At 45.5% G+C, this 72089-nt stretch overlaps 1 protein-coding gene across 1 annotated transcript; it reads left to right on the top strand.

The window, feature by feature from the left end:
- The first annotated feature begins 28980 nt into the window (after positions 1–28980).
- LOC123045454 (long-chain-alcohol oxidase FAO2) lies at positions 28981–34010 on the top strand. Its single transcript, XM_044468510.1, has 3 exons — positions 28981–29491; positions 29904–30176; positions 32089–34010. Exons 1-3 carry the CDS (start codon positions 29231–29233, stop codon positions 33823–33825), a joined length of 2271 nt encoding a protein of 756 aa, XP_044324445.1. The 5' UTR covers positions 28981–29230; the 3' UTR covers positions 33826–34010.
- The last annotated feature ends 38079 nt before the right edge of the window (positions 34011–72089 follow it).

The raw sequence follows: 72089 nt of genomic DNA, 5'->3' as shown, positions 1-72089 counted from the left end.
CTAGGGCCTTTGCGAAGCCTGTGGAATGCGGGCGACGCCTGTGGTGATGGAGTGGTCTGCACCATGTAGTCGTCGTCAAGCACCGGAGTGGTGACTTGAGGGGTTGAAGTTCTGGGAGTTTCATCTTGAATGGGGGTGTCTTGTTGGGGGCGATCAGCCCACGAATCATCCTGAGTAATTGGCGTTAGAGGACGACCAATGCTGATGAGTTCGATGTTCGTAAGAACAGGCCATGATACCGGTTGGTGCTCGAGTTGAGGAAGGACTTCATCATCTTCTACATTGTCTTCACGACCAATGTCTTCAGCTATGGTGGGGTCAAAAGCTGGTACTACTTCATTTTCAGGAGCCTCTGTGGTAGCAGGATCGTGAATCACTAGACGGCGCTCTTGGCTCGTGGAGGTAGGACAGGCAACAAAAATTGGCTCAACCACAAGGGGCTCAGAGGCAGCAGCAGTACGCTCTTTCTTTGAAGACTTAGTCTTCAGCTTCTTCTTCGATGGAGCATCATCAGAAGCATCCTTGTGCTTTCGCTTCCTAGCATCAGCTTCAGCTGCCCTGGTTTTCTTCAGTTTTGAAGCTGCTGAGGGCACCTTAGGCTTCGAGCCTGTCATGCTGGCAGGGAAGACAATGCGAGGTTCTTCCTGCCTTGGTGTTTCAGTTCGGGCCACAGCAGAATTCTTCTTCTGTTTGGCAGCCATTCTGGGGTCGATACCAGGGCGCCCCAGTGCCTTGCGCTTCTCTACCTCATTGTGTGCTTGAACACATTTCTCCGCGAAGTATTTCATCCGCTCTCTTGAACCTTTTGCTTCTTCAGGTTTCTTGTGAAACTGTTCTTTAAGCTCATGCAACATTTTCTTGAAGCTTTAAACATCTGCCATGCTAAGCTTTGCCATATTCTTCTTGAACTGCGCCTTCTCAAAATCAATTTTTTCTTTAGCTCGACAATCTTCTGAGCCAAAGCCAACTCATTAGCAATGGCTCCGTGGAAGGTGACGCTGATGTCAACTAGCAGCTAAAGATCATCAATGTTGAGGCTTGGGTCATCAAACCATTCGTCGATGAAGTGGTTCAGAATATCCGCATCAAAGAGGGGCAGATCGTTGAAGATCTCCACCTCTTGCTTGCTCTTGATCAGCAGCTCAAGGGCATCATCACCAAGATCTTCGTCGCTTGATAGATCAATGGTTTTGTCTTCATTCCACAGAATGGCAGCTGGAGTAAGTTCATGCCCAGAAATCTTCTTGGGCTTCTCCATCTTCTTGGAGACACGAGAGAGATCTTCTAATTACACACTGGGTTCAGGAGGTGCAGTTGCCAATGGCTTCGCATGCAAAACTTTCGGTGCGGCAGAGGGCTTTGAAGCCTTTGATTTCTTCTACTTCTGCGACTTAGGTGGAGTTGGCGCTTCATCAGAATCTGCATCGTCAACTGAGTGATCCACCGTAGCCCCCTGCACAGCTATGTGAGTGATGAGGCCTTCGAGATTGTAGAAGGGGCCGATTTCATTGGGATTGGCATCGCGGGTGCCATCAGCCCTTGGAGCAGACGGACCAGGGTTCAAATTGAGTCCAAGGTCCTTCTTGTTATTCTTAGCTGACTCTTTTGCAAACTGATAGTTGCGCTTGAAGAGATTGTCGTCACGACACCATAACAAAGATGATGGGCCGGCATTTTCGGGTTGTGGCCCTCGGACCATGCACGGATAGAAACCTTGAGCAATGGCTTCGGGCTTGGACTTGGGCTGCAGCTTTCAGTACAAAATATCTCCCCATGGTCGCTTGATACCGTTCTTTTCAGCATATTCAGCAGTCACAAATCTGTACTTGAACCATTCTTTGGCCCAATATCTTCGAATCCATTGGATTCCGGTCTTGCGCTCGCCATAGGTTTCTTTAGGATCTGACTTGTACATTTCAAAGAGATCCAGAGGTAGACCCTTAGTTGTATCCCCATGGTGTTGCCTGCCGCCATTCCTTACAGACTTGAGAGTGGCCATTGGATTCAGACTGAATGACTTCAGGACTGTGAATGGCTTCCTCTTGCTGGTTAGACAGGAACTGGCTTCAGGAGAGTGGATGTGACACTGCAAGAACTCTGAAAATGGATGTAGACTATGAGAAACAAGGGATTCTCCCACGGACATGTACCTGTGACAGCATTAAGGTGCGAGGGAAGGGGAAGAGGTCATATGCATTCTTAGAAGATTTTGAAGATAAATCGATTTGAAGACATTGATCTCATAGTGCAAAGACATTCACTTATTTGAAGAGAGTTGCTTCCAGATTTGTACGAATCCAAGAATAAGTACAAGTGAGGAATCTAACTAGTAGTGAAGCATAAGTGAATATACTTGGCATGATATGAGATCAGACATGGACAGATCCAGATATGAAAGTTTAGAAACCACTTTTGGTTGATGTGGTTGGACCTGATAGATCAAAAAGGCAGTGAAAAGTAAGTTTTAATTACTGCTTTGACGAACTGCTAGACGAGATGGAGAGAGAGGCCGAGCAGTTCAATCTCTCGTGCCCTAAGTTTGCGATGGAAGACACCTACGACGGTGATGGAGAGGACGAAGTCCATGGCCGGTGTGAGGACTGCGTCGAAGATGTCGTAGCAGCTAAGCACTTCGTCTCCGGCGTCGATGTGAGCTAGCGGAGGCGCTAGGGTTTTGGTGCGAGGAGATGAGGTGGAAGAAGAGATAATGACCGCGGTGAGGTGTGTATTTATAAGGACAGGGACGGCACGGTGTTATTGCACAGGTGCCCCTGGCGGTTCACATCTGAAGGACACATGGCATGCATGCAACTCATTGGAAGTTGTTCCATGTTCCCACGCACGCCTCGATTGTCGGGTGGTCGTTCCGGCTTATCCGGTATTCAAGCAAAAAGGATATGACATTAAAAACAGATTTAAATGTTTGCCTCTTTGTCTTCAGCTGACAAGGACTTAGAGAAGACAAATGACAGGTTTCAATAAAATTTATATGATTTGAATAGATAGAGTTTGAGGTAGAAGCATAGAAGAGGTTAGGGTCTGATCACATTCACTTAGTTCAGGAAAAGATTCAATCATGAAGACATAGCTATAAGTGAATGTTGTAGAGGACAGAACACGTATATATGTATACATATCAGACCAACTCAACCTTGTGAAGATAAACATGAAACCAAATCAGTGTTGAAGACAAACCAAGTGTGAATACTATGCAAAATCATGAAGACATAGCTATAAGTGAATGTTGTAGAGGACAGAACACGTATATATGTATACATATCAGACCAACTCAACCTTGTGAAGATAAACATGAAACCAAATCAGTGTTGAAGACAAACCAAGTGTGAATACTATGCAATCAGGATGCCATTAAAACACACCAAACAAGAATTTGGTGGTGGTGTTACCCACCATATAGGAAGTATTAGACCTAGACACGATGCGCAATTATCATGGTGCTCTGAAGTCAAATTCCGCATTAATATATTCACACATAGAGTGTATGTCTTCATTGGTTGAAGATATACGTTACTTCGTGTGTTGCACATCTAAGTCATCAACATGCATAAGCATTAGGATGTGTGTGTCCAATCACAGGACATTTGAGGATTCTAAGATATTTAGCTCACACCGCGACTTGCAAAACCTTTTCTCATCCAGAGGCTTTGTGAAGATATCTGCCAATTGCTCTTCAGTGTTGACGTGTATGATATCAATATCTTCCTTCATGACATGATCTCTGAGAAAGTGATGACGGATCTGAATGTGCTTTGTCTTTGAGTGCTGGACTGGGTTGTTGGCAATCTTGATGGCGCTTTCATTGTCGCAGTAAAGTGGCACTTGCTTTAGGTGGATGCCATAGTCCTTGAGAGTTTGCTTCATCTAGAGAAGCTGAGCGTAGCAAGATCCAGCAGCAATGTATTTAGATTCAACAGTGGAGAGAGACACACAGTTCTGCTTCTTTGAAGACCAACAGACAAGAGATCATCCAAGAAAGTGACATGTGCCTGATGTGGACTTTTGATCAACCTTGTCACCAGCATAATCAGCATCTGAGAATCCAACTAGATCAAACTCTGAGCCCTTTGGATACCATAATCCTAATGTTGGGGTGTAAGCCAAATATCGAAGAATTCGCTTCACAGCTAAGTGATGCGACTCCTTTGGTGGCGCTTGAAATCGGGCACACATGCAAACACTAAGCATTATATCTGGCCTAGATGCACATAAATCGAGTAAAGAACCAATCATGGAGCGGTATACCTTTTGATCGAACTCTTTACCATTGTCGTCGGGGCCCAGATGACTTTTGGTTGGTATTGGCGTCGTGTATCCCTTGTAGTCTTGCATTCCAAACTTTTTCAGGTAATCTTTGAGGTATTTCTCTTGAGATATGAAGATGTCGTTGCTTTGCTGACGGATTTGAAGACCAAGGAAGAATTTCAGCTCACCCATCATGGACATCTGATATTGCTCTTGCATCATGTGTCCATACTCATCACTATATCTCTTGTCAGTGTAGCCGAAGATAATGTCATCCACATAGATCTGGCATACAAACAGTTCACCATCGTATGTCTTCGTGAAGAGAGTGGGATCCAGAACCAGGTTTGAAGCCTTTGCTCTTCAGGAAGTCTTTGAGTGTGTCATACCAAGCGCAAGGGGCTTGTTTGAGGCTATACAGTGCCTTATTGAGCTTGTATACCATGTCAGGATGTTTTGGGTGAACTGGACAAAGATTTTTCCCTTGATGATCATTGTCTTCGTCTTTAGCATTGGCTTCAGGTTGAGCAGTGTCTTCAGGTTGACTTGGTGTAGAAATGATAAGTTCTTCTTCAGCCTGTGCCTCTGAAGGTATGATTTCTCCAGTACCCATAAGCTTGATGGATTCACTTGGTGAGACTTCATCTAGCACATTTTGCAGGTGCTCTCTTTGCGAGCCATTAGTTTCATCGAACTGCACATCCACAGTTTCAACCACTTTATAGTGAAAGAGGTTGAAGACTTTGTAGGAGTGCTAATCCTTTCCGTAACCAAGCATAAAACCTTCATGTGCTTTCGGTGCAAATTTCTAAGTGTGATGCAGATCCTTGATCTAGCACCTAGCACCAAATACTCTGAAGTAACTGACGTTTGGCTTCTTACCAGTCAGTAGCTCATATGATGTCTTCTTTAGAAGCTTGTGAAGATAAACACGGTTGATGACGTGGCATGCAGTATCAATGGCTTCAGGACGGAACTTCCTTGGAGTCTTGTATTCATCAAGCATCGTCTGAGCCATCTTAATGAGTGTTCTGTTCTTGCGCTCCACGATGCCATTCTGCTGAGGTGTGTATGGAGCTGAGAAGTGAGAACTCATGAGTGATGCCCAATGTATCAAGATAAGTGTCGAGGCCTGTGTTTTTGAACTATGTGCCATTTGTCACTTTTGATGTGTTTGATCTTGATACCATAGTTCGTCATGGCACGATTGGCGAATCGTCTGAAGACATCCTACACTTCATTCTTGTAAAGGATTATATGCACCCAGGTATATCTTGAGTAATCATCAGCAATGACGAAACCATAGAGGCAAGCAGTGGTAGTGAGAGTAGAGTAGTGAGTAGGGCCAAATAAGTCCATGTGAAGCAGCTCGAAGGGTTGAGATGTCGTCATGATTGTCTTCGAGGGATGCTTGGCCATTGTAATCTTTCCAACTTCGCAAGCCCACACAGATGACCCTTCTTGAACTTGACGCCCTCGATGCCTATGCCATGTTTCTTCTTCAGAGTGTGTACAAGTTCCTCATGCCAGCATTCCATAGCCTCCGATGCCACAGCCAGCATTCTAACGCCTTTGCTAGAAGACATACGGACAACTATGGTCCTACTGAGAAATCTACCATGTACAAATCGTCCTTTCGATATCCTTCAAAGACTAGAGATTTGTCAGATTCCATAAGCACAAGAAAAATGATATTTGCCAAATATCACTACCATATTCAAGTCACAAAGCATTGAGACAGACATTAAGTTGAAACCAAGGGATTCAACAAGCATCACTTTATCCATGTGATAATCCTTTGAGATTGCAACTCTACCTAGACCCAGTACCTTGCTTTTACCAGTGTCAGCAAATGTGATGTGACTCTTGTCAGATGGACGTAAGGTTGAGTCCATGAGAAGACTTCGATCACCAATCATGTGGTTAGTGCATCCACTATCCATAATCCATTCAGAAGCCTTTGGTATCGTACCCTACAGTGCAGTTAGGGGGATAGGCTTCACCAAGGGAAATGTGAAGCATAAGCATTTGACGAACAAGCATATTATCAAAGTTCAGATCCTAGTTAGGGCAGATCGGATGACTGTCAAGAAAACCAGGAACAAAGTACATAGTAAGACCATTTGGGCATTTTATCTTGCGCCCTTCAAGATGTTTTAGGTCCCCAGCATAAGCATCAGACGCCCTTGATTTCCGGCTGGAGACCCTTCCCTGCAAAGAGAGTCCTAATTATTTAGCTCTGGTATTGAGAAAGAAACCATTCATACGGCCAGGTCACAGGAATGCTTCTTCGGCCGAAACCTAAATGTAAAGTCAGCAACACTTCTAAATGCCACTTCTTCCCGCCGCATCCGTCTTCAGGACGATATAGTCACAGGTTTTCACTTTTCAGTGAGTGAAAGATTTGTATCCGGGTCTACGTTCATTAAGTTTTCTTAACCACCCATATTTTCAGGGATGGCTCCGAAGCAATGAGTCTAAGTGCAGCATCTGAGAACTTTGGCTTTGGAGCCCTAGCAAATAGTCTTGCAGGAGGTGAATAATACTCATAAGAATAAGCAGAGTAGTTCTTGGTCTGAGTATGGTTTCCCTGCAAAACATTGGTGTTAGGGTGACTCTGGTGAGTCCTCTGCCTGTATGAAGCCTTTGGACCATATGAAGCCTTTGGTCTGGGGTTTGTCTTCTTCCCAGGTGGTGTCATGATGACACTCACCTGAAGATTTTCAAGAAAACTCTTGGGCACCCAGATCTTCTTCAAAGGGGGTCCATTCCTGCAGTTAGTACCAATATACTTGGCAAACACTTCACCATTCTAATTCCTAAACAGTTTATAGTTTGCATCAAAGGATTCATCAATGATAATCGGGTTAGCACAAGTGAAGCCAGATAAGGTAGATGGATCCACTGAAGGTCCCTTTGCAGCAACCCATGTGGTTTTGGGGTACTGCTCAGGCTTCCAGTAAGAACCATTAATGTTCATTTTCCTCTCGAACCCTACACCCTCTTTCCTAGGGTTTCGGTTCAGAATCTGCTTCTTGAGGACATCACATAGTTTCTGATGCCCTTTGAGACCTTTGTACATTCATGTCTCAAGCAATGTCTTCAACCTGGCATTCTCATCAGCAATAGTAGTGGTATCCTCAAAAGAGGGGTTAGTTACCACATCAGCAATTGAAGATATTGCAACAGTAGTAGCAGTAGAACATCCAGCAACAGAAGCAGCATTATCATGCTCAAGACATTTTAGACATGGTGGTTCAAATCCATCCTGAGCGTAACTGATCTGTTGAGCGCGGAGTGACTCGTTCTCCTTTTGAAGATCTTCATGAGCAGATCTCAAGTTCTCAAGCTCTTTCTTCCTTTGGAGATAATCATAGGAGAGATTTTCATGAGTAGTTGAGAGCGTTTCATGATGAATTTCAAGTTCTTCGTACTTAACATGAAGATTTTTTATGTCTTCAATTAAGGACTAAGATCGGGTCATTTTCGCGTCCAACAGGTCATCGCTTTTCTCTAACAGTTTTTGAATTTGTTCCATGGCATTCTGTTGTTCAGTTGCAATTTTAGCAAGTGTTTTGTAGCTAGGTTTAGAATCACATTCAGAGTCATCTTCACTTGATGTTTGATAGTAAGCATCGCGTGAGTTTACCTTGGCACCACGTGCCATGAAGCAGTAGGTAGGAGAAGATGGCTCAGGTTCGGGAGTCATCGTTTTGAGAGACTCCTTGAATTCGAGGAACCATGGGTCCTGACATGTTTGATGGACTTCATAGACATCAGAGATCCGGTCCCATATAAGCTTTGCATTGCATAGATGCATGACGTGCCTGAACTCGTCTCTTGACAGACAGGAGCATATAACATCCTCGCCTTTGTATCCAGAAGGGTGTACTTCTGAATGTCTTCAGCACGCGCCATCTTGCATAAATCGGTGAGACCGATCTCCGTAACAGTCCAAAGCTCATTGTCCATAGCTAGAATGCCAGGACCCCGATTCCAAGTCACATCGGTCTAGCCGGTAACACCTCATATCACTTTGCGGCCTCACGCACGGTATCCCACGGGTGTCGCCTTACCATGGCCCGGGACCTTTTGCGCCTTTTGGCTCACGTATATGATAGTGTTGCTAGCATCCATATGACAGAGAACCCGGGCCGACATGGCTAGTCGTGAACCCAAAGCGGCACAGACCTATGGAGACAGGCATACATGAATCACATCGAGCATGTCGGTCATCAGCGAGTGATTCCAGGCTGTAATACTGGGCTAACAGGACTCCGGGGAAACCCGGGCTGTAGCAGGCTAGGCAGGACTCCGGATGTCACCACGTGACATTTCCCCGAAGGGACAGACATAGGAACGACGTGAAACACATGCCGGTCAGTCAAGTGTCCTGAGCAGTAGTGCTGGGCTAGCAGGACTCCGATGAACCGGGCTGTAGCGGACTACTATGGCTCGAGGAACACTAGACTACATTTCCCCATAAGAAAGGCTGCCAAGGATAAACAACTAGATTGTCGGATCCCACTCATACCAAGCATTTCAATCATACACACAATATGCCCGATATGAGTACATACAACATGGCATCACAACAAAACTCTACAACTCAAGTACTTTATTTAAAGGCTCCAGAGAGCCATACATAACATGTTCACACAGATAGGGGTCACATGACCCGACACTCAAGTCATACAATCATACAAGCACAAGCGGAAGCAGCTAGTCTGAGTACAGACACTAGAAAGAAAGAAGGCTTCTCGAAGCCTGATTATCTACATAGGGCCCTCCATGGCCAGGATCACCACCTGGGTGGCTAGTCACTCGTCGACATCAAGGTCTACATAAAACCCATCGGAGGGGGCGGTGTTGTCCTCTAAAAACAATAAATAAGCAAACATGAGTACAAGGTACTCAGCAAGTCTTACATCAGAACCTACTATACATGCTCATTCTCAAGAAGGTGGTGGGGTTATTGCAGCAAGCCAGCTTTAACTCTTGGCTAAGCTATCCTACGGAACTCCACTAGTAGAATAGTTTTCGCACACGAGTCCACTACTCACCAACACAATACTCCACCGGGGATCCTCTCTCGTCATCCTATGAGAGGTCCATCCTCGGTACTCACACTTATCTTGAGTCTTTTATTAGTACACATTAACTTGTCTATGAACTGTATAGGCAACCAAGTAGTCCTTTACCGCGGACGCGGCTATTCGAATAGTTTTATACCCTGCAGGGGTGTACTTCGTCACACATGTTTCCACCACTTAGCGTCTGCACACGACATGTGCTCGGCAGACTTCAAGCGAAAACCAACGTGGGTGTACACCACGACCTGACTAACCGCGCAAGTCTCTAGTCCAGGTTTATCGCCTATTCAGGTTCCATCTGCAAGGAAATTCGGCCGGGGTGTCCTCAACGGCCCCAAACAATGTGTACAGGGTCCCAAGACGCCAAACGGGCGCCCGGCATACCCGGCCACAGTGTATCTACCGCATCATAGCCCACCCCTAGGGTCAGCGCTATGCACGGCCGCCAACACATAACCTACAAACACCAGAAACTAGTTGCAACTCCTGGACAGAGGGCGAGAGGGGTCAGTAAGTCGAGCGGGGTCATATTTCAGGGCCCAATGTGTGGTAGTAGCTGAGTCTTAAATCACGCATACAGATCTCAGTTCTTATGGACGGTCTCAATGAAACAACCCACCATGTACTCCTACATGGCCTCTCATCGATACCTTTACCAAAACATATTCAACACATCCCACACATTACCGACATAAACATTTCACTCTAGCCCATCACCCAGATGAACCAGACCAGACGCAACTCTAAGCATAGCAGGCATAGCAAGGTAGGAATCACAAACATGGCTCAATCAACTCCTACACATGCTAGTGGGCTTCATCTAGTTACTATGGCAATGACAGGTCATGCAGAGGATAAGGGCTCAACTACCGTAACACACAGCAGTTTGAATCGCGTTGTCTTAATGCAGTAAACGAGAGCAGAAGCGAGAACATGGGTTTGTATCGGAATGATCAATGGTTGCTTGCCTGTTGTAGAGGTAGTAGGGTACTGCCCTTCAGACGGATACTTGGGGTTATCCTCGGAGGCAGAACCTACCACGAAAGACACACCGAACATAATCAATACATGGCAATATGCAACAATATGATGCATGCTATGACATGGCAAGATGAAAGTTTCTTGGCCTAATGCAAGCTAAAACAGAAGGGGATGAGCTCATTTGAATCAAAGATTCAAATATCAGCTCATTAAACATGGCCTTATTAGTGCATTACCTTATTCTGCTTAAGTAACAAGGTTAACTTGTTTTTTCATGCATGAAACCATTACAGATGGATAGATTGAATTTTTCTGATCATTTTTCATATATAAATCTTTGCATTTGGAGCTATGGCTGATTTTCTATGATTTTTAGAAGTTTTGGATATTTTTTGGAATTCTCTATATAAAAATAAATCCAGAAATTAGTTATTGCGTTAGCAGTGCGTCAGGGTGACGTCAGTGGTCAACGGGGACATCCAGGTCAACCTGACCAGTGGGTCCCGCGTGTCAGCAGTTATTTAAACTAACTAAATTTAGTTAAAATTAATCTGGGTTAATTAGCAGAGGGGGGCCCACTTGTCATAGATGCAGGGAAGTCAACCTGGGCCCACCCAGGGGTCAAACAAAGTCAAACTCGCCGGCGTTTAGCCGCCGGCGAGGCCAGATGTGGCGGAGGGCTGCGGGTTTCGTGCTCCGGCAACCAAAACGACGGCAGAGAGCATCTACGCATAGCTGGGAGCAAGCCGCATCGAGTGGTGGCAATGGATGGAGCTAGGGTGGCCGGAAATGTCACCGGCGACGGCCTTGGCGGCCCCCGAAGTTCGGGCGAGGCCGAAACCGAGGCTGCGGGGCATGGCGAGGCGCGTGGAATGGTGCTACGGGCTCCTGCGGGTGCGATGAGTGCATTGGTCGCAATGGTGTGGCCGGTGGGTGGCCGGAGACACGTCGGCGACGAGCTCGGCGGCGGTGGGTGCTCAGGTGAGCGTGGTACGGTGCACATGGTGCAGGAGGGGGTTAATGGAGAGGGGAGGACGGATCTGGGCTCACGGAGGTCACGTAGAAATGGACGGCGCCGTCGGGGATGAGCTGATGCGGTGGCGACGATGAAGAGGATCTCCGGCGATGGCGGAGTCGGGCGAGGTTGTTGCAGAGGCTGTGTGGCAAGCGAGCGCTCGGGGCTCGGCTTGCTCGACGGAGTGGAGGGCGGCGGAGCTTCTGGACGCGGTGGCTCGGCGCGAGGACGACGGAGGGCGCGACTACGGCGGTGAGACGGCGGCAGGTGCGTCGGCCATGGTGCGGGAGAGCGAGGGAGAGAGGCAGGGGGCGAGTGAGGTGTCTGCGGGGTCGGGGCGGCGACGTGGAGCCTATCCAGCGTCCAGGCGCGTGACGCGGCAAGCTGCTGGCACCGTGGCGAGCTCGCGCCCGCCAGCATCAGCTCTCTGCCTGCCTGGCGGGGACAAAGCAGCTGGCTGGCATGGGCCAGCACAGCGCTGGGCCGCCAGGTGGGCCGGCTGATGGGCTGCGGCTAGGTAAGTTCTCTCCCTCTCTTTAAATTTCTGTTTTTCTATTTTTATTTATTCTGTAACTTTAGGGCTATATTAGAAATACTAAAACGTTTCCAAAAATCCTGAAAATAATTGTGGGCTCTATTTAGAATATTTCCAACAGCCCACACTTATTTCCAGAATTATTTGAGCATTTAAATTATTTTATAGCATTTAAATGTCCAAATTCAAATACTTATGATTTAATTTAATGACCTTGTGTTGACCTAGAAAATTGTGCACCAATTTTGCCAGAGGTTCTAACCCAAGACAAAGAGAGTGAACTTTTTAGAAGGGCATTTCAGGTTCATTGAAAATAATTTTAGTAAACCCTAGTTGTTTCCAGGGGTGCTGGGGGTTCTGTCTTCCCCATTTCAAATTTAAGAGGAATTTAAACATGATGCACACTCTAATGCTTGAACTAGCTAGGGTGTGACATAGAAGGCGCTTCCTCATCATAGCCTTCCATCACGGATAATCATGACCATCGAAAATGGGGCACGCAACGGAGACCTTGATTGTCCCTACAGTCGACATAGCTAAAACTCCAGGTGGTTAAACCGAATCATACAGAACAAGGGATCACCTTGCTCTGATACCAATTGAAAGTGCTAGTTATCTACTAGAGGGGGGTGAATAGGCAATTTTTATGGAAGTCTTCAAAACACGGAGGCTTTGAAGACAGACAATAGAAATGAACCTATTGATATGCAGCGGAAGGTAGACTACACTAGACAAGCCATAGTCAAGTAAGCAATGAAGTGAAAGCACGAAGACTATCAGCAGCTAGGTAGTATGGATCAGGATGGAAGATAGTATGAAGCCAAACAACAACAGTCTTCACACAATAAAGTCAATCAAATCATGCAAGCAGGCAATGACTTCATGAAGACAAACTATAAGTAAAGAGAGGTAAAGGATAGAACCCGTTGCTTGGTGAGGACAAGGATTTGTTGGACCACTTCCAGTTGTTGTGACAATTGTACGTCTGGTTAGGGAGGCTGAGATTCAACACAGAAGACCGTGTCTTCACCTTATTGCCCTTGAGCTAAGGACACATAGTCCTCGTCCAATCACTATGGTAAGTCTTCAAGGGAGACTTCCAAACCTTCACGGACTTCGTTCACCGGCAATCCACAATGACTCTTGGATGCTCAGAACGCGATGCCTAACCGGCTGGAGGATTCACAATCCTCAAGTGTAACAAGTCTTCAGATCACACAGACAGAAATACTTCAGTGATACTCTTTGGCTCTGGGTGTTTAGGGCTTTGTCCTCGCAAGGATTTCTCTCTCAAATGCTTCGGAGGTGGGTTGCTCTCAAACGACAAAAGTCGTGCACCAACTCTGAGTATCCACGAATTTATGGTGTAGGCGGTGGGCTATTTATAGCCAGGAGGCAACCCGACCTGATTTATCCAAAATGACCCTGGGTCACTAAGGAACTGACATGTGTCCAACGGTCAAATTTCAAACACACGCAGCAGCTTGACTTGGGCTACAAGTAAAGCTGACTCATCCATCTCTGGATAAGATTTGCTCTCATTGTCTTCACTCGAAGACATAGGATTTGGTTGAGCATCACTTTAGTCACTCTGACTTTGTTCACTTGGACCCCACTTAACAGTGCGGTTGTTCCTATGACTCAACAAAGAAAAAAAGGAAACTACGAAACAGCTATGTCTTCATACTCCATAGTCCTCATACGATGTCTTCTCAGGTCATAGTCTTCAATGTGAAACTCTTCATAGACCACCATTGTCTTCAATGTCTTCACACATTTTTAGGGGTCATCTCTGGTAGGTAAACTGAATCCATGAGGGACTACTACATGTGTTATCCTGCAATTCTCACAAACACATTAGTCCCTCAACCAAGTTTGTCATCAATACTCCAAAACTAACTAGGGGTGGCACTAGATGCACTTACAACCGCAATCTGAATCGCTGCGTGTACGACTCCACCAACCGCGTTCTTGTAATGCTTCCGATTAGCGATCTTAAAGGGTATGAAGATGCACTCCCTCTCTCTCGTTGCTAGCATCTCCTAAATTGATCTTGGTGACATGTAGGAAAATTTTGAAGAATTGCTACATTCCCCAACAATGGTATCATGAGCTAGGTCTATGCGTAGATTCTATGCACGAGTAGAACACAAAGTAGTTGTGGGCGATGATTTGTTCAATTTGCTTACCGTTTAGTCTTGTCTTGATTCAGCGGCATTGTGGGATGAAGCGGCCCGGACCGACCTTACACGTACGCTTACGTGAAACTGGTTCCACCGACTGACATGCACTTGATGCATAAGGTGGCTAGCGGGTGTCTGTCTCTCCCACTTTAGTCGGATCAGATTCGATGAAAAGGGTCCTTATGAAGGGTAAATAGCAATTGGCATATCACCGTTGTGGTTTTGTGTAGGTAAGAAATGTTCTTGCTAGAAACCCATAGCAGCCACGTAAAACATGCAACAAAAATTAGAGGTCGTCTAACTTGTTTTTGCAGGGTATGCTATGTGATGTGATATGGCCAAAAGGATGTGATGAATGATATATCTGATGTATGAGATTGACCATGTTATTGTAATAGGAATCACGACTTGCATGTCGATGAGTATGACAACCGGCAGGAGCCATAGGAGTTGTCTTAATTTATTGTATGACCTGCATGTCAATGAAAACGCCATGTAATTACTTTACTTTATTGCTAACCGTTAGCCATAGTAGTAGAAGTAATAGTTGGCGAGACAACTTCATGGAGACACGATGATGGAGATCATGGTGTCATGCCGGTGACGATGGTGTTCATGTTGTGCCTCGAAGATGGAGATCAAAGGCGCAAGATGATACTGGCCAACCGGGGCTCCAAAAGTGTTTTGAGCAGCACAGAGCATATGAGATGTTCCAAGAGCTGAAAATGGTTTTCCAAGATCATGCCTGGGTCGAGAGATATGAAGTCTATGACAAGTTCTACAATTTTAAGATGGAGGAAAACAGTTCTGTCCGCGAGCATATACTCAAAATGTCTGGGTTGCACATCCACTTGTCTCAGCTGGGAGTTAATCTTCCAGCTGACTCGGTCATTGACAGGCTCCTCCAGTTGCTTCCACCTAGCTATAAGAGCTTTGTGATGAACTACAATATGCAAGGGATGGAGAAGTCTATTCCTGAGTTATATTCAATGCTGAAATCAGTGGAGGTGGAAATCAAAAAGGAACATCAAGTGTTGACGGTGAATAAAACCACTAGTTTCAAGAAAGGCAAGGGTAAGAAGAACTTCAAGAAGGACGACAAGGGAGTTGCCGCGCTCGGTAAATCAGTTGCCGGGAAGAAGCCAAAGAATGGACCCAAGCCCGAGACTCGGTGCTTTTATTGAAGGGAAATGGTCACTGGAAGTGGAACTGCGCCAAGTACTTAGCGGATAAGAGAAGGCCGACAACCCCAAAGGTATATGTGATATACATGTTATTGATGTGTACCTTACTAGTGCTCGTAGTAGCTCCTGGCTATTTGATAGCGGTGCAGTTGCTCATATTTGTAACTCAAAACAGGAGCTGTAGAATAAGCGGAGACTGGCGAAGGACGAGGTGACGATGCGCATCTGGAATGGTTCCAAGGTCGATGTGATCGCCGTCGGCACGCTCCCTCTACATCTACCTACGGGATTAGTTTTAAACTAGCTTTGAGCATGAACATTGTATCTGGATCTCGTTTAATGCAAGATGGCTACTCATTTAAATCCGAGAATAATGGTTTTTCCATTTATATGAGAGATATGTTTTATGGTCATGCCCCGCTGGTCAATGGTTTATTTTTGTTTAATCTCGAACGTGATGTTACACATATTCATAGTGTGAGTGCCAAAAGATGTAAGGTTGATAATGATAGTCCCACATACTTGTGGCACTGCCGCCTTGGTCACATTGGTGTCAAACGCATGAAGAAACTCCATGCAGATGGACTTTTGGAGTCTCTTGATTATGAATCATTTGACATGTGCGAACCATGCCTCATGGGCAAAATGACCAAGACTTCATTCTCCGGAACAATGGAGTGAGCAACCAACTTATTGGAAATCATACATACTGATGTGTGTGTTTCAATGAGCGTTGAGGCTCGCGGTGGCTATCGTTATGTTCTCACCCTCACTGATGACTTAAGTAGATATGTGTATGTCTAATTAATGAAACACAAGTCTGAGACCTTTGAAAAGTTCAAGGAATTTTAGAGTGAGGTAGAGAATCAACATGACAGGCAAATAAAGTTCTTATGATCAGATCATGGAGGAGAATACTTGAGTCACGAGTTTGGCACGCACTTAAGGAAATGTAGAATTGTTTCACAACTCACGCCGCCTGGAACACCTCAGTGAAATGGTGTGTCCGAACATCGTAATCGCACTATATTGGATATGGTGTGATCTATGATGTCTCCTACGGATCTACCACTATCATTTTGGGGTTATGCTTTAGAGACTGCCGCATTCACTTTAAATAAGGGTCTGTCGAAATCGGTTGAGATGACATCATATGAATTATGGTTTGGGAAGAAACCTAAGCTGTCATTTCTGAAAGTTTGGGGATGCGATGCTTATGTCAAGAAACTTCAACCTGAAAAGCTCGAACCCAAGTCGGAAAAATGCATCTTCATAGGATACCCTCAGGAAACTATCGGGTGTACCTTCTACCTCAGATCCGAAGGCAAGATTTTTGTTGCCAAGAATGGATCCTTTCTAGAGAAAGAGATTCTCTCGAAAGAAGTAAGTGGGAGGAAAGTAGAACTTGATGAGGTACTGCCTCTTGAACCGGAGAGTAGCGCAGCTTAGGAAGATGTTTCTATGGTGCCTACACCGACTAGAGAGGAAGATAATGATGCTGATCATGAGTCTTCGGATCAAGCTACTGAACTTCGTAGGTCCACGAGGACACGTTCCGCACCAGAGTTGTCGTGGGTTTGTCACGACAGATGTCCTTAGTGTCAGGACTTAGTCGCGAGGCCAACGCATCTATGTGGTAGCTTGAGAGGGGTTGAGTGGGACGAGAGACGCAGGGCGGATCAACACGCAAGACAAGGATTTAGACAGCTTCGGGCCCCGGGAAACATCATCCGGTAACAACCCTACATGGTGTTTGAGGCTAGGTCTCATTATCATCACGAGGGAGTCGCCGTAAACCGGCTCTCCTCTTTGTGTCTAGCCCTAAGATTGTTTCTTCTTGCTTGTAGCTTCCCCCTCTTTGGGGAGCCCTGCCCCTCCTTATATATGTTGAAAGGGGGGTTTACATGTGGAGTCCTATTAGGATTAGGACTAATCTATCTCTAATACAAACCGGATACATGCCCTGGCCTTAACTCCTTGTAAGGTAAATATTCCTCATGCCTTTCCTCTTAAACCGGCCCACCATTAAACATGAACCAGCCTTCTGGGTCTTGGGCCTTGTCATCCGTCTGTCCCGCACGCCGGATCACCAGTGAGTCATAATGACCAGGTGGGTTTCTTGTAAACCGCCAGGTCAGGGCGGGTCGCCAGTAACTCGCCAAGTGTCAGCGGGGTCTTCAGATAAACTGCCAAGTCCGACCGGGTTAACTTCCGGCCGGTTTACACCGCGGGGTATATCCCCGACATTAGCCCCCAGTTTAATTTGGATTTATCCATGTTAAACTGATCCTGTAAAACAAATACAAGAACAAATTTGATAGATTATGCTTCGGGTTAAGAATTCTTGTAAACCGACATCTGATCATCCTTAATTCCTTGCCATTTCCTTCTTCTAGAAAATCCAGGTCAATAAGCCAGCTTCATACTCAATTTGTTGACATTGGTTTCTCACAGAGAAATATTATGAAGAATAATCCAATTGAGTCGGCTTCCAAAGCGCCGGATTAAGAAATATGGGTCCTGAAATACTCATCTGATATTCAACTGGTTTGAAGATGCCGAACTTGCCGGTTTATCATTGCCAAAAATTGCCAGGTTATATGACTGATAATTCCGGGTCATGATTGTTGCTAACTCTGGTTCCTGATTGTTGCCAACGCCGGTTTATGATTATTGCCGGGTTGCAAACACAGGGTCATAATAATTGGTGACGCCGGGTCAATCTGGCTTGCTCAAAATAGAGATTTTGAAAATATTTCTCTGATAATAATATAATACTTGTAGCCCCCAAGTATTGAGCAGAACAAAGTGATGGCTTAAGACTTGCTTAAATATTGCCACTTTCGAAGAAATCCATGTTGTTCATCCCAGTCACTAGTAAAAACTGAATACTCCATATTATGCAGCCCCCAAGTGTCGGGTTGCCATGCTTGCAGCAACCTGGGACTTGTAATTGACTGATGCCCATAAAACTTGAATTGTTGACAGGAGCAATTGGTAGCCCCCAAGGGCCGGCTCATTATGATATGATGAGTCGGGTCTTCAATAAGGCCAAAAAATGACTTTGCATTAGCCCCCAAGTGTCATGGTGCATGCTTGCCGCGACATGAGACTTGCATATTTGATATAATCTCAACTTGAATAGTGTAGCCCCCAAGTGCCGGGTCGTAAGCCTGCAGCGACTCGGGACTATTCCTTCCATTGCAAAATAAATCATATTCATCGACAAAATAATATCCATTGCGCTAAAGCGACTTTGAAAACCTCAATCATAATATTAATAACCATAATAAAAATCCAGCCATGTTGGCTATTCAAGATAATATAACCCGGTATGAAAATCTTATTCATCCAATATCATAATGAAATTTAGCCAAGTTTGGCTATTTGGATAATATAACCCAACCATTTATAAGCGCATGATTCCAATGGCGCAATCCAAATATATATACTGGCGACTTATAGTCCGAAGCCAGGCCGGTTTAATAAACATCGGATAATTTCTCATCATATACTGGCGACTTATCGTCTTAAAGCCAGGCCAGGTTAGTAAACGCCGGTGATTTATAATCATGCTTTATTCAACTTGTTTCTGCATACAACAAGTTTAAAGTGTCCAGGCAGTTTACCGTCGGACGGGTCATAATGCCCAACATATAACCCAGGTTTATAACCAAGGCTGCACTTAAAAATAATCAAATATGAAATATATCATACCTGTGACATTGAATCACATCGTTGGTTTACCAACTTTTTGTAATAGGGGTAATAACCCAGATTTTGAGTACTGAGAACTCCTTCCATATTGTGTCGGTTTATGATAAAACCGTACCAGGTTGCAATAAACGCCGGTTTAACCACATATAATACTGGCGATTCGTAGTCAAACCAGACCGGGCTGATAATCTCCGGATTATAACTTGATCGTGTACTGACAACTTGTAGTTGAAAGCCAAGCCGGGTTGATAAACACCGGTTTACTCCATAATAGGATGGTAACAGAAAATCAAATCGGGCAGATAGCCTCTGTATTAAGATTTGACCGTGTTCCGTCAATTTGTAATTTGACAGTCGAACCGGTTTAAGAATTGTCAGTTTAAAAATGCAACAAAAATAAAAGAAACAGTTATCAAGGAAAATATTGAAGCAAAGGCAATGATAAAACCATTTGCAAAAAGAGGCTTATTGAGCCGATCAGATGGTGTTACCATGGTCGTACACGACCAAGCTCCCCAATGGTGTAGCTATGGTTCAAGTCAGCCAGGTCCCCAAATGAAACCGTGGCATTATGCCGATCAAGAGGCGTGGCAATGGTTCGGGTTCGACCAAGCCCCCAAGTGATTCTATGGCCTTAGGCCGATCAAGAGGCGTGACTGGTTCAGACTTGACCATGTCCCCAAGTGATCTGGTGGCTTTCGCCTATCAAAAGGTGTTGCATCGGTTCGGACACGACCAAGCCCCCAAGTGATGTTTATAAAATTTTCAAGGGGTAAACCGGAGGCCGCTTTAAGACAGAACAACTCCGTGTAACCACGCATGATGTAAAAGAACAGAGACCCCGCTTTATTAAGCAGACGCCCCCATGTGATCAATAATATGTCAGGCCAATAAGGCGGGATACCCATGTTTGAACCGCGCATCGTGGCAGCAGGTCCTCTTCGGCAATTTTTAACTTTTTGCAAGAGATAAATTCTTCTTGAACCGGGATCTTGAACCGGATATTGAGAGCTTCAAAGCTTTGTGGGAGACATCTTTCCCTTGAACCGGATTTTAAACTGGAATCTTCATTTTTAGCCGGAAATTTTCTGACGGCCTTTAAACTCGAACTTGTGAGAAGTTAATTCGTTTTTGAACCGGACATTTTTAAACCGGATTTGAGAGTTTCAGAGCTTTGTCGGAGAACAAATTTCCCTTGTACCGGATTGTAAACCGGAATCCTTTTCTGATGACCCGAAACTTCTTCATTGAGCCGGGATTTTGTAACTGTCATATACTTTCTAATCCGGAAATCTTCTGACAGCACGATGTGAATCCGGGACCGGGTTATCTTTCCCTCCAACGTATTAGGGTTCTTGACTTCACTGAAAACCGGCAACGTTTGCTAAGTCATATCATTGTAGCCCCCAAGTCTCAAGGTGACTCGAGGAGTTGGCTTGAGATTCTCCATATTTGACCGTGATATAAACCGGCATAACTTGTATATCATTGGTGTTGATAGCACGATGTGAATCCACAGAAGGTTGAGGTAACTGCGGTGGGTTGTAAATGATCCCGTATGAGCCGTGTCAGCAACTCGGCCAATGGTTCCTTCCAACTAGTGATTTGAAGTTAAGCAAACTGTAGTGGCGGTGATTTGTGCACCTGCCCATTGAACCCCCCAGTGCAGACGGCGGTTAATAGTATATGATGATTTGCCCCCATTTTGTTGAAAGAAAAACCGGGCTACCCAAGCTGTGACTTGCTCATACTCAATAAATAGCTCATGCAGACAGGTGCGGCCTGGTATGTTGATGTAGACCAGGCCGCGAGAGACGGACGATAAGGATGACTGCAACATCAGAGGCAGCTCGGACAGATGAGTCGGCCACGTCATTGTAAGCTGGTGCGGACGGGGAAGATCGGCACCGGTGTCGTAAACCGGCTCGGACGGGCGAGTTAATCGCAGGCGCGGTCCCGGCAAGCTGATGTAAACCGGGCCACAGGGACGGCGACCTTCTCACGTTCATTCACCGGGTGGTAGGACACGGACGAAACGCCAGTGCAGAACGTTGCTAGCGCGTGCTCCGTGCCCGTAACATAGCGCCTCATTTGTAATGAACAATTGTCCTGCATAAACAGTATTGCAGACCAAGGCAAAGATAAACTGCTCTTTGGTAAAAAATAATATGTGCTAATAAAATATATTTCATATGGGTATCACCTGATGTGCTTAGGCCGGAAATAACCCGCCGTGAAGTTGATGATAATTGTATGAAGCTGAAATTAATCACGGGTGAACCGGCCGCAGTGTGGTAAACCGGTGCGGACGGGTGAGTCGGTCGTGATGTTTGTAAACCGGCGCGGACAATGAGTCGGCCGCATGCGTGGACGCATGAACCGGTGGCCATGGCGGACGGGCAAGTCGTCCGTGGTGTTGTAAGGTGGTCCTCCTTGTTGTAAGCCGATGCGGACATGAGAGACGGCCACAGGGTTGTAAGCCGGCGCAGTCGCGAGAGACGGCCATGGCGTGGTAATCCGGTGCAGGAATCCATTGAGTAAGGACAACCACCTGTGCCAAATAATGTTTGGCGTGTCTTCATCTCCGCGGTGGAATACCACTTTGTGATGGATAATTTTCCTGCATATAAAATACAACAAGGCAAAGGAACTTTGCTTGGATGAATTAATATGTGCTTAAAAATAAGGTAAATAGCACCTGGTTTTTGTCGGAGGTCGATCCAGTTGTAATAATAAGGCGACCATAAAAATCAGCCGGTAGGTACAGTCAGCCGCGGCATTGCAAATGGTGCAGACAGAAAAATCAATCATAAGTGCAGTAAGCCGTGCGGACGGCGAGTCAATCACGGGCACGGTCCCGGCTAATTGATGTAAACTGGACTGCGGGGCATGCTTATTGGGTCATTCACGCGGTCCTGACGAGTTGACGCGGTCTGGATCACGGGAACGGCAGCTTGCACGCATGCCTCTCGAGTAGCGTGACATGAACGAATGCTAGTGCATGTACTCCGTATCCATGATATAATGGCATAAAAAGTTTATCCTGTGTAAAAATATTACAGGGCAAAATAATTGTTCTTTGACAAAAAACAATAAATGTTAATAAGATAAATTTAGCTGGATATCATCTGATGTTTTGTGAACGACAGATGATCTGTACGTGGACACTGATTAGCCTCTATCTGATTCGACGTGGCTTTTGCCTCACGTAGCCTTCTCTTAATTAATTTTTTTAACACTAATTGCCTCGGGACTTGATTTTACTTTCACCTCGGGACTTGGAACCTTCTGAGTTGACATGGAGCTGCTGCACTAACTTTGTTTGATACTAAATGATACCCTGCCACTCGGAAGTGGCAGCAGTAGCCATAAAGCTTAAATCGCCTCGGCTCCGGTGTGTAAACCGATTCAGCCTTGAACTATTTCTCAAAGGATAGGTCACGCGGTGGCAGCCCGGCGGATGCATCTTGGCGGTTTGCTTGTGTACAAAAAGCTATAGGTCAGCGGCGCCCCGGGCACGGGTGGTGGAAGTGACTTGGACAGGCCCTCGTGGCTGATTTGACTTATCCATGTTCGGGTCGCAGTTGGTTTCGATGAGAGGTAGCAGCTGCAGCCCGATCCTGATGTAGTTTGTCCTTAGCTCGATTGGAAACATGAAAAAGTGTGACGCCCGACTGAACGCTTCGGGGCTCGATCCGCCGTGAGCTGGTGTATTACATAGTAGCCATCAAATCTGATTGTTGAATCGGCTCAGCCAGAGAATTGCAGGCGGCCATCACAAGGTCGATCGAGTCCTCCTCTTGTCGGTTTACCCCACGTACGCCCACATCTCAAGTTGTTCCAAAAAAATCTGGATATCACGTGGAGTAGCAATCAATTCTTGTTCTCCGTGCTGGTCATGTAGTGGCACGATTTGGATGCTTTAGCACCGGATTCTTCCCTTAAGTAATTCCTTAATCTTTGGCCGGTACCTGATCTTTGTTTGAATACTCCATGTGAGACAATTTCCGCGATGACTCCCCATGTGATGTCTTTACCGAGGTTGTCCCGCGCCTGATTACCCTGTATGCTTCCATGCTGGCGCTTTTTCATCTAACGAATCGCGAGCTTCTCGAACCCTAGAAAGATCCCTCCAAGGACTCATCACCACCGTGCGCAAGCCCCACGGTGGGCGCCAACTGTCGTGGGTTTGTCACGGCAGATGTCCTTAGTGTCAGGACTTAGTCGCGAGGCCAACACATCTATGTGGTAGCTTGAGAGGGGTTGAGTGGGATGAGAGACGCTGGGCGGATCAACACGTAAGACAAGGATTTAGACAGCTTCGGGCCCCGGGAAACATCATCCGGTAACAACCCTACATGCTATTTGAGGCTAGGTCTCATTATCATCACGAGGGAGTCGCCGTAAACCGGCTCTCCTCTTTGTGTCTAGCCCTAAGATTGTTTCTTCTTGCTTGTAGCTTCCCCCTCTTTGGGGAGCCCTGCCCCTCCTTATATATGTTGAAGGGGCGGTTTACATGTGGAGTCCTATTAGGATTAGGACTAATCTATCTCTAATACAAACCGGATACAAGTCCTGGTCTTAACTCCTTGTAAGGTAAATATTCCTCATGCCTTTCCTCTTAAACCGGCCCACCATTAAACGTGAACCGGCCTTCTGGGTCTTGGGCCTTGTCATCCGTTTGTCCCGCATGCCGGATCACCAGTGAGTCATAATGACCAGGTGGGTTGCTTGTAAACCGCCAGGTCAGGGCGGGTCGCTAGTAACTCGCCAAGTGTCAGCAGGGTCTTCAGATAAACCGCCAAGTCCGGCCGGGTTAACTTCCGGCCGGTTTACACCGCGGGGTATATCCCCGACAAGAGTGGTACGGTAACCCTGTCCTGGAAATCATGTTTTTAGACAACGGTGAAACTTCAAACTATGAAGAAGCGATGGCGGGCCCGGACTCCAACAAATGGCTTGAAGCCATGAAATCCGAGATAGGATCCATGTATGAAAATGAAGTATGGACTTTGACAGACTTGCCCGATGATCGGCAAGCCATAGAGAATAAATAGATCTTCAAGAAAAAGACTGACGCGGATGGTAACATGACCATCTATAAGGCTCGGCTTGTCGCTAAGGGTTATCGACAAGTTCAGGGGGTTGACTATGATGAGACCTTCTCACCCGTAGCGAAGCTGAAGTCCTTCTGAATCATGTTAGCAATTGTTGGATTCTATGATTATGAGATATGGCAAATGGACGTCAAAATGGCATTCCTTAATGGTTTCCTTAAGGAAGAATTGTATATGATCCAGCCGGAAGGTTTTGTCGATCCTAAGAATGCTGACAAGGTATGCAAGCTCCAACGCTCAATTTATGGGCTGGTGCAAGCATCTCGGAGTTGGAACATTCGCTTTGATGAGATGATCAAAGCGTTTGGGTTTACGCAGACTTATGGAGAAGCCTATGTTTATAAGAAAGTGAGTGGGAGCTCTGTAGCATTTCTCATATTATATGTGGATGACATACTATTGATGGGAAATGACATAGAACTTTTGGAAAGCATAAAGGCCTACTAGAATAAGTGTTTTTCAATGAAGGACCTTGGAGAAGCTGCTTACATATTAGGCATCAAGATCTATAGAGATAGATCGAGATGCCTCATTGGTCTTTCACAAAGCACATACCTTGACAAGATATTAAAGAAGTTCAATATGGATCAGTCCAAGAAGGGGTTCTTGCCTGTATTGCAAGGTGCGAAATTGAGCACGGCTCAATGCCCGAGCTCGGCAAAAGATAAAGAAAAGATGAGTGTCATCCCCTATGCCTTAGCCATAGGGTCTATTATTTATGCCATGCTGCAGACCTGATGTGAAACTTGTCGTAAGTTTGGTAGGGAGGTACCAAAGTAATCCCAGCATGGAACACTGGACATCAGTCAAGAATATCCTAAAGTACCTGAAAAGGACTAAGGGTATGTTTCTTGTTTATGGAGGTGACGAAGAGCTCGTCATAAAGGGTTATGTCGATGCTAGCTTTGACATAGATCTGGATGACTCCAAGTCACAAACTGGATACTCGTATATTTTGAATGGTGGGGCAGTCAGCTAGTGCAGTTGCAAGCAAAGCGTCGTGGTGGGATCTACATGTGAAGCGAAGTACATAGCAGCCTCGGAGGCAGCACAGGAAGCAGTCTGGATGAAGGAGTTCATCACCGACCTAGGAGTTATTCCCAAAGCGTCGGTCCCAATGACTCTCTTCTATGACAACACTGGAGCTATTGCTATTGCCAAGGAGCCCATGTTTCACAAGAAGACCAGACATATCAAGCGTTGCTTCAACTCCATTCGTGAATATATTCAGGATGGAGACATAGATATTTGTAAAGTGCATACAGATTTGAATGTTGCAGATCCGTTGACTAAACCTTTTCCGTGAGCAAAACATGATCAACACCAGAACTCTATGAGTGTTCGATTCATCACAATATAACTAGATTATTGACTCTAGTGCAAGTGGGAGACTGTTGGAAATATGCCCTAGAGGCAATAATAAAGTGGTTATTATTATATTTCCGTGTTCATAATAATTGTCTATTGTTCATGCTATAATTGTATTAACCGGAAACCATAATACATGTGTGAATACATAGATCATAATATGTCCCTAGTAAGCCTCTAATTGACTAGCTCGTTGATTAATAGATGGTCATGGTTTCCTGACCATGGACATTGGATGTCATTGATAACGGGATCACATCATTAGGAGAATGATGTGATGGACAAGACCCAATCCCAAGTGTAGCACAAGATCGTGTAGTTCGTTTGCTAAAGCTTTTCTAATGTCAAGTATCATTTCCTTAGACCATGAGATTGTGCAACTCCCGGATACCGTAGGAATGCCTTGGGTGTACCAAACGTCACAACGTAACTGGGTGGCTATAAAGGTGCACTACAGGTATCTCCGAAAGTATCTGTTGGGTTGGCACGAATCGAGACTGGGATTTGGCACTCCGTATGACGGAGAGGTATCTCTGGGCCCACCCGGTAATGCATCATCATAACGAGCTCAATGTGACTAAGGAGTTAGCCACGGGAACATGCGTTATGAAACGAGTAAAGAGACTTGCCGGTAACGAGATTGAACGTGGTATAGAGATACCGATGATCAAATCTCGGGCAAGTAACATGCCGATAGACAAAGGGAATTGTATACGGGATTGATTGAATCCCCGACATCATGGTTCATCCGATAAGATCATCGTGGAACATGTGGGAGCCAACATGGCTATCCAGATCCCGCTATTGGTTATTGACCAGAGAGATGTCTCGGTCATGTCTACATGCCTCTCGAACCCGTAGGGTCTACACACTTAAGGTTCGATGATGCTGGGGTTATAGGAAAAGTATGTATGTGGTTACCGAATATTGTTTGGAGTCCCGGATGAGATCCCAGACGTCACGAGGAGTTCCGGAATGGTCTGGAGGTAAAGAATGATATATAGGAAGTGAGGATTTGGACACCAGAAGTGTTCCGGGCATCACCGGTAATGTATCGGGACCACCGGAAGGGTTACGAGGGTCCACCAAGAGGGGGCACCGGCCCCGGAGGCTTGCATGGGCCAAGAGTGGGAAGGGACCAGCCCCTGAGTGGGCTAGTGCGCCTCCCACCAAGGCCCAAGGCGGAGCAAAAGGGGAGAGGGGGGGAAACCCTAGGTGCAGATGGGCCTAAGGCCCACCCTAGGGCGCGCCCACCTCTCTCCCCCTCTTGGCCGCCCCCCTCCCTCGCATCTAGGGCTGCCGCCCCCGAGGGTGGGAACCTTAGATGGGGCGCAGCCCCCTCCCCTCCTCCTATATATAGTGGGGTTTTTGGGGCTGCCACACACGAAAGTCTCTCTCTCTTTCTCTCTCTCTCTCTCTCTCATCAGCCCTACCTCTCCACCTCCTTGTCTTCCGCAGTGCTTGGCGAAGCCCTACTGGAGAACCACGCTACTCCACCACCACCACACCATCATGCTGCTGCTGGAGTTGTCTTTCCCCAACCTCTCCCTCCTCCTTGCTGGATCAAGGTGCGGGAGACGTCACCGGGTTGCACGTGTGTTAAACGTGGAGGCGTCATTGTTCGACACTTAGATCGCAATCGACCGCGTCTGAATCGCTGCGTGTACGACTCCACCAACCGCGTTCTTGTAACGCTTCTGCTTAGCGATCTTCAAGGGTATGAAGATGCACTCCCTCTCTCTCATTGCTAGCATCTCCTAGATTGATATTGGCGACAAGTAGGAAAATTTTGAATAATTACTACGTTCCCCAACAAGTCTAGTAGAGGCTTACTAGGGACATTGTATTTTGTCTATGTATCCACACATGTATCAAGTTTCTGGTTAATACAATTCTAACAGGAATAATAAGCATTTATCATGATATAAGAAAATATAAAATAACAACTTTACTATTGCCTCTAGGGCATATTTCCTTCAAGCGGCCCATTCCACGCGGCGGTGTGGCCTCCTCTAATGACAACTAGCTTTGCCTACTACGGCAACAGATATTGGCCTTCTCGGATTTCACAAGCGATGGTGGCAGCGGCTCGAGGACCAGCCAACACCAAGGTCGACTATTGTAGTAGCGTCATGAGACCAAAAACAATGGTTTGAAGTGATGCAGAGGTCATGCACGAACGTTGCATCCATGACTTGTCGCGTCTTGGCGCTATCCGTAAGATTCTACCACACTATCTTTGTAGTACATGTGGGCAAGATGTTGAACTACTGATGATGTTCGATTATCTGCATCATGTGGTTGTTAATGTTTCATGGGCATGGCCTTGGTTGTGTGGTGATTTTAGCGCCAGGGATTTTTCACGCGGGGGACAACCTCTGGGCATATGTATGGCATGGAACGATTAATTTTGATTTCTTGTTATTATGGAGTGTGGATGTAATCCCTCATGCAACATCGTCTTCTTTGAAAAGTGGTGGTAGTAGCGCACGGTGTCTTCGGTTTGGTGGTGCTCTCTTGAGTATCGTATCTTGAGCTACCGGTGAAAACCCAAGGTTCGGCCTTCGCTAGTTGTACCTGTCAATGACGGTTCTTGCACATCGTTTGCTTCTTGAATGCATTGTTTTGAAGATTTACTCAGACATGCTCTCTAGGGATGAAAACTCAAGACCTGTTATTTCAGCGGTTCGATTGAAAAACGCGACACGTGTGTGTCACTCTTTTTCTAAAAGCTTTGCTTTTGAAGAACCTTCCTTGTAGTTTATGTTTTGTTAAGGGTGGTGCTTGTAGTTGATGGCAAGGCGTTTTTGAGACGTGTGGACGAAGAGCCCACATGTGGACGAAGCACACAAGTTCTTTTTATAGCGGAATTATTGACACCATTGGGTTTTTGTCAACATTGGACAAACACATGTTCATCAACCCTATGTAGGGCGTGACTAGGACACACCTAGCAACTCGAGCCAGACTATTGTCTACTTGAATAACTTTTCGTTTGCCATCAATTTATCACCAATGTCGTGCCTTTGGAGAACCATCCTCATAGTCCGTGTGTTGTCAAAGGGGGTTAAGATCTTCTGCAGTACTGCACCGTGTTGTAGTGCAAATGACAAGTGGGATCGGGTCCACATGGCAGCGAGCATACTGCACCGTGTGCTACTGCAGAGGATCCTAACCCTGTCAAAGGTGGTGATTGGTGTTTCTGCTTGTTTGCTTGCTACGTGTCGTTGATCGCACCGGTTGTCTTCATTTTTTTTCTTATTTATTTTATTGTGTGCATCCTTAAAATCTCGACTAGATCGTATTGTATATTTGTTGTAACAAGAAGCTTAGACGTAACTGACATATCTTGATATCAATATCTCGTTACATCGCAACCAACGGCTCATACGGTACTTGTAGACGAAGATGGTGGCAACAACACAGCAGTAGAAGAAGATCGCACGTCAAAACTGGTATGATCCAGGAGTCCATGGGCCTCCCCCTCTCTGTCCTCCAGTTGGTGAGCCGTTTTAAATGAGCAGATATAGTCACAGATGGGCATCGTCGACATATCCATCCGCCCTATTTACTGCTCCTCGCTCCAACTCTCTCGCCGCCGTCGTCCTCTCTCGCTGAGTTCGAGACGGGCGCACCAGCTGGTCTCGAGCCACCCCGGAGCTCTATATAAACACGCGCCCGCGGCACACCAACCCACACGTCGCCAGGGAGAAATTAACCGAGAAGAGAGAGGCAAAGCACACACACGCAGTAGCGTTCCTGTGAGGCGCGCTAATGGCGGCGCAGGAGGAGGAGAAGGCTGCGGGCAGGCGCGCGGGGCCGCACCCGCTGCTGCGCGGGCGGAGGCGGGACGGCAAGTACACGCACGGGCTGCACCCGGCGCAGATGGAGGCGCTCCGCGCCATGTGCGGCGCCTTCATCCCCTCGCTGCCGGCCGAGGAGGCGGGCGCCGGCGGCCGCGCCGACCCGCCCGGCGCCAAGGACCTCGAGCGCTTCTACCTCGCCTCCGCCGCCGACTCCAACATCCCCGACGAGGTGCGTGCGTGCGTCCGATCCAATCTCCTCTCCTGCACCACGCCACGCCAATATGCACCATCACGTGGTCGTCCCCGCGCTCGTCGATCCTGGGTTTAATCGCCTTGGTATATATGCTCTGGCGTTTACCCAATTAATTACCATGAGATCCGTAGGCGTGCCTCGATGATTGCTCTGCTCGCCAGCAGTGCGGTCTCGCTCTCACCGCACGGCCAGACGGACCACTTTTCTTCCTCCCTACTCCGGAGTACGAATTATTAACAGGAAAATAAATGCCATTTTGTTTTTGTGCGTCGCCCGGTTGATTTTGTAGCCATGTTCACATGGAAGCAATCGTCGTCGGCGGTGAGGTGAGGTGGTTGGTCTCTGATGTGTAGCTCGTTCGTTTGTTTGTCCCCTTCTCAAAAAAAAGGTTGCGGAGCTGATGGTGACGCGGTGCATACGGGAGGCGGCGCTGCTGGCGTGGGTGGTGCTGTGGGTGCTGAGCACGAGGGTGGGCACGCTGCTGCTGTGCGGCCGGCTGAGCCTCTGCGGCGCCGCCGGCGAGCTGCGCCGGTTCGCGGACATGCCGGCGGAGCGGCAGGAGGCGGCGCTGCAGCGATGGAACAGGACGCGCTGGCTCTTCCCGCTCAGGATCGTCTTCGCCCTCGTCAAGATCCTCTCCCACTATGTCTTCTACACCATGGTAAGCCTTTGCGCCTCTTCTTGGTAATATTTCTTCAGTATAGTAGGACTATAGTACAGTTTGCATGAGTCTCTCAAACTGGCACGCCATGATGGCCACAATAAATTCGCCATTCCGACCGGCGTCTTTCATTCTGGCCCCTTTTGGGCAACTTAAGGCTTCAGCGGATGAAATTAAATACCTGGCCACGTTTTTGGTTCAACAACACACACAAAAATTACTATTAAAAAATCAATTTTTCGAGGGGTTGTGGGGCCCCCAGGGAGCAGTACAACTTGATCGCCTCCTTGCTGTACTTGCTGCGCGTTCAGAGGTTGGACGCTTGAAATTAATCGGCCAGCTCGCTGAGAGGGGCCTGCACTGCATGTCTGCACAGTGCCCTAACTTCATGTCCACACCCCGTCTGATTTGCTACCACTAGCTTGCTAAACTGAACCAGGGCTCACACCAGTTTCATGCTCGTGTTTTTCGCCTGAAACTAAGGGGGTTGGTTTCGATTTGAACACGTACCAAGAGACAGAGACGGAACCATTCTCGGAATTGATTGAGCACTTGCAGTTCCTATCACTCTTTTTGTTCGTCCGACTATCCTTTGCCCGGTCAGTGTCTGCTTAATTAGTTGGACATTGCGTAAGGAACTTGCTTGAAAATGGCACTTCGTGTCGACTGTCACCATTATATTCCTCACAGAACTTACTCAAAGTTTTAACTGAAACGTTTGGGAGCGGAGCACATGGTTTCTTTATGTCAGAAACTCAAAATTAGAATTCAAAGGTTTGAAAACGCACCCCCCCCCACCCCCGCCCCCAAATAATAATAATAATAATAATAATAATAATAATAATAATAATAATAATAATATGATGTGTAGATAACTGGATATTAGAGTTAGCTGTAAAAGTGTCTGTGCTTGCTATTTTCTTCACACCACCAAATAATTTACAGTTTTCACAAAACTTGAAATCTTGAATAACCCTGGGACATTGGCATGTGAGTTTTGTTTTGAAGAATGAAAAGTAATAATTTGAAAAGCGAGCACATGCTCCCAGGCACACCTCATAGTTGTGGGACATATCTTCCTTGCATACCGGAAAAAGGATAAAGCATTCCCATGAAACAAAAAAAAATCTAAACATATCAACAAAAAATCTGTGGTACAAAACAAGAACTTCATCAGGACAAAGCTTGGAAATGGCTATGCCTTTCCAAGAGCAACTTGTCTCCGGCCGTACTTAGCCATCAGTACACAGTGGAGTAGTACACACTGGAAATCTCAGGGCGACTTGGCCCAGTCCTGTGAAAACTGAAAAGTGACCGCCAGAGTATAGTATTTAGTGCCTACACGCAACAAGTATTGAGTAGCATATAAATAAATGAATGGAACACGGATGTTAACGTGTCACCGTTTGCATAATAATAAGATGATGAAAGACACAATCAGATAATGCGCTTTGTCAAGATTATCAATTAGTACCATCCGGTATCTGTCATAGCACACCACCATGGAATGATGGAATTAATATTTGTTGATCACCGGTGTACCTTTTTAACATAAAAGAATGACCTAAATAGTCCACCAACTCAATACATTAGGATCATCATTTAATACATTTTCCTACCATATGTATTTGTTATTGTGAAATTTTTGATTATTTTTTATAAAATTGATCAAAATTTATTAAGTTTAACATAGGTCAAAGCTAATATGCGAAGTAAATAAAAATGAATTTGGAGTATGAATGATCGAATGAAAACTTGTATTGCTAAGTATTAGTACTAGTAGGATTATCCTGGCTGGTCTTGCTAGCGATGTAACAATTATTTGATTTGAATAAAGTGTGCCACAGGTTAAAAAAAAAGATCTGTTGGTCACGGTCCCTTGTTTTTAACATAAAAAAAGCCCGACGTGCAGGTCGACGAGAACTCAGAGAATCCACACTGGAAAGCGATTGGATACAGCGTGGAAGAGTGGCAGAGAGACCGAGATGAAGCGCCCGCCACATCGCGGCCGCTGGACAATGGCGTCGTCGAAACCAGAGCGCTGAACGACACCACCCTGCTCAGGTCACTCGCGGACAGGTGGCTCCCCGTGAAGCCGGGCGCGCAGCACACGGTGCAGTGCGATGCCGTCATCGTCGGGTCCGGCTGCGGCGGGGGCGTTGCAGCCGCGATGCTCGCATCCGCGGGGTACAAGGTGGTCGTCGTTGAGAAGGGCGACTACTTCGCCGCCGACGACTACAGCTCCGTCGAGGGTCCGTCCATGGAGCGCCTCTTCGAGAAGGGCGGCATCTTCTGCACGTCCAACGTAACGACCATGGTGTTCACCGGCTCCACTGTCGGCGGCGGCTCCGCGGTGAACTGGTCGGCCTGCATCCGCACGCCGGGGGAGGTCTTGCAGGAGTGGTCCCGCGACCACGGGCTCCCGTTGTTCGCGGGCCAGGACTACCAGCAGGCCATGAACTCGGTGTGTGACCGGCTCGGCGTCACCGACGAGTGCCTGAAGGAAGGGTTCCAGAACAAGGTGCTGCGCCGAGGGTGCGAGGCGCTAGGGCTGCCTGTCGACGCCGTGCCACGTAACTCGTCGGCGGTACACTACTGCGGGAGCTGCAACTTCGGCTGCCCCACCGGCGACAAGCGCGGCACCGACACGACGTGGCTCGTCGACGCCGTCTTGCACGGCGCGGTGATCCTGACCGGGTGCAAGGCCGAGCGCTTCATCCTCCAGAGCAACAGCGGCAAGAACGGCCGGAGCAAGAAATGCGTCGGCCTGTTGGCGACGTGCATGAGCAACGGCATCACCAAGAAGCTGCGCATCGAGGCGAAGGTGTCCATCTCGGCTTGCGGGGCACTCATGACGCCTCCGCTGCTGCGCAACAGCGGGCTGAAGAACCGGCACATCGGCCGGAACCTGCACCTCCACCCGGTGTCCATGGCGTGGGGCTACTTCCCGGAGAACAAGCAGGCGGTGCCCATCACCGGCAAGTCCTACGAGGGCGGCATCATCACGAGCATGCACCGCGTCACACCGCGCACCATCATCGAGACGCCGGCGCTAGGGCCGGGGGCCTTCGCCGCCATGGTGCCGTGGGAGTCGGGCCGCGACATGAAGGAGCGCATGAGCCGGTACGCGCGCACGGCGCACGCGTTCGCCCTCGTCCGCGACCGCGGCTCGGGGTTCGTAGACTGCGAGGGCCGCCTTCGCTTCACCCCCAGCCGCGACGACGCCCGCGAGCTCCGCAACGGCCTGCGCCACGTGCTGCGCATCCTGGTGGCCGCCGGTGCGGCGGAGGTGGGCACGCACCGCAGCGACGGGCTCCGGCTGCGGTGCAAGGGCGTGCGCGACGAGGACCTGGAGGCGTTCCTGGACGAGGTGACCATCGAGAAGGGGCCCATGCACTCGACGGCGGACAAATGGGCGGTCTTCTCCTCGGCCCATCAGATGGGCAGCTGCCGCATGGGCTCCAGCCCCAAGGACAGCGCCGTCGACGGCAGCGGCGAGAGCTGGGAGGCCGAGGGCCTGTACGTCTGCGACGGCAGCCTCCTCCCCACCGCGGTCGGCGTCAACCCAATGATCACCATTCAGTCCGTCGCCTACTGCCTCTCCAAGGGCATCGCCGAGTCCATGACCAACGGCCAGAAGCACTACTAGAGTACTATATGTACTAGTCGATCGAGTCAGGGGTCGCCAACTCGTGGCGTCAGTTGCTCAGGTGCACTTGTCTGGCATAAAGGCACTGTATATATAGGATTCGTTATTAAGAAAATGTTAAATACTCGGTTATGTTTGTTACTTCTTGGGTCCATAAATATAGCTCGATTATATTTTTTTTTAAAGACCAGTTGTCCATTTTGCCATTTCATTTGGATTTCCATAGCTTAGATCACTGGCTTTCTTTTCTTACACGTCTCAGTCAACTTTCTCAGCCCTATGAGTTGTCTTTTTTTAGTGTAAATCAAGAGGCATCTACGCGTTCCATATTTCCCGCGTAAGAGCATCTACATTGCAGTGTAAATCAAGGGGCATCTACGCGGTCCCTAGCCCCTCGATGTGTTTGATTAAATCAAGGGGCATCTACGCGGTTCCTATTTCCCGCGTAAGAGCATGTTCAATGGTGACGGTAAAAAACGCACGCTCGAGGTAAAAGTGGAATTTAGCATGTGCGAGGCGGTTTCACGCGCTCCCGCGAGCGCGGAAAGGATCACGTGCGCGCGCGAAAAAGCGGTTGGGCTCGCGCTGGTCTTGGCACGCGGGGTCACGTGCGCCTTATAAAATCCAACGCCTCCGCGCGTTCTTCCACCGCTTTGTATCTCGCCGCGGCTCTCTCTTAATATCTGTCCGCTCTTCCTCGCCTGGCCGCCGCCGCGCCATCCTGTATCTGCGTCGCCGGGGAGCTTCGGGCTACCGCGGCGTCCGTGCGCGCCCCTCCGACGCCTTCTCCGTCGAGGTCTGGTCTGGCGACATGCGCCTCGCCCTCGGCACTTTCGACACCACCCACGAGGCCGCCCGCGCATACGACGCAATGCCGTGGTGTCTCCGGCGAAATCGTCGGGGGATGAACTTCCCTGACATGCCGATGCGGGAGTGGGCGGCGGAGCTCGCGCCTCCCCTCCGACTTATCACCGACGAGGATCATCGCGACAACCGGAGGCGGGAGCGTCATCTCGGCATCGCCGAGATGGACAAGGAAGCCATGGCGCTGTGGCGCCAACGCTTTCCGCGGGACGTCATCAACAAGCGCGAGTTCTACGCGCAAAGGAAGGAGGAGAGAAGGGCGGAGCGAAAGGCGGCCGCTCAATTCAACATCGACCTAGGAGCAGCGTCGTCCTGGGACTCCGACGATGATCGGTATCTTGATGCCTTCATTGACACGTCAGAGGAGGACATCACCGAGCCGGAGTCCGAGTCGAAGGAGGAGGACGAGGAGTAGTTGAACTATCTTTTTTTATCTATCTATGTATTGTCTAATCTATCTATGCCTATCTATGTGAGTATCGAGTCGGAGTCGAATGTATATCAAGTCGGAGTAGAAGGAGAAGACGATGAGTAGTACAAAAAATATAGCGCATCCGCTGGAGCGGCGCGCGCGCAATTGTTTTTACAGCGGCTGCTGGAGCCAGCGCTCTGCGGCGCGCTATAAGAGCAACTCCAATGGGGCAACCCATTTCGTCCGCGGCCGTCCGTTTGGGTCGGCGCGGACAGAAAAGACGGCCCAATGCGTCGACCCAAACGGACGCGCGTCCGTTTTTCGTCCGTGGGCGACCCATTCCCGGCCCATTTTTAAGCCTGATTTGCGTCGGCGCGGACACACGACGGACGCGCGCGCGGTCGCCTTCTTCTGTCCCCGGGCCCGCTGGTCTGTGGCACATTGGCCTCCCTCCCCCGGCCAACAAGCAACCCTCGCCCCCCGCCTCCTCCGTCACCGACGCCGCCGCCCATTTTTGCGGCGACTCTTCCAGCTGCCGCCACCTCCACATCCGCCCAGCAACGCCGCCCTGCCCCCAGTCGCCCGCCGCCGCCGGGGAGCAAAGTAGTTCCCGCCGCCGCTTCCCCCACCGCACAGCCGCCCGCGACCAAGAAGACGCCTCGCCGCCCCCGCTACATACGACCGGCACGCTCGTCGGACGCCGTCACACTCGTCGGACGCCGGCAGGGCAGCTAGCTGGTCTGTGGGCGCCGCGTCTCCCCTCGCCGGCCGTCTCCTTCTTCGACGCCCGCAAGCTGTTCGACAGTTTGCCAAGGTACGAAAATGGACTCCGCCGACGAGTTCTTTTTCCACAATTTCATTTGCGACTCCGACGATTCGTCGTCCGACGACGAGGAGGAGATATTGGCTGCCGTGTTGGTCCATCACCACCTCAACAACCAGCGCCCATTGTTCCGTGGCTCCATTCTGGGCCACCTTCCGGCGTTGAATCGTAACCGAGAGAGCGGGCATTTCCTTCTCTGGAAGGACTACTTTGATACAACAAACCCGTTGTTCAAACATCACAAATTCCGCCGCCTATTCCGTATGAGTAGGCATGTTTTCAACTGTATTAGGGAGTGAGTGGTCGGCTATGATGACTACTTCGAGTGCAAAGAGGATGCCGCCGGTAAGATTGGTTTCTCCTCTTATCAGAAATGCACTGCCGCCATCCGAATGCTTGCATACGGAGTGCCCGGTGATCTCATTGACGAGTAAGTCCGTATGAGCGAGTCTACATTCCTAGAGTCCATGTATAAGTTCTGCAACGCTGTGATTGCTGTGTTTGGCCCTGAGTACTTGAGAGAGCCGACAGCTGCAGATACAGCCCGTTTGTTGGCGATGAATGCTAGCAGGGGCTTCCCCGAGAATGCTTGGCAGCATAGACTGCATGCACTGGGAGTGGAAGAACTGCCCTTCTGATTGGCAAGGGCGGTATAAGGGACATGTCAGGGCTTGCACTGTCATACTAGAGGCCGTGGCGTCTCAAGATCTCTGGATCTGGCTCTCTTTCTTTGGCATGGCTGGATCACACAATAATATCAACGTGCTTCAGCGCTCGCCGGTGTTTGCTAGGCTTGCCGAAGGCAACAACCCACTGGTGAACTTTACTGTCAACGGCCACAACTACGACAAATGGTACTATTTGGGTGATGGTATCTATCCTCAGTGGACCACTATTGTAAAGACAATACCCAACCCTGTTGGAGAGAAAAGGAAAAGATTTGCCCAAGAGGAAGAGAGTACTAGAAAGCATGTCGAGCGTGCCTTTGGTGTTTTGCAATCTCGATGGGGCATCGTTCGGTATCCTGCTAATACTTGGAGCACGCAGAAACTATGGGAGGTGATGACAGCTTGTGTGATCATGCACAATATGATCGTAGAAGACGAGCGCCCGGAACGTCTGTACGATCAAGGCTTTCAGTTTCAGGGTGAGAATGTTGTGCCTGAGCATGGAGTAGCGGCAATATTTGAGCAGTTCACTCAGTTTCATGAAGACATGCGTGATTGGGAAACTCACGTGCAACTGCAAAATGATTTGGTTGAGTATATGTGGACTCATGTTGGCAACCAATAGATGTATCTTCTTTTATTCGTTTGTAAAACTATGTGAAATATTTTTATTTTTATTTGGCCTGTAAACTATACTATTTATTTGGGCGGACTATTTTGTTTGTTAAATTTTCATTTCATAATATGTTGAATGCAATGCAAAATTGGACGGCCAGCCGGCCACGCCTGCATATATGGGTCGGCGCGTTGGGCGCGCTGCCGACCCATATGAAAAACAGGGCGGACTCGGCGGCCGACCCAAACGGACAAAAAGCGGACGAAATCGCCGTCCATTTGGGTCGGCCCATTGGAGTTGCTCTAACTGGCTATTCCGGCGTTGTAAATGATTTTTTAGCACGTCGCGCATTGCGTGCATGTGGGAGATGCTAGCCCGTTTGGGATTGCTCTGCTCCATAAAATTCAGTTCCGCTCCAGAAAACACAAGCCAAACGAGGTAGCTCCACGGTATGTCGTTCCGCAAAAAAACTAGAATCCGATGTATAACTTTCGGTTTTTTATAAAGCTCTTGAAGGGGTGCTCCAAAAAACTCTAGAAACTAGAGTTGGGTGGAAATTACCCATCACTGCCACCAGTAAGTGGATACCTCTTTGTTTCTCCCTCCTCAACCAATTAAATAGATTCTTTCCATCAAATTTCTCATTCTTAAAGCTGGAGCTAGATGGAAGCCCAATATTTTCTTCGATAGTGTTCCAACTTCTAAATAAAACTGCTCCAAAGTGAACTCAATGGAACGAAACTGATTTTTGGGAAGCGGAGCAGTCCCAAACAGGCCTAGTCGATGGACATCGACCAAACTCGCACCCCCTCACAACGCACAAAACATATTGGACCCGCCCAGTTTGGCTGTTTTTCGTGTGGTTCCCAGTTGGCAATTTATTTTCTGTATTTTTCGTCTGGGTTTTCTTCTTCTTTATTTTCTGTATTTTTCATCTGGGTTTTCTTCTTCTTTATTCATTATTTTTTATTTCGAAAACATTTCTAAATTTGTGGTCACTTTTAAAATTGTGAACATTAATTTTTGAAATCATGAACAAGTTTTAAATTCACAGACATATTTTAAGATCATGAACATTTCCTGAATCCTTTACCATTTTTTGAATTATTTATCATTCTTTAACATTTCCCCCCAGTTTGGCTGTTTTCTATGTGGTTCCCAGCTCAGCTATTTTTATTCTGTATTTGTCATCTGGGTTTTCTTCTTCTTTTCGCACGGTTTTTCTTTATTTTCCTATTTTTGTTATTTTTTATTTCACAAACATTTCTAAAAATTGTGAACATTAATTTTGAAATTGTGAACAAGTTATAAATTCATAGACATATTTTAAAAAGGGAAATGTTTCCTGTCGATCGGCGAATCGTTCATGCGCGTCGACCATGTCCGCAACCGTCATGCAGCGCACAACCCCCTCCACACCGTACTTGTATTTTACAACATTGGTCGTGTTGCAAAACGGTCAAGTGCAACACAATTCATGTTACGGACGTACCATCCGTGTGCCACACGTGCCATGAATAGCCACATGACTCGTGTTGCAACAAGACATCTATACCAATATAAAAAGAGTCAAAGGGACAGATCCAATTAATCTCGGCCATCAAATCATGTCAATTCAACGACCTAGACTACTTTAATGTCAAGCGCTCAACACATTTAGTGTGGAGTTAATTTCATGCCAAATATAGTGCTAATCACATAATAACACACAAATAAATAATATCATACTTAATATCCATATGCACTTAATATACTTCCAAATTAACGTGCAGTTAATTTCATGTTAAATAGTGTTAATCACATAATAACACGCAAATAATATTCTACTTAATATCCGCATATACTTAATATAATTCTAAATTAACGTGCATTGCACGTACACATTGACTAGTATGTTGCAAAAATAAAAACTGTTAAAAGACTTCTGTTACAAAAAAATAATATCTACAACTTGACTCGGGTTGTAGAAATTTTCTGCAACACGACCTGTGTTGCAATGATAGAAGGTGACGCTTGGCCATTCAATCCGACAGATCTGATGACTCGCGAGGCGGTGGATTTTTTAAAGAGATCCGCCGGCCGATGCGTAGCAGGACCCTTTAAAAATCATGAGCATTTCCTGAATTCTTTAACAATTTCTGGTTTTTTGGAACAGTTTTAGAAATTCATGATTTTTTTAAATTCACGAGTATTTTTTCAAATTCATGAACATTTATTAAAATATGCAACAATTTACAAATTCTTGAACTTTTTTTGAAATCACAGAAATGATTTTGAAGTACGTGATCTTTTAGAAATTCAGAACATTATTTTCAAATTTGACGACACTTTTTGCAATTCAGAACATTTTTCTATATTCAATATACTTATAAAAAAAATTCATTATTCATGTTTCAATTTACGGTAAAACGCGAATGTGATTATCCCCACTCCCCCGCTCCCAACCACGGCGACCCCACGCCTCCCACACGCCGCATCCACCATCACCGCCGTAGATCTCGTCGGCCCAACCGCTAGCCATGCCCCCTCGCCGTCGAGGGCTGTGGATGTCGTCTGGCGCGCCCGATCCCGCTCCCTCATCCCCTTCCCGTTTGCCTGCGCACACCCTCAAGGACTTCTCGGAGATTGTGAGGTTAATCTCACCAATCCCACAGGGGGTGCTTCTGGAGATTGGGGCGTGGGGCTGGACGGAGAGAGCGACCAGGATCCGCGACGCTGCTGCGGTGTGGATTCGGGCTGTGCGAGATTGGAAGGCGACAGACATGGCGGTGGCGGCGGCGAGAGATCGGAGCACCAGAGAAGTGGTTATGAAGCATGCAGAGAGCTGTCAGAGGCGTGCTGGTCTGGAGCAACGGATTCTTGCACAACGGATATTCGAGGAGGCCACCATGGAGGATAGGGCGAGGATGCTTGCTTTCCCCCACTCGACACCGACAGAATTCGTTCTGTGGGCGAGGGCGGAGGCGAAATCTGGAGATCCACGGAGAGCGATGAGGTGGGAGTGCCTGCTGGGAGTGATTCCATCCGGTGCCCCGCTGCAGCTGTCGGCCCGAATTGCTGCGGCCAATCGAGACTAAGGAGGGGATATTCTTCCAGCTCGGGTGATAGATTCTCCTCGAATTTTACGCGCTCGAGTAGTAGTTCGAGTTCGAGAAGGTCGATTTCGCCGCTGCCGGTGATCTTCGGTCTGCAACGTTGCGTCGACTCGGGCCCAAGGGAGAAGACGAGGTGGATTGACCCACATGACAGTGCCTATGCCAAAAAAGGTGAAGCTCAACCAGCTGGATGGCATGATGGGAGAGAGGTGGAATGCTACTATGATAAAGTGGTGGCGGCATCCCAGAACCCGCTTTCCAGTGCTCCCTCTGTCCTGCGAGCTGGGGCTTCGGGGAGAGACTCTGCTTGGGCTCGCCCGAGATCCAAATCCAACCTAGTCTGGATTAGGAAGGATAAGTTTGCTTCGGGAGATTTCTCTGCTGCAGATTGTTTTCTAGTTGTTGATCGTGATTCCAAGCATCTCCCTGTTCCGAAGTTTTTCAATTTTTCCAGAGATTACTGGTCGAGGAGATCAGGTCAGATCCCCTTTGTTGCTGTGGCCAAATCCATGGGTGGTGGCGGCAGAGATGCAGGTAACAGAGGTGGGGGAGATACGGTGGTGGGAGGGGGCGAAACTCTGGTCGTCCCCCTGCCCCCACTACTGATGGACGGCAAGCGGCTACTGCTTTGCCCCCGCCCCAGATCTCTCAAGCTTCGCAAGCTGCTCAAGCTCAGCCTCCTCCCATGTCCATTTATGCAAAAAAAACCGCTGTTTCCGGTGGGTACAGCTCCTCCTATGATGTAGCCTAACCCCATGTTTGGATAGCAGGGGGGTGGAATCCCCATATGCAGCAGATGCCGCAGTGGCCTCAACACCCAAATTTCCAGTTTTAGTATATGCCGCCTGCAGCAGGATTTCAGCAGCAGTTCAGTCCAGCCAATCAGAATATGCATCCAGTTCAGACAGTTCAGTTCAGTGGTGGGAGTTCTTCGGTGAGTGGAGGCGATCAATCTCAAGCTGGTCAAAACAAGAGCAAGAAAAAGAAGAACAAAAATTAGGGTAGTCAGGCTCAGAGTGCTGTACGAGAGGATGATCCCCCTTTCACTGTAGACCCGAAGTTTATTGGTGCTATCTGCTATAACTGCGGGCTGCCTGGGCATTTTGTCGGAATGTGCACGGTCCCAAAAGTGTGCTTCATGTGTAAGACCCCTGGACACCACATGGATGCCTACCCCTCTTGGTACAAAGCTTATCCTACAGCTACTTATTGGGGGAGTGCTAGTCCTGGCCTGGGGTTTTTTCACATTGAAACTAATGGTGCTGAAGACAGTGAGTGGCTTAATTTTGCCAATGTAGGACTTGTTCTTGTTGAAAAGGGTGAAATTTCTGGAAAAAAGCTAGGTCAGCACTTCTCTGAGATGTGGAAGACCAACTGGCCCTGGCAGATCAGACCTTATGACAATAACAAATACATTGTTAGATTTCCTTCCAACAAAAAGATCAAGGACCTGGTGGAAGTTCCCTCAATTAATCTGAAGAAGGAAGGAGTTACTATATCTTTTGCTGATTGGAATGGAGAGCACCCTGTCTATGACAGCCCGACTGAAACCTGGATTACTATTGAGGGTTTTCCACCTAAATGGCTCTCGTGGTCATCTATTGCTCAAGTGGGCACAACACTTGGAGTGCTTGTCAATATTGACTGGCACACTATTTTCAAAAGTTTTTATGAGAGAGTTAGGATCCTGGTTGCTGTCAGAGACCCAGTCAAGATCCCCAGAGATAGGGTTGTGGAAATCAATCATGAGCTATACCTTCTGAAATTTTCTGTAGAAAGGGATGCTGATGCTGGGAACACTTCTGACAAGCCATCTGGACCTGATGATAATCCTGAAGACCCTAACAAAAAGAACCAGACTGAAGAGGAATTTGACTCTAGTAATGATGACCTTCTGGGGGAGGAGATGGACACTGGTACTAGTAACTGTTGGAAATATGCCCTAGAGGCAATAATAAATTAGTTATTATTATATTTCCTTGTTCATGATAATCGTTTATTATCCATGCTAGAATTTTATTGATAGGAAACTCAGATACATGTGTGGATACATAGACAACACCATGTCCCTAGTAAGCCTCTAGTTGACTAGCTCGTTGATCAATAGATGGTTACGGTTTCCTGACCATGGACATTGGATGTCATTGATAACGGGATCACATCATTAGGAGAATGATGTGATGGACAAAGACCCAATCCTAAGCCTAGCACAAGATCATGTAGTTCGTATGCTAAAGCTTTTCTAATGTCAAGTATCATTTCCTTAGACCATGAGATTGTGCAACTCCCGGATACCGTAGGAGTGCTTTGGGTGTGCCAAACGTCACAACATAACTGGGTGGCTATAAAGGTACACTACAGGTATCTCTGAAAGTGTCTGTTGGGTCGGCACGAATCGAGACTGGGATTTGTCACTCCGTGTAAACGGAGAGGTATCTCTGGGCCCACTCGGTAGGACATCATCATAATGTGCACAATGTGATCAAGGAGTTTATCACGGGATGATGTGTTACCAAACGAGTAAAGAGACTTGCCGGTAACGAGATTGAACAGGGTATCGGGATACCGACGATCGAATATCGGGCAAGTGTCGTACCGATAGACAAAGGGAATTGTATACGGGATTGATTAAGTCCTTGACATCATGGTTCATCCGATGAGATCATCGTGGAACATGTGGGAGCCAACATGGGTATCCAGATCCCGCTGTTGCTTATTGACCGGAGAGTCATCTCGGTCATGTCTGCATGTCTCCCGAACCCGTAGGGTCTACACACTTAAGGTTCGGTGACGCTAGGGTTATAGAGATATTAGTATGCGGTAACCCAAAAGTTGTTCGGAGTCCCGGATGAGATCCCAGATGTCACGAGGAGTTCCGAAATGGTCCGGAGGTAAAGAATTATATATAGGAAGTGCTATTTCGGCCATCGGGACAAGTTTCGGGGTCACCGATATTGTACCGGGACCACCGGAAGGGTCCCGGGGGTCCACCGGGTGGGGCCACCTGCCCCGGGGGACACATGGGCTGTAGGGGGTGTGCCTTGGCCTATATGGGCCAAGGGCACCAGCCCCAAGAGGCCCATGCGCCAAGAGATAAGGGAAAGAAAGAGTCCTAAAAGGGGAAGGCACCTCCGAGGTGCCTTGGGGAGGATGGACTCCTCCCTGGCCGCACCCTTCCTTGGAGGAAGGGCCAAGGCTGCGCCCCCCCTCTCCCTTGGCCCTATATATAGTGGGGGGAAGGGAGGGCAGCAACACCTAAGCCCTGGCGCCTCCCTCTCCCTCCCATGACACATCTCCCTCCTCCCGCAGCGCTTGGCGAAGCCCTGTTGGAATTCCGCTACTTCCACCACGCCGTCGTGCTGCTGGATCTCCATCAACCTCTCCTTCCCCCTTGCTGGATCAAGAAGGAGGAGACGTCGCTGCTCCGTACGTGTGTTGAACGCGGAGGTGCCGTCCGTTCGGCGCTAGGATCATCGGTGATTTGGATCACGACGAGTACGACTCCATCAGCCACGTTTCCTTGAACGCTTCCGCGCGCGATCTACAAGGGTATGTAGATCTACTCCTCCCTCGTTGCTAGATGACTCCATAGATTGATCTTGGTGACACGTAGGAAAATTTTGAATTACTGCTACGTTCCCCAACAATGGTATCAGAGCTAGGTCTATGCGCAGTTTCTATGCACGAGTAGAACACAAAGTAGTTGTGGGCGTTGATTTTGTTCAATATGCTTACCGTTACTAGTCCAATCTTGTTTCGACAGTATTGTGGGATGAAGCGGCCCGGACCGACCTTACACGTACTCTTACGTGAGACAGGTTCCACCGGCTGACATGCACTAGTTGCATAAGGTGGCTAGCGGGTGCCAGTCTCTCCCACTTTAGTCGGAATGGATTCGATGAAAAGTGTCCTTATGAAGGGTAAATAGCAATTGGCATATCACGTTGTGGTTTTGCGTAGGTAAGAAACGTTCTTGGTAGAAACCCATAGCAGCCACGTAAAACATACAAACAACAACTAGAGGACGTCTAACTTGTTTTTGCAGGGTATGCTATGTGATGTGATATGGCCAAAGGATGTGATGAATGATATATGTGATGTATGAGTTGATCATGTTCTTGTAATAGGAATCACGACTTGCATGTCGATGAGTATGACAACCGGCAGGAGCCATAGGAGTTGTCTTAATTTATTTATGACCTGCGTGTCAACATAAACGTCATGTAATTACTTTACTTTATTGCTAACCATTAGCTGTAGAAGTAGAAGTAATAGTTGGCAAGACAACTTCATGAAGACACGATGATGGAGATCATGATGATGGAGATCATGGTGTCATGCCGGTGACGATGATGATCATGGAGCCCCGAAGATGGAGATCAAAAGGAGCAATATGATATTGGCCATATCATGTCACTATTTGATTGCATGTGATGTTTATCATGTTTATACATCTTATTTGCTTAGAACGACGGTAGTAAATAAGATGATCCCTCATTAAAATTTCAAGAAAGTGTTCCCCCTAACTGTGCACCGTTGCGAAAGTTCGTCGTTTCGAAGCACCACGTGATGATCGGGTGTGATAGATTCTTACGTTCGAATACAACGGGTGTTGACGAGCCTAGCATGTACAGACATGGCCTCGGAACACAAGAGACCGAAAGGTCGAGCATGAGTCGTATGGTAGATACGATCAACATGAAGATGTTCACCGATGTTGACTAGTCCGTCTCACGTGATGATCGGACACGGCCTAGTTGACTCGGATCATGTAATCACTTAGATGACTAGAGGGATGTCTATTTGAGTGGGAGTTCATAAGATGAACTTGTTTATCCTGAACATAGTCAAAAGGATTTTGCAAATTATGTCGTAGCTCGCGCTTTAGTTCTACTGTTTAGATATGTTCTTAGAGAAAATTTAGTTGAAAGTTGATAGTAGCAATTATGCGGACTAGGTCCGTAAACTGAGGATTGTCCTCATTGCTTCATAGAAGGCCTATGTCCTTAAAGCACCGCCCAGTGTGCTGAACCTCGAACGTCGTCTGTGGATGTTGCGAACATCTGACATACACATTTGATAACTACGTGATAGTTCAGTTAAACGGTTTAGAGTTGAGGCACCGAAGACGTCTTGAAACGTCGCGAAACATATGAGATGTTTCGAGGGCTGAAATTGGGATTTCAGGCTCGTGCCCACGTCAAGAGGTATAAGACCTCCGACGATTTTCTTAGCCTACAAACTAAGGAGAAAAGCTCAATTGTTGAGCTTGTGCTCAGATTGTCTGAGTACAACAATCATTTGAATCGAGTGGGAGTTGATCTTCCAGATGAGATAGTGATGTTTCTCCGAAGTCATTACCACCAAGCTGCTAGAGCTTCGTGATGAACTATAATATATCAGGGACATATATGATGATCCTTGAGATATTCGCGATGTTTGACACCACAAAAGTAGAAATCAAGGAGCATCAATTGTTGATGGTTGGTGAAACCACTAGTTTCAAGAAGGGCAAGGGCACGAAGGGATACTTCATGAAACGGCAATTCAGCTGCTGCTCTAGTGAAGAAACCCAAGGTTGAACCCAAACCCGAGACTAAGTGCTTCTGTAATAAGGGGAACAGCCACTGGAGCAGAATTACCCTAGATACTTGGTAGATGAGAAGGCTGGCAAGGTCGATAAAAGTATATTGGATATACATTGTGTTTATGTGTACTTACTAGTACTCCTAGTAGCACCAGGGTATTAGATACCGGTTTGGTTGCTAAGTGTTAGTAACTCGAAATAAAAGCTACGGAATAAACGGAGACTAGCTAAAGGTGAGCTGACAGTATGTGTTGGAAGTGTTTCCAATGTTGATATGATCAAGCATCGCACGCTCCCTCTACCATCGAGATTGGTGTTTGCGTTGAGCATAGACATGATTGGATTATGTCTATCGCAATACGGTTATTCATTTAAGGAGAATAACGGTTACTCTGTTTATTTGAATAATACCTTCAATGGTCTTGCACCTAAAATGAATGGTTCATTGAATCTCGATCATAGTGATACACATGTTCATGCCAAAAGATATAAGATAGTAATGATAGTACCACCTACTTGTGGCACTGCCACTTAAGTCATATCGGTATAAAACGCATGAAGAAGCTCCATGTTGATGGATCTTTGGACTCACTCATTTTTGAAAGGATTGAGACATGCGAACCATGTTTGTTGGTAGATATGCATACAGATGGATCGTTTGGACTCACTTGATTTTGAATCACTTGAGACATGCAAATCATACCACATGGGCAAGATGACTGAAAGCCTCGTTTTCAGTAAAATGTAACTAGAAAGCAACTTGTTGGAAGTAATACATTTTGATGTGTGCAGTCCAATGAGTGCTGAGGCGTGTAGTGGATATCGTTATGTTCTTACTTCACAGATGATTTGAGTAGATGTTGAGTATATTTACTTGATGAATCACGAGTCTGAATTATTGAAAGGTTCAAGTAATTTCAGGGTGAAGTTGAAAGATCGTCGTGACAAGAGGATAAAATATCTATGATATGATCATAGAGATGAATATCTGAATTACGAGTTTGGCACAGAATTAAGACATTGTGGAAATTGTTTCACAACTAATACAGCCTGGAACACCATAGTGTGATGGTGTGTCCGAACATCATAACTGCACCCTATTGGATATGATGCATACCATGATGTCTCTTATTGAATTACCACGATAGTTTATGGGTTAGGCATTAGAGACAACCACATTCACTTTAAATAGGGCACCACGTAATTCCGATGAGATGACACCGTATGAACTATGGTTTAGAGAAACCTAAGCTGTCATTTCTTAAAATTTTGGGGCTGCGACGCTTATGTGAAAAAGTTTCAGGCTAATAAGCTCGAACCCAAAGCGGATAAATGCATCTTCATAGGACACCCAAAACAGTTGGGTATACCTCCTGTCTCAGATCCGAAAGCAATAAGGGATTGTTTCTAGAATCGGGTCCTTTCTCGAGGAAAAGTTTCTCTCGAAAGAATTGAGTGGGAGGATGGTGGAGACTTGATGAGGTTATTGAACCGTCTCTTCAACTAGTGTGTGACAGGGCACAGGGAGTTGTTCCTGTGGCACCTACACCAATTGAAGTGGAAGCTTATGATAGTGATCATGAAACTTCAGATCAAGTCACTACCAAACCTCGTGGGATGACAAGGATGCGTACTACTTCAGAGTGGTACGTGAACCTGTCTTGGAAGTCATGTTGCTAGACAACAATGAACCTACGAGCTATGGAGAAGCGATGGTGGGCCCGGATTCCAAAATGGCTCGAGGCCATATAATCCGAGAGAGGATCCATGTATGAAAACAAAGTGTAGACTTTGGCAGAACAGCTCGATGGTCGTAATGCTATTGAGTACAGATGGATTTTAAAAGGAAGACAGACAATGATGGTAGGTATCACCATTAAGAAAGCTCAACTTGTCGTTAAGATGTTTTCCGACAAGTTCAAGGAGTTGACTACGATGAGACTTTCTCACTCGTAGCGATGCTAAGAGTCTGTTGGAATTATATTAGCGATTACTGCATTATTTATGAAATCTTGGAGATAGGATGTCAAAACATTGTTTCCTCGACGTTTTTTGAGGAAAGGTTGTATGTGATACAAACCGGAAGGTTTTGTCAATCCTGAAAGATGCCAATAAGTATGCAAAGCTCCAGCAATCCTTCTAGGGACTGGAGTAAGCATCTCGGAGTTGGAATGTATGCTTTGATGATGATCAAAGATTTTGGGTTTATACAAAGTTTATGAGAAACTTGTATTTCCAAAGAAGTGAGTGGGAGCACTATAGAATTTCTGATGAATATATGTTGTTGACATATTATTGATCAGAAATGACGTAGAATTTTTGGAAAGCATGCAGAGTTATTTGAAAAGTGTTTTTCAATGGAAAACCTGGATTAAGCTACTTGAACATTGAGCATCAAGATCTATAAGGATAGATCAAAACGCTTAATGGTACTTTCAAATGAGCACATACCTTGACATGATCTTGAAGGTGTTCAAGATGGATCAGTCAAAGAAGGAGTTCTTGCCTGAGTTGTAAGGTATGAAGTTAAGACTTAAAGCTCGACCACGGCAGAAGAAAGAGGAAGGACGAAGGTCGTCCCCTATGCTTTTGTCATAGGCTCTATACGGTATGCCATGCTATGTACCGCACCTGAAATGTGCCTTGCCATGAGTCAGTCAAGGGGTACAAGAGTGATCCAAGAATGGATCACAAGACAGCGGTCAAAGTTATCCTTAGTAACTAGTGGAGTAAGGAATTTTCTCGATTATGGAGGTGGTAAAAGAGTTCATCGTAAAGGGTTACGCCGATGCAAACTTTGACACTAATCCAGATTATTCTGAGTAGTAAATTGGATTTGTATAGTAGAACAGTTATTTGAATAGCTCCAAATGTAGCGTAGTAGTTGCATCTACAAGATGACATAGAAATTTGCGAAGTACATACGGATCTGAAAGATTCAGACCTGTTGACTATAACATCTCTCACAAGCATAACATGTTCAAACCCAGAACTCATCGAGTGTTAATCACATGGTAATGTGAACTAGATTATTGACTCTAGTAAACTCTTTGGGTGTTAGTCACATGGGGATGCGACCTTGAGTGTTAATCACATGTCGATGTGAACTGGATTATTGACTCTAGTGCAAGTGGGAGACTGTTGGAAATATGCCCTAGAGGCAATAATAAATTAGTTATTATTATATTTCCTTGTTCACGATAATCGTTTATTATCCATGCTAGAATTGTATTGATAGGAAACTCAGATACATGTGTGGATACATAGACAACACCATGTCCCTAGTAAGCCTCTAGTTGACTAGCTCGTTGATCAATAGATGGTTACGGTTTCCTGACCATGGACATTGGATGTCATTGATAACGGGATCACATCATTAGGAGAATGATGTGATGGACAAAGACCCAATCCTAAGCCTAGCACAAGATCATGTAGTTCGTATGCTAAAGCTTTTCTAATGTCAAGTATCATTTCCTTAGACCATGAGATTGTGCAACTCCCGGATACCGTAGGAGTGCTTTGGTGTGCCAAACGTCACAACGTAACTGGGTGGCTATAAAGGTACACTACAGGTATCTCCGAAAGTGTCTGTTGGGTTGGCATGAATCGAGACTGGGATTTGTCACTCCGTGTAACGGAGAGGTATCTCTGGGCCCACTCGGTAGGACATCATCATAATATGCAGAATGTGATAAAGGAGTTTATCACGGGATGATGTGTTACGGAACGAGTAAAGAGACTTGCCGGTAACGAGATTGAACAGGGTATCCGGATACCGATGATCGAATCTCGGGCAAGTGTCGTACCGATAGACAAAGGGAATTGCATACGGGATTGATTAAGTCCTTGACATCGTGGTTCATCCGATGAGATCATCGTGGAACATGTGGGAGCCAACATGGGTATCCAGATCCCGCTGTTGGTTATTGACCGGAGAGTCATCTCGGTCATGTCTGCATGTCTCCCGAACCCGTAGGGTCTACACACTTAAGGTTCGGTGACGCTAGGGTTATAGAGATATTAGTATGCGGTAACTCGAAAGTTGTTCGGAGTCCCGTATGAGATCCCGGACGTCACGAGGAGTTCCGGAATGGTCCGAAGGTAAAGAATTATATATAGGAAGTGCTATTTCGGCCATCGGGACAAGTTTCGGGGTCACCGGTATTGTACCGGGACCACCGGAAGGGTCCCGGGGGTCCACCGGGTGGGGCCACCTGCCCCGGGGGGCCACATGGGCTGTAGGGGGTGCGCCTTGGCCTATATGGGCCAAGGGCACCAGCCCCAAGAGGCCCATGCGCCAAGAGATAAGGGAAAGAAAGAGTCCTAAAAGGGGAAGGCACCTCCGAGGTGCCTTGGGGAGGATGGACTCCTCCTTGGCCGCACCCTTCCTTGGAGGAAGGGCCAAGGCTGCGCCCCCCCCTCTCCCTTGGCCCTATATATAGTGGGGGAAGGGAGGGCAGCAACACCTAAGCCCTGGCGCCTCCCTCTCCCTCCCATGACACATCTCCCTCCTCCCGCAGCGCTTGGTGAAGCCCTGTTGGAATCCCGCTACTTCCACCACGCCGTCGTGCTGCTGGATCTCCATCAACCTCTCCTTCCCCCTTGCTGGATCAAGAAGGAGGAGACGTCGCTGCTCCGTACGTGTGTTGAACACGGAGGTGCCGTCCGTTCGGCGCTAGGATCATCGGTGATTTGGATCACGACGAGTACGACTCCATCAACCCCGTTCCCTTGAACGCTTCCGCGCGCGATCTACAAGGGTATGTAGATCCACTCCTCCCTCGTTGCTAGATGACTCCATAGATTGATCTTGGTGACACGTAGGAAAATTTTGAATTATTGCTACGTTCCCCAACTGTAACAACATCCCTAATGCTGCTGGCTCCAAAGGTGCTTCTGGTTCTAGAGTTGCAAGTTCTGTCCAACAAGGCTGCACCCCTGCCCCTAAGAACAATGTTGAAGATTCTATCTTCTCCAAAGTCTAAGGGGCCCCCATGACCAAGAGTTATTTGGAGGTTGTCAAAAAGAAACCGATCGAGACTTTAGGGGGTGCCGTGCTGGAGAAATTTGATGTTGTTGTCTCTCAAGCTCACATTCTACCTCAAACCATTGCTGACAAAAACAAGCAGTGGGGTCCTGTGGTTGCTACTAGGGCCAGTACTAGGAACTTGAAAGATGGGAGGCCTACTATGCAAAAAGCCCAGGACCTGAAACGGATCAGAAATCTGGAGGTGCCAAACAAAGGTAAAAATAGTTTTCATAACTCTTTTGCTTGTCTAGATGATGATGTTCTTATCTCCACTGCTGAATGCTCAGGTATTAACTTGAGCTCTAGTGGGTGCAATATTAGTAATAATATTGTTGTGATTAAGAACTTTGATCTTAAGAGAATGGATAAGTTTAACCAGGACAATCCTGAAATTTTTCTCCCAGCAAACATTGATGTTTCTAGAGAAGAGTTTAATTTGTTTTCCTCTAATCCAGAGACCCAGTCTGAAACTGGTGCTGGTCCACATATGAATGTGGACTCAGAACTAGATTCCCCCTGGATTGAGGTCAAAAATCCTAACTCTAGTAGTAGGAGAAAACTTGATTTTATAGTTAAATGATTGGCCTATTTTGGAATATTAGAGGCCTGAATGGGCCCATCAAATGCAATAAACTGAAAGAGCTCATCATAGCTCATAAGCCTGATTTTATTAGTATTTCTGAGTCTAATAAAGAAGATTTTACCCCTCTTCAATTAGAAGCTTTTGACTCTAGATCCTGTTATACTTGGAAATGGCTTCCTGCTAATAACACTGCTGGAGGCATCCTGGTAGGAATTAGGAGGGATCTCTTTGACATTGTTTGCTGTGATATACACACTTACAGTGTTTCTTGCTTGCTTCAAAATAAGCAAGATGGGTCCTCCTGGAGACTGATCTCCATTTATGGTACTGCATATGACCAGTTTAAACTGGATTTTATCAATTAATTGCACAACATGCTTACTGGGTGGACTGGTCCAACTCTGGTAGGTGAGGATTTTAATTTGAGTAGGGAGGCTAATGAGAAAAACACTGGTCTGATTAACCAGCATTGGGCAGACTTGTTTAATGACTGGATTAATAGATTTGGTCTTCTTGAGCTGAAGATTAATGGCAGGAAATACACCTGGGCAAATAACCAAGACTCTTTGGTTATGGCCACTATAGACAGGGTTTTCATGTCCACTAATTGGGCCACTTCTTTCCCTGATGTTCAGCTCAGAGCTCTTCCTAGGGTTGGTAGTGATCACACCCCGCTAGTGTTGAACACTTGTGCTTTTCCCTCACCTAAAGAGAAAGCTTTTAGATTTGAGAAATGGTTCCTGGAGGTAGATGGCTTTAGGGAGATAGTTCATAAAGTCTGGAACACTAAATGTTATTTTACCAAAGCCATTGATATTTGGCAGTTTAATATTAGAAATACCAGGAAAGCCATTAAGGGCCGGTGTGCTAATTTTGAGGCAGAGCAAAAAAGGCAGAAACAGGCCCTGGTGGCAGAATATAACTGCCTTGATATTTTGGCTGAGTCTCAACCTCTCTCACCTAACTCTAAGCTGAGGATTAAAAAAATTGCAGGTGAACTGAATGATATCTGGAAGAAAGAAGAGATTAAAGCCAGACAGAGGTCCAGGGAGAGGGAGGTCTTGGAAGGAGATCTTAACACTGGGTATTTCAAAGCTGTGGCAAGTCGAAAAAGGAGGAAGAAACAGATCCTGATGCTGGAAAATGATGAAGGTATTGTCACTGACCTAGAAGGCATTATGAATACTGCTGTTAATTACTATAAAAATTTATTTGGCTTTGTAGATAAAATAGATATCACTCTGAAAGATGACTTTTGGAGTGAGTAAGAATTAGTTTCAGAAACTCATAACAATATCTTAGATGCTGCTTTTACTGAGGAAGAAATTAAGGCTGCTGTTTTTAGTTCATATGCTGAAGGAGCACCTGGCCCAGATGGGTTTCCTTTTTTATTTTATCAGCAATTCTGGGACCTTATTAAAGGCAACCTATTTTCTTTATTCCAGGATTGGGAGAAAGGGGAATTAGACCTGTATAGGCTAAATTTCTCCCTCCTAACCCTGGTCCCTAAAGAGGCTGAGCAGTTAGAATGGAGAAATTCAGGCCTCTTGCCATGATTAACTGTAGTTTTAAAATCTTTACAAAATGTGCCACAACTAAGTTTGGTCCCATTTGCAATGATCTAATAGCTCCTAACCAGACAACCTTTATTAAAAGGGCGTTTCATTGCTGAAAGCATTATTGCTGCACATGAAATTATCCATTCTGTGCATTCTAGCAAGAAGTCTGGCTTTGTGTTTAAGCTAAATTATGAGAAAGCTTATGACATGATTAATAGAGAATTTCTTATGGATATGATGAAGAGGAGGGGTTTTAGTCATAAGTGGATGGCTAAGGTAGGATCTCTCATCTTCAAAGGCTCTGTTGGTGTCAGGGTTAATGACAACAACAGTGAGTTCTTTGTCCCTGGCAAAGGTGCCAGACAAGGAGATCCATTCTCCCCTCTCCTTTTCAACCTAGTTGCAGATGTATTTACTAGGGTTTTAATTAAAGCCTCTATTAATAACAAAGTTGAAGGGCTTTTTCCTGTCACAAACCCTGCTGGCATCATTAGTATGCAGTATGCTGATGACACTCTGCTCTTCCTGAGCAATAATCTTTCTTTTGCTAAAAACCTTAAGTGGTTACTGTCTTGTTTTGAACAGTTGTTTGGGATGAGGATCAAATTTCACAAGTGTGATCTGGTCCCCATTAACATTGACCATGATGAAGCAAACTTATTTGCTCAGGTCCTGGGCTGTAAGCTTGGAGATTTTTCTATTAAATATTTAGGAGCCCCTCTTCACTATAAAAAGCTTAGAAAAGAGGATTTACAACCCACTGTAGATAAAATTATTAAGAAGGGGGCCGGCTGGAGAGGGAGATTACTTTCCTCTGGTAAACGTCTTACCCTTGTTCAATCTTGTCTTTCTAGTATTCCCTGCTATCTTATGGGAATTATTAAATTCCCCAAGTGGGCTATTAGCATGATTAACTCTCAACTTGCTCACTGTTTTTGGGATGATTATGAGGGCCATCATAAATACCACCTAGCTGCTTGGGGTAACATTGCTTTGAAAAAACAATATGGTGGTTTGGGCATTCCTAATATAGCTGATATGAACCTCAGCCTGCTAGCTTCGTGGGCTAAGAGATATTTCAACGATGATGGTAAAATCTGGAAACAAATTATTGACGCTAAATATAATACTTGCAAACCTAACATTTTTGCTTGCCCTGATAGTGGTGCTTCCCCCCTTTGGAAGGGCATTCTTTGGGCTGTTAAAGCTGCAAAAGTTTGCCTTTCTTGGAAGGTGGGTAATGGCAAGAGTGTTAGGTTTCGGGAGGACAGGTGGACTGGTAATGCTACTCTTGCTACTAGATATTGGGAGTTGTATAATATTGCCAATACCACTAATGTTTCTATTAGTGAGGTGTAGGATGGCGTGTCTCTGAAAATCAATTTCAGAAGATGTTTTTCGCCACACATGCTTGCTGCTTGGAATGAGATTTTTTGTGTTGTCAAGGATCTGAACTTAAATGATTGTGATGACACTATCGTTTGGGATTTGGAGCCTAAGGGGATATACACTATTAAATCCTATTATAATTTTGTGAAATTTAGAGGAGTGGCCCCAGATAACATTATATCGATCTGGAAAGCTAATGTCCCTCAGAGGATTCAGATCTTTCTCTGGTTGGTTGTGAGAAACAAATTACTTACCAGAGACAATCTTCTGAAGAGACGGCATGTGGCTGATCCTACCTGCATGTTCTGTAATGAAGCAGAATTGGCTTATCATCTGTTTTTTGATTGTGTTGTTGCGAGAGAACTCTGGAGAGAGATATTTAGCCCCATGGGAGGCAACGTCGAGCTTAACTCGGACGTGCTCCTGGAGCGGTGGGCGAGTAATGACAACAAAGCTGCAGATATTATGCTTCATGCAGCTGTATTGTGGGCTCTCTAGAGGTATCGCAACGATATTTGTTTTAATGCTGTGCCCTGGCTTGGTATGCAGGTTTTGTGGCAAAAAACAACTTCCTTTTTAACTTTGTGGGAGATCAGGTGTGCGGATGCAATCAAGAGGAGATGTCGGCTCCTGGTACAAAAGATGGAGCATATGGCGTGAGCACCACCTCTTCTCCTCTGGCCAGACCCTGGCTAGGTCTGAACCAGTGCGGCGGAAGATCTCCTTGCTGCGGTGGTGGCTTTTCGCTCTGAATACTTGGGCGTGTCTTCCCTGAAAACATTTTGCTGTTTGTAGCCCTGTAATAGGGGGGATCTTTCCTGCGTTGTGTTTTTTCTGCTCCTTCCAGGAGTGTAGACTGTGTGGTGTACTTTTCATTTTGCTAGGGCAGCGTCTTTGCTGTTCTCCCCCGTGTGCTTTGTAGCCTTGCATAACAGTTTCGATGGTTTCATTGTTGCAATGGAACCGGGCGTTCGAGCCCTTTTCCTCTAAAAAATTAGGGGCATTTTCCGAAATTGGTGAAAAAAAATTAAATCCAGTAAAAAATATTCAATTTTGTGAACATTTTTTGAAATCTTAGAATATTTTTTACACCCATGAACATTATTCTATTTCGTGATGATTTTTTTTTTTGAAATCATTGACATTGTTTTAAATTCGGAATATTTTATCGAGGGAACTTTTTTGAACTCGCAAGAAAAGTCTAATTTGTGAACATTTTTTGAAGTTAGAAAAAGAAATAAGAAAAAAACAGGGGATGCCCCTCCTCAATTTTGGGCCGGCCGCGCAACGTGAAATGGTCCGGGGCATCTATTTTGTAGTGTCGCTCACAAAGGTTGGCGTTAATTTTAGAGGCCATGGCATGTATTTGAAGGTCTTGCAGATCCTATGCTTAGCAAAGGGCACGACTTCTACCAAAAGAAGAGCAAAGGTCACGACCATGTCTCGCTTATAACGATACCAAGCGCATCTTCACATCGCAGCAGCCGGGATGGGCCAGCCCAGCAAGGGCTACAGGCCTTCAACGCTCTTTTTACCCCCTTTTGTAAATTTTGCTCTGTCGTTTGCTTTAAATTTTCTAATTTTTATTATATTCCAAATCTTTTGAATATTCTATTATAAAATCACTTTTCATAGATTCAAGGGTTTCTGTTATAGGCGAACGTGAGGGAAAAATCATTTCTATTGATAGCCATATGATACTTTTATCAAGTAGTTGGAAGACTATAAGTATTCCCTTAGTTAACCACCGTTGCTCTAACAAAAATACTTGTATACACAGAAAACCTCGGGTTCCACCGGGTAAATTCATTAAAAAGGACACATTTTAGCAGAAGGAGCTGCTACAGTTGGGGGGTGGGTGTGGGACTTGCTTTAGGGAAAAAACATATTAGTAGGAATCAAAAAATGAAAATCGTGCATTTAGAAAAAGTTAAACGTGTATACAAAAATGTTTCTAATGTATACAAGAATTTTGCAATGTGTATAAGAAAAGTAGACATCAAAACATATGTATGAAAAAAACAATCATGTATTTTTTATAAAGGTGTATAAGAAATATTTAATATGTATATAAAAAATGTACAATGTCTATATATGTAATGTTAAAAATGTATAATGAACATGCATAAAATATTTCTTGATATGTTAAAAAATGTACAATCTGTATGAAAACAAGTAGACATAAACAAATATATGTTCAAAGAATGGAAATCATGTATTTTAAAAAGTTACATTTGTATATATAAAAAAGTTCCTGATGTATACAGAAAATTATTGAATATAAAAAGTGTTCCTGGCTGGAGGGGTCAAGAGGTGTTGCGATGTTGCATCTATTGCATCAACGACGACGGGTCTCGGTTGCATGGTGCAGTGGAGTCCCGGTGATGAACGTGTGTGGATGGACACGCGAAGGGTGGTGGCGCTGTCTAGCAGCATGGTGGCGTCGACGGCTGTTGGGCCTGGCAAGGTCATTGCATTGATCCGTCCTGAATATGGGACGACGAATTCTATAGCGTGTACATGCGGTGCGCGCTGAAAGTCTGCTAGATCGGTTGGTGCTCTCAGCTCCCCCCAGGTTAGACGGTGTGTGTTGGTGTGAGGTTAGGGCACATCATCAAGCTTATATGTGTAGCGATAGAGGTGGAGGTAGCTTCGAGTTGATCCTTGCATTTGTTTTGCCAGGCTCTATTGACTAATTTAATAACGATGGTTGTGTACATCCTTGGATGCACAGGCTGAGGATTTCAACATTCTTTTTGAAAAAAGTCAATTACACTGGCGATATGCTTAAACTTGCCACAAATGGTCACTTTAGCGTTAGAACTTACAACATACGAGAATAGTGTTGATGAGGCCTAATAGTGTGGTGTAGGGCCCGCTATTAGTGACCGTCGAGTGAACACAAGCGTGTCGGGTGCTTTTTTGAAAGAAAATCTTGAATTTCTATTTTTCTCAGGGAAAAGCCCCTAAAAGGTAAGCAATAACTGCATGTGGGGCATCGGGTGGGTCCCACTTGTCAATGAAACACCACAAATTTTAATAGAATGAAGGAAAAGAGGCGCCCTGAGTACTAACATAGATTGTAGCCCTCGAGCAGGTTCTGTAAATAAACTATAAAAAATCGACTTAAACAATAAACTTTATTAGTTGGTGTGGCACGTGTTGGATATATGCCCTAGAGGCAATAATATTGTATTATTATATTTCTCTGTTCATAATTAAGAGTTTATATTCTACGTTATAGTTGCTATGATTTTTGAATATGCGATTCCGTGGAAAACTCATATGCACGTGTGGAATAAGAAACAGTAGAATAAGATTCCTATCTAGCCTCTAAGACTAGCTTAAGCGTTGTTTGTGGTCACGTTTTCCAGATCTTGAGATATCATTAAGACAACTTACAGGTTCATCAAAAAGTTTGACAAGGGACTAGATAGCTCGAGAGTGACATTTTCTCCTCTGACGATGGAAAGATATTCTTAGGGCCCTCTTGTTGTGACGACATCCATAACGTGTGGCCAAAGACAGGTGGCTATGTCACGAGGATGCTGAAACATGGCAATGAGAAAAAAGAACAAAACCGGCCGGTACCGAGGAGACCGGTATAGTGTGCATGTGTATGACTCAAGAGGATATTGATATATCTCACCTCGGATTTTCTAAAGTGTCACGAAGCAAAGGGAACATCATATGATAACCAAACATTCACTCAAATGTCAATGGTGTCTTCATAGGGTCCGATATGGACGCCCATGGTTCCGCTATTGGTCACTCAATGAAGGGGTTTCATTCATGTCTATGTTTTACTGAACCTACTGGGTCACAAGCTTATGATAATCATGGGCTGCTGAGTGCTAGTTTGATGGGAATAATGAGAATATATTTGTGGAATTATTTCATTCATATTCGAAATAGTTTCAAGAGGGATCGGAAGCGTTCCGGGGTCACTAGAAGGGTTTCAGAGTTTATCGGGCAATACCAGGTATTTTCAATAAATAATATATAGGTGGAAAATGTTTTTAGTAATGTTAAATTAATAATAAAAGGATCTAGTGATTGTTAAGATGCTTTTATATTTAATTTAATATCAATGGGCCTTAAAAGGCCAAGAGGTGGAATGAGAATTGGGCCATATAGGCCCAATTAGGGGAGGCACCCCCTTTCCCACTAAGGGGAGGCCCAATTGGAAAAGGAGAGGAATTATCCTCCCCTAGGGATGGCGCAAGGGGAGGGTATTCCTTCCCCTTGTGTGGCGCCCCTCCTCCCCTCTCAACCTATATATACTAGAGGCTTTGAAACCTTTTGAATACACAAGTTTTGGAGCCACCTCTAGTTCTGTAGTTCTAGTTCTAATTGGCCCAAGTCGATCAATTAGAGCTAGACCTAGATTGTCTAATCAATGTGGTTCTAATCTCCTCTCTCTATTTCTTCAGCGACGATTAGCTCTGGACAGTGAAATGCCGCCGGATCATGAAGACCGTACGCTTGCAACTCCTAGAGAGGCCGTGCTTTCGGTCCTCCATTCGAGGGACTATTTGTGGACAATTCACGGGACCGTTCATCTACGATTCGAGGGATGCCAAGTATGATCTACACCGACTCGTCTACTTCCACTACTGTAGGTTGCTGCTAACGCGACACATGAATTAGAGACCCTTCAACTAAACTGTGTGTGATGCATGAGTCGCAAACGTTATCGTAATAAAACCATCACCAATAATGCAAGAAGACGAACTGTGTGCGATGATGGAGACATCAAGCATGATTCAGATTAGAGTTGCGTGTGCGATACACAGCATACAATTGATCCATACAAACTGTTTGCGATGAGTCAGAATAACAGAAACGGTCAGCCAGATCAAGGTGTGTGCGATATACGACATATAGTTCACTTGAATGAGTTGTTTGCAATTAGCCGACACAACAGAAACGGTCAGCCAGATCAAGGTGTGTGCGATAGACGGCATACAGTTCACTCGAATGAACTGTTTGCGATGAGTCAAAACAACAAAAATGGTTCAACTTAACAAGATGCGTGTGATACGCGGCAAACATGTAACTTAGATGAACTATTTGTGATGATAAAAAATAGCACAAACGTTTAGAAGTAACAATATTTGTGTGATACCGGGCAAACAGGTCACTCGAATGAACTGTTTGAGTCATGGTTTTGTCACGACAGATGTCCTCGTAGGAGAACTTTGGTGTGAGGCCATCACAACTAGGTTGTAGCTTGAACGGGGTTGGTCGGAATCAAAGGACACGAGTTTTACCCAGGTTCGGCCCCTCACGGTGGAGGTAAAAGCCTACATCCTGCTTGATTGCTATTGATGATGGTAATTATCTTGATTACAAGGGTGCTCTTTCAGTACCTCTATCTCGAGAGCTATTGACTTGTCTCTAACCTATCCTTTAGACGAAATAGGAGCCCACTTTATATAATATCAGTGTCCCTGGAGTTTACAATAGATCTGGAGTCCTATCCTAAGTCTTTGTAGGTCTTCTGTGCCTGTCATGGTTTTGTCACGATGGATATCCTCGTAAGAGAACTTAGGTGTGAGGCCATCACAACTAGGTTGTAGCTTGAACGGTGTTGGTCAGAATCGAAGGACACGAGTTTTTACCCAGGTTCGGCCCCTCGCGGTGGAGGTAAAAGCCTACATCCTGCTTGATTGCTATTGATGATGGTGATGACACTACTGCAGGATGCTGCTAACGTGACACTACGATAAGAGACCCTTCGAGAAACTGTGTGTGATGCAATAATCAAATGGTGCTGTATGAAAACCGTCAGAGATGATGCAAAACGTTTGCGATGAATGATACATCAAACATGGTTCAGATTATAGTTGCCTGTGCGATGGGGGGGATACGGTTGATCTGTATGAACTGTTTGTGATGAGGCAGAACAACAAAAACAGGCAGCCATATCAAGGTGTGTGCGATATACGGCATACAGTTCACTCCGATGAACCGTTTGCGATGAGTGAGGTGAACACAAACGATTTGGTGTAACAAGATGTGTGTGATACCCGGCAAACAGGTTGGTAATTAGAATTGTGTGCGATCATTATAGACAGCCCATACGGTCTTTTTTTTGTGAATTGTCTGCTCGTTAGGGCACACAATTCAACAAAACCAACCTATTGGCGATAATGTAGAAGATCTCTGTCGAATACATATTACTAACCGTCTGCGATGAGATTGACAGGATAAACAGAGATATATACAGTCTACTTAATTTAGTCCTTCTTCTTCTTCTTGTTGTTCTTGTTGGATAGCCCCGCGACATCCTCTTGGCGAGGACGCTTCTTGCCGCTGACCGTTGGCTTTTCATCGCCGCCGTCGTCGTCATCGTCGTTGTTGTCGTCGTCCTCCTCCTCCTGGTTCGACCATTCCTCCTCCTCATCATCCTCGTCCTCTTCTTCGTCCTCCGACGGCTCCTCGTCCGTCTGGTTGTCGTCTGACGACTCTGAAGGCAGCGTCCTTTCCATGAACCGGATATAATCGAGGTCTGGGCTCGACGCCGGACTCATGGAAGATGAGCGGGATGATTCCGATGTTGACCTATCATCGGGCGCCAGACTGCTGGCCGAACTGTCGTCCTTGCTATCGCTCGACATGGCTGCAGAGTGTGTGCCAGTGTGTAGCGTGGCCTGCTGCGGACGATGAAGATGGTGGACACTCAAGCAGGGTATGCAGGGAAGAGGAACTGCCAATTGAAGCAGGGATTGGAGCGAGGGTTGACGTATTATCTAACCGCTGATATAATCAACCGCAATTATTTGTACCCAGTCGCTCCAAATTCCCGGGGTTGCGCAGGACTCCTATTGGCTATTTGGCTGGTTTCCTTTTTCAGGACAAAAACAAGGAACGAGCCTTGGGATTATGCACCGGTACTGGTACGAACGTAGTAGGACAGTTGGCAAGCAATACATTGAGCTCTTCTTATTGATAAAGCCAGTAATAATCAAACTAGAAAGGAAAAGAAAAAAGATAAAGAAAAATATCCGCACGAATCTTCGCGTAACATCAATGGCATAGGACCTAGATGTGCATTACTTAGAGCACATCTAGATGTGCTTTAGCAATACTGTCAAACAAAACCCCTAATCATCATTGCAAACAATGCATAGAACATGGCTAATGCGACAACCACAACTACACATGCTAGTTCCTTCTTGTCTCTTGCTTTCATCTGTTGCCTGTGATTGATACTTTCTTGCTTCATCGTACTGATTGTACATTCCAGATTAGCCAGTTTCTTCTTCAGCTTTACATTATCTTCTGCGAGCTTGGTGATAACACTCCGAGCACTACCATGCCATTCTTCATCCAGCCAGTTAACAAAGGCACAAGCCTCATATCCCTGCCAATGTTAAATAGTATTCTGGATGAGCAGTGGCATTAACTGAAGGTAAATGATGAACTTAATTAGCACTAACCTCTAAGGGGCAACTGAGAAACTGCCTGCCAATGTCGAATCCCTCCGTGCATACACGTCGAGCGGGAGTGTGCCCGTGCACACAACTCAGCTTTTAGTACTTCTCGGTGGCGCAAAACTCGGAGTCGAACTCGTGTTGCGGGAGTCTGGAGTCAAGCTTCGGATCCGGTGGAAGATTGCTTTCCTGGGGTGGGGTGGGGGGGGGGTCATTCAGGACGGATTCAGCAAGGATCTATACTTTGTACGTGCTAAAAAAGATCAGGATAGATTGGAACCTGACAGGACGATTCGGATCCGTAGTACACCTGCCTTCTGATGACCTTAGGCAAGTGCTCAGCGGCGATATGAGCAGGAGCAGCCGCACGGAAACCATCAGCACCACTCGTCCGCGTTCCCCCAATGTCAGCTCCACGCGAGGGAATTTGGAGGCTATGTAGGGATTTGGAGCAAATGGGGAAACTGTGGAGATAAGCTAACGACCGGGAACTACTAATGGCACTATATATATGCCGTATACGACAAACTGTTTGTACATGTCGTTTGTGTTGGGTATTACATCTTCACACACGATTTCCGGACCAAACCATGTGAGAAGACAACGTAGGTTAGACACGGTTGCCGTTACATAACCGTATGTGATGTACTACCCTGTCCATATAATTGTCTTACGGTGAGATACCGTGTAAACAGCCACTCCGCGGATATCCGTAAAAAAAATAGTCGCTCTGCATATAGAGATGGCGGCGGCGGCCTAGGCAGCGGCTACTAGAGAAGAGGCCAATCCTCGATCGGTGGGCGGTGGCGGCGTCATAGGAGGTCAATCCTCGGTCTGTGATGGGACATAGGGGGAGCTCAACCATCAAGGTCGGCGGCGGCGTGATTCGAGCACATCCATCGTGGACGATGGTGGGATAGTGGAGGTCAAACTTCAGGCGGCAGCCGCACTAAGCTTTGCTCCTCGACCCTGTTGTCTCGGGCTCTCGGCGTGCCACCGCATCGCGCTTGTCTGTCTGCTGGGTGGAGGTCGCCGCACTGCTAATTAATTAAGGTATTCTTTTTGTGAGTGGCTTAATTAAGGTATTCAATTCCTAAGTGTAGTGTTGTACTAGTACTCTGCGTGTAAATTTTCTGGCCATTAATTTTTTTCATTGCACGTCTGGATAACAACATGGAGCACCCTCGGTAATTATTAAAATAAAACCTTGTGATTTATGCACGCATCTCTGGGTAGCAGTTAATTCGTGTATTAATGTTGTTGTTTTGTTTTTAATTACCATTTGTCTGCTGCAGATGGAACGATCTCGATGGATGAAGAATCAGAAAACTGTAGATTTTATCAATGGCGTGACAGAGTTCATGAATTTGGCTAAAAGTACAAAGAGGAGAATTAGTGATGCGGATTACATCCCGTGTCCATGTATTGATTGTGCAAATACAGAGTCACATGAAGTTGCAGATGTCCAGATGCATTTAGTCTCTAGGGGATTCATGGATGGATATACACGTTGGACCAGACATGGTGAATAGGAGGTCATGTGTGAAGATACCTAGGGCAGCGAGATGCCAAACCCCGATTAGTGTCACATGGATGTTGAATCTAACATCGGGGCAGAGGCGTCAAGCTACCAATGGAACACCGGAAAGCCAAAACGCCCACTGGAAAACCAAGACATCCACGTAGATGGCGACGATCTTGATATGCCAAATTTTGCTACTATGATTGCAGATTTCGAGGGCCTGGAAAAGGATATGATTGGGTACAAGGATCTGCCAACCATTGATGCGGACTCCAAGAAAGAATTATATCCAGGTTGCAAAAAGAAATATTCCAGGTTGAGTGCCACCCTGGCGCTTCTCAGATTTAAAGCAGCAAACGGTCTATCAAACAAGGGCTTCACAGAGATCTTAGGTATTTTCAAAGATATTCTTCCAGAAGATAATGTGCTCCCCAGAAGCACGAATGAAGCAAAGAAAATTGTTTGCCCATTGGAACTTGAACTACAGAAGATACACGCTTGTGTGAATGATTGTATATTGTACCGTGGTGAGTACAAAGATTTTCGTGCATGTCCCACATGCAAGCATGCACGATACAAGCGCAGGAGAGGAAAGGACAAGTACAAATTGGACGACGAGATCAAGACAGGAACCCTGATGACCCACAAGTATAGGGGATCTATCGTAGTCCTTTCGATAAGTAAGAGTGTCGAACTCAACGAGGAGCAGAAGGAAATGATAAGCGGTTTTCAGCAAGGTATTCTCTGCAAGTGCTGAAATAAGTGGTAACAGATAGTTTTGTGATAGGATAAATTGTAACAAGCAACAAGTAACAAAAGTAAATAAAGTGCAGCAAGATGGCCCAATCCTTTTGTAGCAAAGGACAAGCCGGAACAAACTCTTATAATAGGAAAAGCGCTCCCGAGGACACATGGGAATATCGTCAAGCTAGTTTTCATCACGTTCATATGATTCGCGTTTGATACTTTGATAATTTGATATGTGGGTGGACCAGTGCTTGGGTGCTGTTCTTACTTGAACAAGCATCCCACTTATGATTAACCTATATTGCAAGCATCCACAACTACAACAAAAGTATTAAGGTAAACCTAACCATAGCATGAAACATGTGGATCCAAATCAGCCCCTTACGAAGCAACGCATAAACTAGGGTTTAAGCTTCTGTCACTCTAGCAACCCATCATCTACTTATTACTTCCCAATGCCTTCCTCTAGGCCCAAATAATGGTGAAGTGTTATGTAGTCGACGTTCACATAACACCACTAGAGGCTAGACAACATACATCTTATCAAAATATCAAACGAATACCAAATTCACATGACTACTCATAGCAAGACTTCTCCCTTGTCCTTAGGAACGAACATAATTACTCACAAAGCATATTCATGTTCATAATCAGAGGGGTAATAATATGCATATAGGATCTGAACATATGATCTTCCACCAATTAAACCAACTAGCATCAACTACAAGGAGTAATCAACACTACTAGCAACCTACTAGCACCAATCCCGGACATTGAGACAGGAATTGGATACAAGAGATGAATTAGGGTTTGGAGATGAGATGGTGTTGGTGAAGATGTTGATGGAGATTGACCTCTCCCGATGAGAGGAGTGTTGGTGATGACGATGGTGATGATTTCCCCCTCTCGGAGGGAAGTATCCCCGACAGAACAGCTCTGCCGGAGCTCTAGATTGGATCCGCCAAGGTTCCGCCTCGTGGCGGCGGAGTCTCGTCCCGAAAAGTTCCTTCTTATTTTTTTTCTCATCGAAAGACTTCATATAGGAGAAGATGGACGTCGGAGAGCCACCAGGGGGCCCACGAGGTAGGGGGGCACGCCCTAGGGGGGGGGGCGCCCCCACCCTCGTGAGCAGGGTGTGGGCCCCCTGGCCTTCATCTTTGGCGAGGATTTTTCTTTATTTATTTTAAGATGTTCCGTGGAGTTTCAGGACTTTTGGAGTTGCGCAAAATAGGTCTCTAATATTTGCTCCTTTTCCAGCCCAGAATTCCAGCTGCCGGCATTCTCCCTCCTTATGTAAACGTTGTAAAATAAGAGAGAATAGCCATAAGTATTGTGACATAAAGTGAAATAATAGTCCATAATGCGATAAATATCGATATATAAGCATGATGCAAAATGGACGTATCAACTCCCCCAAGCTTAGACCTCGCTTGTCCTCAAGCGAAAAGCTGATAACAATAAATATGTCCTCATGTTTAGAGGTAGAGGCGTCGATAAAAATAAAATACGGACATGAAGGCATCATGATTATTCTCATAACAGCAACATATATAGATTTTGTCATATGATTACTTATGTTCAAGTGATGATCTATTCACAATGCAAAAGTATAAATCATAAACCTTATTGGGCTCCGACAAACTATAATCCCAGTCATTGAAGCAATTGCAATTTATCATAACATCGGAAAGAGTCTATGTCAGAGCTAAAAAGCAAGTCCACATACTCAACTATCATTTAGTCCTCCATAATTGCTAACACTCACGCGATACTTGTGGTTATGGAGTTTTAATCGGACGCAGAGAAAGACATGGGCTTATAGTTTTCCCCCACAACCTTTTACCTCAAGGGTAATGTCAACAATAATGGTTCATGCTCCCCTACATCCAATTAGATATATATATATATATATATATATATATATATATATATCATGTTCTTTCCAACATGCTGAGCTTGCCAAAGGATAAAATGAAAAAGAAAAGGTGAAGATCACCATGACTCTTGCATGAGGTAGAAGATAATAATAAAGGATAGGCCCTTCGCAGAGGGAAGCAGAGGTTTCCATGCGCTTTTATGGTTGGATGTATAAAATCTCAATGCAAAAGAACGTCACTTTGTATTGCCCCTTGTGATATGAACCTTTATTATGCAGTCCGTTGCTTTTATTACTTCCACATCACAAGATCGTATAAAGCTTATTTCTCCCACACCAATCAATCATACATATTTAGAGCCATTTTTATTGCTTTGCACCGATGACAACTTACTTGAAGGATCTTACTCAATCCATAGGTAGATATGGTGGAATCTCATGGCAAAACTGGTTTAAGGGTATTTGGAAGCACAAGTAGTATTTCTACTTGGTGCTGAGACTTTGGCTAGCATGAGGGGGAAAGGCAAGCTCAACAAGTTAGAGGATCCATGACAACATACTTTATCTCAGATATAAGAAAGACATAACTCATTACATTGTCTTCCTTGTCCAACATCAACTCTTTAGCATGTCATATTTTAATGAGTGCTCCCAATCATAAAAGATGTCAATGATAATATATCTATATGTGAAAACCTCTCTTTCCTTATTACCTCCTATTAATTGCAACAATGACCAAAGCTATGTTTGCCAACTCCCAACAATTTTTAATCATCATACTCTTTCTATGTGAAGTCATTACTCTCAACAAGATCAATATGAACTTTTTGTTTCTTTTTATTCTTTTTCTCTTTTCTTTTATTCACCCAAGATCATGACAGAATAATCTAGCCCTTGACTCAACACTAATCTTTATTATATATAGCTCACAGACTCGATTACATAGAGAGATCATAAAGCAAACTCAAAACTAGATCATGCCATAAACTTTATTCTACTAGATCAAGATACTACTAATAGGATCGAACTAAGAAAAACGGTAAAGATAAGAGTTGTGATGGTGATACGATACCGGGGCACCTCCCCCAAGCTTGGCAGTTGCCAAGGGGAGTGCTCATACCCATGTGATTATATCTCCTTTGTCGGTGAAGAAGGTGGAGGTGTTTTTGATTATGCGGGCTTGTCATCCATGTTCCAAGGCATAGGTTCACCATCATAGAAGGATGATCGAGTCTCCGGAATCCTCGAATCTGCAGCCAAACTCATTCTTTTGAATCTATATTCATACTCATAGTTTTGGTTTTGCAGGTCATAGATTTGGGCTTGGAGGTGCTCGATCTTCTCATATAGCTTGAAGATGGCCTCCTCGGTGTTCTTGGCATCCGGCTTGTAGTTGTTAGTGAACTCCGCGAGCATCGTGTGGCTAGCGTTGATTCCATGCTCCACCATCCCCTGGCACTTGAAAACTTGTTGCTCCATTGCTTCGAGCCTCGTCTCCACGCTTCTGGTTCCCTTTGGTCCCTCAACATCGCGGATGTGCAACAACCCATCACGCATCTCAATGGTTTGAGGGTGTCGCAGCACCTCCGCTAGGTAAGAGTTGATGACCTTCTCGAAGAACTTGTCCTTGGAGACACTTGGGGACGTCATGATAATCTAGATCTGTCAGAAGCTCGAAACAAGAACAGAGGAGGTTTGCGTGGTACGGGAGTCAAAACCTTCGGGAGGTTATATAATGAATTTTTACCGACCAAAATACGTAACGTGCAAGAAAACGGAGTCCGGAAGGCACACGAGGTGCTCACGAGGTAGGGGGCGCGCCCAAGGGGGTAGGGCGCGCCCACCACCCTCATGGGGCCCTCGTGTCCTTCCCGGACTGCTACTTATTTTTCTATTTTTCTAAATATTCCAAAACGGAGACATATTGCCTTAAAAATTATTTTGGAGTCGGTTTGCTTACCGTACCACATACCTATTGCTTTTCAGAGTCTGAAACGTTCCGTAAAGTGTCTCTTATGTATTCCTCCGGGGTTACGGTTTCAATAATATTGGTTTCAACATTTATGGGATTACCTGAGATATAATGTTTGATTCTTTGACCGTTTACCACCTTCGGATTTGTGCCTCCGAAGTTGTTGATTTTTATGGCACCGGAACGATAGAACTCTTCGATAACATAGGGGCCTTCCCATTTAGAGAGAAGTTTTCCTGCAAAAAATCTTAAACGAGAGTTGTATAGCAATACATAATCACCTACATTAAACTCACGCTTTTGTATCCTTTTGTCATGCCATCTTTTAACTTTTTCTTTAAACAACTTGGCATTTTCATAAGCTTGGGTTCTCCATTCATCAAGTGAGCTAATATCAAATAACCTCTTTTCACCGGCAAGTTTAAAATCATATTTTAGCTCTTTAATAGCCCAATATGCCTTATGTTCTAGTTCGAGAGGTAAGTGACAGGCTTTTCCATAGACCATTTTATACGGAGACATATCCATAGGATTTTTGTATGCAGTTCTATAAGCCCATAATGCATCATCAAGTTTCTTGGACCAATTCTTTCTAGACCTATTAACAGTCTTTTGCAAAATTAATTTGAGCTCTCTATTGCTCAACTCTACTTGACCACTAGACTGATGGTGATAAGGAGATGCAATTCTATGATTAACATCATATTTAGCAAGCATTTTACTGAAAGCACCATGAATAAAGTGTGAACCACCATCGGTCATTAAATATCTAGGGACTCCAAACCTTGGGAAAATAACTTAAGCATTTTAATAGAAGTGTTATGATCAACACTACTAGTTGGAATAGCTTCTACCCACTTAGTAACGTAATCAACAGCAACTAGAATATGTGTGTATCCATTAGAGGCAGGAAAAGGTCCCATATAATCAAAGCCCCAAACATCAAATGGTTTAATAACAAGAGAATAATTCATAGGCATTTCTTGACGTCTACTAATATTACCAATTCTTTGACATTCATCACAAAACAAGACAAACTTACGGGCATCCTTGAAGAGAGTAGGCCAATAAAAACCAGATTGCAATACCTTATGTGCAGTTCTATCTCCAGCGTGGTGTCCTCCATAAGACTCGGAGTGACATTTGCATAGGATCTGTTCCTGTTCATGCTCAGGTACACAACGTCTAATAACACCATCTACTCCTTCTTTATAAAGATGTGGGTCATCCCAAAAGTAATGTCTTAAATCATAGAAGAACTTTTTCTTTTGTTGGTACGTGAAGCTAGGTGGTATAAACTTAGCAACAATATAATTAGCATAATCAGCATACCATGGAGTACTACGAGAAGTACTTATAACATTTAATTGTTCATCAGGAAAGCTATCATTAATAGGTAGTGGGTCATCAAGAATATTTTCTAACCTAGACAAGTTGTCTGCAATGGGGTTCTCAGCTCCCTTTCTATCAACAATATGCAAATCAAATTCTTGTAGCAAGAGAACCCATCTAATAAGTCTAGGTGTAGGATCAAAAGTATGTCTAGAGGGGGGGTGATTAGACTACTTGAACAAATAAAAACTTAACCTTTTCCCAATTTTAGTTCTTGGCAGATTTTAGCTATTGTAGGACAAGTCAAGCAATCATCACACAATTCAAGCAAGCATGCAAAGAGTATATTGGCAGCGGAAAGTAAAGCATGCAACTTGCAAGAATGTAAAGGGAAGGGTTTGGAGAATTCAAACGCAATTGGAGACACGGATGTTTTTCCCGTGGTTCGGATAGGTGGTGCTATCCTACATCCACGTTGATGGAGACTTCAACCCACGAAGGGTAACGGTCGCGCGAGTCCACGGAGGGCTCCACCCACGAAGGGTCCATGAAGTAGCAACCTTGTCTATCCCACCATGGCCATCGCCCACGAAGGACTTGCCTTACTAGCGGTAGATCTTCACGAAGTAGGCGATCTCCTTGCCCTTACAAACTCCTTGGTTCAACTCCACAATCTTGTCGGAGGCTCCCAAGTGACACCTAGCCAATCTAGGAGACACCACTCTCCAAGAAGTAACAAATGGTGTGTTGATGATGAACTCCTTGCTCTTGTGCTTCAAATGATAGTCTCCCCAACACTCAACTCTCTCTCATAGGATTTGGATTTTGTGGAAAGAAGATTTGAGTGGAAAGCAACTTGGGGAAGGCTAGAGATCAAGATTCATATGGTAGGAATGGAATATCTTGGTCTCAACACATGAGTAGGTGGTTCTCTCTCAGAACATATGAGTTGGAATTGTGTATGTGTTCTGATGGCTCTCTCCACGAATGAAGAGGAGGTGGAGGGGTATATATAGCCTCCACACAAAATCCAACCGTTACACACAGTTTTCCAATCTCGGTGGGACCGAATCAACAAACTCGGTCGGACCGAAAAGGTAAACCTAGTGACCGTTAGAGATTTTCGGTGGGACTGACATGCAACTCAGTAGGACCGATATGGTTAGGGTTTGGGCATAACGTAATCTCGGTGAGACCGATTACACAAACTCGGTGAGACCGAGTTTGGTAATAAGCTAACCAGAGAGTTGGTCAGGTAAACTCGGTGGGACCGATTTGCTCTTTCGGTGAGACCGAAAAGTTACAAAAAGGAAAGAGAGAGTTTACACTGCAATCTCGGTGGGACCGATTCGCTCTTTCGGTGAGACCGAAAAGTTACGAAAGGGAAACAGAGAGTTTGCAATCCCATCTCGGTGAGACCGAGATCCCTATCGGTAGAACCGAATTGCTAGGGTTTGGCAGTGGCTTATGACAAGTGAAACTCGGTGGCGCCGGATAGAAAGAATCGGTAGGACCGAGTTTGGCTTAGGGTTTAGGTCATATGTGGATATGGGAAAGTAGTTGAGGGTTTTGGAGCATATCACTAAGCACATGAAGCAAGAGGCTCATTAAGCAACACTTCATCCCTCCTTGATAGTATTGGCTTTTCCTAAAGACTCAATGTGATCTTGGATCACTAAAATATAAAATGAAGAGTCTTGAGCTTTTGAGCTTGAGCCAATCCTTTGTCCTTAGCATTTTGAGGGTTCCACTTTCACATCCATGCCAATCATTGAGCTTTCCTGAAATAGTCATCTTGGAATAGCATTAGCTCAAATTTGCTATATGTTGTTATGAATTACCAAAACCACCTAGGGATAGTTGCACTTTCACTAGGCTTAGCATGTTTCTTTTCCATAAGATATTTAATAGCAGCATGATCAGTTTGAATAGTTACTTTAGAATCAACAATATAAGATCTGAACTTATCACAAGCAAATACAACTGCTAAAAGCTCTTTTTCAGTAGTAGCATAATTTCTTTGAGCATTGTCTAGAGTCTTACTAGCATAATGAATAACATTTAATTTCTTATCAACTCTTTGCCCTAGAACAACACCTACAACATAATCACTAGCATCACACATAATTTCAAAGGGTAGGTTCCAATCAGGTGGCTGAACAACAGGTGCATAGACTAATGCTTTCTTAAGTATTTCAAATGCTTCTACACAATCATCATCAAAGACAAATGGTATATCTTTTTGCAATAAATTAGTCAGAGGCCAAGAAATTTTTGAGAAGTCCTTAATGAACCTCCTGTAAAATCCGGCATGACCAAGGAAACTTCTTATACCTTTGATGTCCTTAGGACATGGCATCTTTTCAATAGCATCAACCTTGGCTTTATCAACTTCAATACCTCTTTCAGAAACTTTGTGCCCCAAGACAATACCTTCATTAACCATAAAGTGGCACTTTTCCCAATTCAAGACAAGATTAGTTTCTTCACATCTCTGCAAAACTCGATCAAGATTACTCAAGCAATCATCAAAAGAGGAACCATAGACGGAAAAATCGTCCATGAAAACCTCATAAATCTTTTCACAAAAGTCAGAGAATGTGGCCATCATGCATCTTTGAAAGGTAGCAGGTGCATTACATAAACCAAAAGGCATATGTCTATAAGCAAAAGTACCAAAAGGGCATTTAAAAGTAGTCTTTGATTGATCTCTAGCCGACACAGGTATTTGAGAGAAACCAGAATAACCAT

This window comes from Triticum aestivum, chromosome 1A (genome assembly GCF_018294505.1).
Source record: "Triticum aestivum cultivar Chinese Spring chromosome 1A, IWGSC CS RefSeq v2.1, whole genome shotgun sequence".
NCBI classification, from domain to species: domain Eukaryota; kingdom Viridiplantae; phylum Streptophyta; class Magnoliopsida; order Poales; family Poaceae; genus Triticum; species Triticum aestivum.
The sequence above is the reverse complement of the archived record's forward strand: the minus strand, read 5'-3'. Positions and strand labels throughout refer to the sequence as shown.

Coding starts and splice junctions, on each gene's coding strand:
- LOC123045454 (XM_044468510.1), top strand. CDS start 29,231: ATGGCGGCGCAGGAGGAGGAGAAGGCTGCGGGCAGGCGCGCGGGGCCG. Junction 29,492..29,903: donor ACTCCAACATCCCCGACGAG/GTGCGTGCGTGC, acceptor CTCAAAAAAAAG/GTTGCGGAGCTGATGGTGAC. Junction 30,177..32,088: donor ACTATGTCTTCTACACCATG/GTAAGCCTTTGC, acceptor CCCGACGTGCAG/GTCGACGAGAACTCAGAGAA.